This window comes from Antechinus flavipes, chromosome 6 (genome assembly GCF_016432865.1).
Source record: "Antechinus flavipes isolate AdamAnt ecotype Samford, QLD, Australia chromosome 6, AdamAnt_v2, whole genome shotgun sequence".
NCBI classification, from domain to species: Eukaryota; Metazoa; Chordata; class Mammalia; order Dasyuromorphia; family Dasyuridae; genus Antechinus; species Antechinus flavipes.
Window position 1 is genome coordinate 122021553 of NC_067403.1, and position 60138 is coordinate 122081690.

The following is a 60138-nucleotide window of genomic DNA, read 5'->3' on the forward strand; positions in this document are numbered from 1 at the left end:
AATAAAAATTTATGATAATAATAGCTAACATTTCTAGAACACATAGTGCCAGACACTATGCCAAATGCTTTTTACAAATATTATTTGCAAATGTTATCCCCTTTGCTCCTCATCACCTGCAAAATAGGTGTTGTTAATAGCAAACATTATTTTATAAACAGAGGTTAAGTGGCTTGCCTAGGGTCACACAATCAAGTCTGAAAGCAGATTTGAACGCAGGAAGATGAGTATTCCTGATTACAAACCTGGCACTCTTTACATTATACCATCACTTAGCTGCTCCTATAAATGATGATCTCAAATTTTCATTGTTACCAATATCTGAAACTTCTGGTGCCTTTGAAACCATTTCTGAAACCTTGGTTGCTAACAGAAGCAAAGCCAACTGATTTTGAATTCTGTTTGTCCTTCTTTTAGCTCTTCCCACTCTCTGTTGTAACCTGTAAGGAAACCTTTGGAAGGTGAGCAGAAGGAAGAAAGGTAAAGAAAGTCTGGAAAATCCAAAAATTGGATTATGGGTACCTGTAAGACATAGTATCCACATAAATGATGTTAATCAAAAAGTTAATCAAACATTTTTAAGTTAAGGAAAGAGATTATTTTAATTTTTTATTAAAATTAAAATTTAACACTATCTTTGTTCTTATTAATATAAAAATTCTGGGTTCACCTTGTCCTCATGTTTCAATTTTTTAAATATGTAATTTAAATTCCTAATACATAGCAATAAATTTTGTGCTTCCACTGGGACAGCTAGATGGTGCAGTGGATAGAGTTCAAATCTAGCCTCAAACACTTAATTATTGTATAATCCTAAAACTCTGTTTGCCTCTATTTTCTCATCTGTCAAGTGAGTTGGAGAAGGAAATGGCAAACAACTCCAGTGTCTTTGCCAAGAAAACCCCAAATGGGTCATAAAGAGTTGGAAATAACTGAGCAACAACTGACACAAAGGGGGCAAATCTATATTTTCCTATTCTTAGAGACTTGAAATTTGATTGGATGTGAGATGTGAAGAAAGAGGAAATGAAGAGAACTCCAAAGATGCACACACAGGAGTTTGGGGTGATGCCACTGTGGAATCAAGCATAAAAACAGGTAAGAAAAAGTTTTGAGGAATAAATGAGAGTAGAAATAATATCTTTGTGAAACAGTTGGCTAGATGAACTTTAAGTATGAATGAGAATGCCAAGGCACCTGGACTTGGCATTAGAAAAACCTGAATTGCTGTCTTATGGGGGGGGAGAGGTAGGATGGCAGGAGGAACATTTAGAACTCAAAATCTTATTTTTTTTTAAAAAAAATGTTTAATAAATTTTTTTTAAATTAAGAAATCTGTAGCTCTAGCCTCACCTCTGGAGGTGATTCTAGATGAATCCTCTTTGGGTCAAATGCTGTTGCTCCATATATCCCCAAGACTTGAGCATTCAGTGTACTATGATTATATTGTATATTAAGAAGAATGAAGATATTTTGTTATTTGTTTGCTTTTTTTTCTTTCTTGTGTTTTTCCCCTTTAGATCTGATTTTCTTTGTACAATATGGATGATGAATATGGAATATGTTTAGAAGAATCACGCATGTTTAATACATACATATATATATACACATATATATATATATGTGATTTTGTGCTTGTCTTGGGGAAATTGGAAGAGAGGGAGAAAAATTGGAAACACAAGGTTTTGCAAGGATAAATATTGAAAATTATCTTTCCATTATTTAGAAAAATAAAATAATATTTTTAAAAAAGGAAATGATGAAGAGGCTGATTTCAGAAAAGCCTGGAAAGACTTACATGAATTGATGCTAAGTGAAGTGAGTAGAACTAAGAGAACTTTATACACAGCAACAACAAGATTATACGATGACCAACTGTGATGAATGTGACTCTTTTCAACAATGAGATGATTCAAGTCAATTTCAAAAGACTAGTGATGGAAAGTGCCATCCATATCCAGAAAGAGTAATATGAAGACTGAATGTGGATCAAAGCATAGTAGTTTCACCTTTTTTGTTGCTGTTATTGTTGTCTGTTTATGTTTCTCTGGTGCTTTTTTTCCTTTTGATCTAATTTTTCTTATGCAATATGGAAATATGTTTAGAAGAATTGTTTATGTTTAACCTATATTAGATTGCTTGATGTCTTGGACAGGGGGTGGGAGGAGAAAGGGAAGAAAATTTCAATCACTGGTGAAAACACATATTGAAAAAAATATATATTGCATTTGGAAAAATAAAATACTATTTAAAAAAAAAAAAGAATGGTGGTGCAGCTAGGTAGCACAGTGGAAAGAGCACCAGCCCTGAGGTCAGGAGGACCTGAGATCAAATCTGGCCTTGACACTTAACATTTCCTAGCTATGTGACTCTGGGCAAGTCACTTAACCCCAATTGCCTCAGGGGAAAAAAGTGAAGAAAAAAGAGGGAAAAAAAAGAATGATGAAAAAACTGTTAAACACTTCTACACAGAGCCATCTACTTCCTACCATCTCCTGCTTGTTTCCAGTTACTAATTCCTTGTTTACTCTTTAAGGTGTTAGAAAAATATTATGAAACTATCCAGAGTTGCATTCTGGCACCCCTCTAAGAATAAGGGACTATACAAAAACAGAGCAAAAGAAAGCTGTTTTTCTCAACAGCCAATGGGATTTTTCAACAACTACCAATCCTTGTTACTGCAGTCACCTCCCTGTCTGACCTCTGTGCCATCAGGTTCTCAAGGCACTATGGGTTTGGAAGCACTGACTGTGCCCTTAGATCCTCTTCTTTGGCCCTTTTCACTGACAGACCAAGTCTGCGGATCTAGAAGCTGGCATTTACCACTGTCTGGCAATCCCAGTTCCAGAGTCCTATTGCTGTTGACAAAATCACCAAACTGAACACCTTATTCCTGGTATTTTGAGGAGGAGTAGCAATGCTGAATGCTTGAGCCCAGTCACTATGACTGTTCTCTCTAGAACAACTGCAAAGAAAAGACACTGGGGATGTGCTGTAGACACTGCTCTAATGCCAGCACTCTCTTAGCTCAGTTCCTATGTTGGGATGTGTGATAAGTGAAATATGAAATAACTTCCAAGCATATCGATTTATTTAAATAATGGATGCCAATTGAATATCAAATCAGGATCAGGCCTCCTAAGCTTAGCACTAAACTTTGAATTCAGGGAAAGATATATTTTTAAAGCATTAAAAGCAAAATTGACAGATAGAAATCAGGATAAAAGATTAGGTAATCTGATTTCTAATTGGAGGAAAGATAAGAGGCTTTCCAAATTAGGAAGAGAACAAACAGGTATAATTTTCTGGAAAAAAAAAAAAAGAGGTGTCCCACTCCCTACTAAATATTTGTATTCAGTCAAAGGACTAAGGAAACAATAGCTGATTAATTAGTATGAAGCCAGTTTTCAAATATGACACATGGGCTGCTTAAGAAGTATGATTATGAAAAAACAATTCCTTGAATCAATATATGACTGGGTGGCTGGTCATCATAATCTACATGCTTAATTAAAGGTCTCTAGACATGATCCAGTTTCCTAGGCACACAGAAGTAGGTTCAAACACTGCAATCAAATTTTCTTCTAATTCTCATAGTTGAATAAAGTTTTTTTTCCCCACAAGACAGAAATTGGGGTAGAACTATAACTGTATAAAAAGAGAACTGAGCTAGATCTAGAGTTGAGTCTCCCTCGTGAAATAAGGCACTCATGAGACACTGCACATTTAAGAAAGGAGGAGTTTTACTTCAACCTCATCAAAGATATTCAATAAGAATATACAGCAAGGATAAAGAGGGTCTGGAAGCTGCCTCCTCATCTCCATTTGGAAACACATCTGGAAGCCCCCATGACTTGGGCTTTATTGACCTGGGACTGTTAGAAGAGCTAGAGCAAGTTTGGATTTAGGAGGAGAAGAAATCTCTTAGGGAAGCTGCTAGAGAAGATCCAGCCTAAAGAAATTGGGGAGGGGCTTTGCTTGGGCCATAAAACTGTGTCAGAGTTATTTTTCAAAATTTTATTTTAATCATATATTATTTTCCAATTACATATAAAGATGATATCTAACATTCATTTTTGTAAGATATATAGTTCCACTATGCTCAAAAAGTTATCAAACTGTTCATACCCTTTGATCCAGCAGTGTTACTATTGGATTTATATCCCAAAGAGATCTTAAAGGAGGGAAAGGGTCTCACATGTGCAAAAATGTTTGTGGCAGCCTTTTTCGTAGTGGCAAGAAACTGGAAATTGAGTGGATGCCCCTCAATTGGAGAGTGGCTGAATAAAACGTGGTACATGAATGTTATGGAATATTACTATTCTGTAAGAAATGACCAGCAGGATGATTTTAGAGAGGCCTGGAGAGACTTACATGAACTGATACTAAGTGAAATGAGCAGGACCAGGAGATCATCATACAATTCAACAACAATACTATATGATGCTGATTGAATTGTGGCCCTCTTCAACAATAAAATGATCCAAATCAGTTCCAATTATTCAGTAATGAAGAGAACCAGCTATACCCAGTGAAAGAATTATGGGGAATGAGTGTATTTCCACTTTTTCTGTTAGTCTGCTCGCATTTTTGTTTTCCTTCTCAGTTTATTTTTACCTTCTTTCTAAATCTGATTTTTCTTGTGCAGCAAGATAACTGTATAAATATGTATACATATATTGTATTTAACATATACGTTAACATATTTAACATGTTTTGGACTGCCTGCCATCTAGGGAAGCGGGTAGGGGGAAGGAAGGGAAAAGTTGGAATAGAAGGTTTTGCAAGGGTCAATGTTGAAAAATTACCTATGCATATATTTTGTAAATAAAAACTATAATAAAAAAAGATTTATAGTTCTAAATTTTTTTTTCTCTCCTTCCCTTATCTCCCCCTTCCTCAAGATAGCAATCTGCTGTAGGTTATACATACATAGTCATTTTTGGCATATTTACATATGAGTCATGTTGGGAAAAAATCAGAATAAAAAGGGAAAAGCCAAGAGAAAGAAAACAACAAAAAGTGAAAACAATATACTTCAATCTGCATTCAGTCTCTAAAGGTCTTTCTCTGAAAGCGGATGGCATTTTCCAACCAAAATCTATTGGGATTATCTTGGATCATTGTATTGCTCAGAGCTGATTCTATCATAATTGATCATCACTTAATTTTGCTGGTGCTGTGTACAATGTTTTCCTGGTTTTGTTCACTTCATGCAGCATCAGTTCATATAAGTCTTTCCAGGCTTTCCTGAAATCAGCCTGTTTATCATTTCTTATGAAACAATAGTATTCCATTATATTCATATACCATTATATTCAATATACCATATTCATTCATCCATTCCCCAATTGATGGGCATCCACTCAATTTCCAATTCCTTGCCACCACAAAAAAAAAAAGAGCTGCTACAAACATTTTTCACAATGTGGGTCCTTTCCTCTCTTTTGTGATCAAAAAGCATATATTGCACAAATTGGCAATTTGTCTAAAACCTTGAATTTAGCATTGAGCAATGAAGGATTTTGCTGATAGTTACATGGAATTGTTTGAGGCAGGGCTTGAACTTAAGAGTTCCTGCCTCCAAAGCTAACCTCTATTCAGTATACAACTGTTTCTCAGAAACCAATATAAAACTTCAAATCATCTCTGTTATAAATCTACCTAAACACTAATATTAAAACAAGAATTATCTCTTTTCCAATGAATTATGATAGCATCATATCTAAAGCAAGCACATAAGGAAAATAAACAAGAGTAGATATTTTTTCCTTCCTAAAATGCAAGAAAGTATCCTGACCCTTGGGCAGCAGATACATAGTTGCCAAAACCATATTAGGAAACTTTATAGCTTGGTGGGATTTGCCAGAACTCGAATTTATTGGTGCAGTTCTCAAAACCTCAAGGTGACTTCCACATCTTGAAGAAGCCATCAAAGTAAGGATTTATAGATTTGTTGCATTAAAACCCAGAACATAGGAGAGGCTCTTGGTTAAATAACCAAACAGCAAAGCATCATTTAGAAACTTTGGTTTATATTCCTGATGACTTGTTGCCAAGAGTATTTTTGTTATTAGTCCCTGAAATTCATATTTCCCAGTGTCCTAACCTGGATTCCTGATCTTGGTTTTCTTTTCCTAGACTTGAGCACATCTCTGCTTTGATCTATGATATTTATCTGCTCTTCCCTCCTGAAATGGATCCTTCTGCACCTCTGGTCTGCCTTACTTGTGATTCATCAGACTTTACTTTTGGTCTGCCCGTATTTTATGTTACCTAAGCCCTAGGATATTCTAAATTCTGCTTTTTGTAGTTTGCAAGCTACAAACAGTAGCTTACTGTCAAGGTAACTGCCATTAGTAGTCAACCCACACCCCCTTCTTTTACTGGAGATGTTTTTCAAAAAGGTACTAACCATAAAGGAGCAGCCCAGAGATCAGGTAGTAATATGTGAACAAATTAGTCTTACAATAAGGTTATCCATATTTAACATGTATGAGACTACCTGCCATCTAGGGGAGGGGGTGGGGAGGAAGGGAAAAGTTGGAACAGAAGTTTTTGCAAGAGTCAATGTTGAAAAATTACCCATGCATATGTTTTGTATATAAAAAGCTATAATAAAAAAATAAAGTTAAAAAAAATAAGGTTATCAACTATGGGCATTGAAATACATCTTACAAGTTGGTTTGTTCCTCCGGATGGTCCATAGGCCAACAGATTATAATTGGCACTGCTAGGAGAAATTCTTCCCCTGAAACCTTTTGGCTTACTCTGGTATTAGTTTGACCCAGGGAGGAAGTTTCATGACCACTTGGGAAGCTTTTTCAGATTAGATATCTTACTTCTTCTCATTTGGGTTTTTCATTCTTATGATATCCCCTTTCCAAGCTCCTCTAAAAGTCTAGGACAATAGATAGAGAAAGTTTGGAACTGAAAATAAAAATTAATTTAAAAAAGAAATGTATGCTAACACATATTTATCATTTTTGCTATTAGTTAGCCTGAGGTTACTGGATTGCTGGAGCTCAGGGATTCCAAGGTAGAGTGGGCTATGCTGATAGTATATTCACACTGGTCTGGCACCAATACAGTGAGCTCTTGGGAATGAAGAGGCTATCAAAGATGTTTAAACCAGCCTGGATCAAAAATGAAGCAGATCAAACCTTCTGTGTTGATCATCAATAGGATTAATTCTGTAAGTAACTGCTACATTTCCAACCAGGGTAAGATAAGGAGACCCAGTCTCAAAAATAAAACACAAACAAACAAATAACAACAAATAGAACACATTATAATATATGTGTATTTGTGTGTATAAAGGATAGCTAATATGAAGTTATTGAAATCTATGGCACTGGTTGGAAAACTCTTCTTTTTTATAAGTAGCATTTTTCCTAATAAACATGCAAAGACAATTTTTTAATATTCTTTTTTATTAAAGCTTTTTAAGTTCTAGGAAGTTCTTTTTTAAGTAGTTTTTTTTTTCTTTTTTTCTGAGGTAGTTGGGGTTAAGTGACTTGTGTAGGGTCACACAGCTAGGAAGTGTTAAGTGTCTGAGGTCACATTTGAACTCAGATCCTCCTGAGTTCAGGGCTGGTGCTCTAACCACTGCACCACCTAGTTGTCCCTGTAGTATTTTTTCTAATAAACATATAAAGACAATTTTTAACATTCTTTTTAAATAAAACTTTTTATTTTCAAAACATAATTTTTCAACACCAATCTTGCAAAATCTTGTGTTTTAAATTTCTCCCCTTTCCCTTACTCCCTCCCCTAGATAGCAAGTAATTCAATATATGTTAAACATGTTAAAAATATGTTAAACCCAACATATGTGTACATATTTATACAATTATCTTGCTGCACAAAAATCAGATCAAAAAGAAAAAAATGAAAAAAACCAAAAAGCCAGCAAATAACAAAAAGAATGAAAATGCTATGTTGTGGTCCACATTCAATCCTCACAGTCCTCTCTCTGGGTGTAGATGGCTCTTTTCATCCCAAGATCATTGGAACTGGCCTCAATCATCTCATTGTTAACATTCATTTTTTAAAAATTTGAGTTTCAAATTTTCTCCCTCACCTCCCTCTTCCTATGACCCTAAGCAATCTGCTATAGGTTATATATGTGCATCATATCATGTAAAACATTTTTTATATTAGTCAGGTTGTGAAAGAAGAAAGAGAAAGAAAAAGTACATTTAAAAGTGAAAAATAATATGCTTCAATCTGCGTTCAGATTCCAATGGTTCTTTGGAGGTAATTAGCATTTCCAAGATTTCAAATACAAGCCCAATAATGGACTATGCCTCTGTGATCAGTGGGTCAACCTAGTTAAGTTAAAGAGGTCGTTACTAGGCTGAAGTCCAGTAATTGTTGTGTTATAGTCATTGTTTTTGTTTTTGTTTTTTTTTTCCAGCATAGCAACTAATGAAGAATATGCACTAAGGTACAGAGGTTGAGATTTGGGTCTATAGAAAGTGAATAATCACATTGATGAAATAAGACCTTGAAATATGGCAAATACATGCTTCCCCCTAGTGGCTACTTTGCATAATTTCTTATTAAATTACACTAGCACAATTAGCCTAGAGCTTTAACTTTGTCACTTTTGAAAGCTGTGCTGTTTGTTATTTCTCGATTTCATGCCAATAGATTGTTTTGAATAATACTTGTTCATATTTAATGTTCAATAAATTTTACTAACTATATGTTTGTTATCGTTACTGAATCATGTTAATAATTTTTGTATTACATAGTATTATATGGTGCCCTAGGTTTTATGAAGAGGCAATTAAGCTCAATTACCAGATTTATAGTCAGGAAAACTAGGAACCTGGGAGTGTTTAATTTAATATTCCAGAAGGCCAAGATCCTCCAGAATGATTCTTAATCATTATGGGAGGAAGTATAAAGAGGGCTGGATTTGGCATCAAATGACATGCATTTAAGACCTGGCTCTGAGGGATGCCTATCTCCTGCTCTACAACAAGCCATTGCAGAGTAGAGAATTTAGGCTAAATAAGTGTCAAGTTAGAATCTTCATCTTGTCACTGCTGTGATTCTTAGCATGCACTTTTATGTTATTGGTATTTTATTATTAATAAGTAAAGTAGCATGACAGAGTCAATAGAGGGCTGTCTGGAGCCAGTTTAATATATTAACTGTGTGACTCCTCAGAGGCTCAATATCTTCATCTGTAAAATGTGAAAATTGGATTTGATAATCTTTAAATTCTCTTCTGGTTCAAAATCTCTGATCTCAGTATATTTCAGCAATATTTCAGAAATGTCAATAATAAAATATGAGTGGATAAATTTCTACAAACTAAATACAAAGTTCTACACTCAAGTTTTTTTTTTTTAAATCAACTTCATAAATCTATGAGACATGGTTAGATAGCAGTTGAAAAAATCTGGGTATCTGAGGGGACCACACGCTCAATAAATATCAGTAGTATGGCATGACAGCCAAAATAGCTAATGGAGTCTTTATTTTACTGATATAGGGACCTTTTTAGGGAAGAAACTCATTCTAACAATGCAAGTTGTCACCTTCTCTGAAACATATAGTTTTAAAGAGTCTCTTAGAACAATAGAGCTTAAGTAACTTTCCTATGGTGATGTAACCAATATGTGGCAAAAGTAGTACTTGAACCCAGATCTTCTTGGCTCCAAGGCCAGCTTTATATCTACCATGCCAAACTCTCTCTCTATCCTTACAGTAAAGTTACAAAATATTATAAAGTGGTATTCCTAAGAATTATATAATTTTTAGACCTTCCATCATATCAGCATTGACATGCTCATTATAGAAACCAAAAAACAAGAGCAAGTGACAGTTTGACAGAAAGATGACACACACATTCTTCTTTGAGAGAATGACTTTCATAATAGCACCAAATCTGTCTATTAAAGTAAAATTGGTTTCATTTTTTAGTGATTTTTTGGTATTCATCCTTTCTAGAACTTCCTGATTCTTTTCATGAGAAAGGTACTTATGATGCAAAAGTGAAAAGCTTCTGACTTCTGACCTCTCTTGCTTTTTATTCCTGAACCAGATTTTCCAACATGTTCTTTGTCTACTCTATATTGAAGTCTCTGAATATAGAATTATTAATTTAATTTGAAGAATCTAGTCTAATTCTTTTTTTTTTGTTCTAGTATAATCTTTTTTCATGTTTTTTATTAAAGCTTTTTACTTTCAAAACATGTGTGGATAATTTTTCAACATTGACCCTTGCAAAAACTTGTGTTCCAATTTTACCCCTTTTCCCCCTACTCCCTCCCCTAGATGGCAAGTAATCCAATATATGTTAAACATGGTGAAAAATATATATGTTAAATCCAATATAGGCATACATATTTGTACAATTATTTTGCCGCACAAGAAAAATCAAATCAAAAAGGAAAAAATGAGAAAGAAAATAAAATGTAAGCAAACAACAAAAAGAGTGAAAATGATCTGTTATGATCCACACTCAGTTCCCCACAGTCCTCTCTCTGGGTATACAGGATCATTACAGGATTATTGTAATCTTCATTACAAGATCATTGGAACTGGCCTGAATCATTTCATTGTTGAAAAGAGCCATAGCTATTAGAATTGATCATTCTATAATCTTGTTGCCGTGTACAATGATCTCCTGGTTCTTCTCATTTCATTTAACATCAGTTCCTGTAAGTCTCTCCAGGCCTCTCTGAAATCATCCTGCTGATTGTTTCGTATAGAACAATAATATTCCATAACATTCATATACCATAACTTACTCGGCTATTATCCAGTTGGTGGTTATCCACTCAGTTTCCAGTTTCTTGCCACTACAAAAAGGGCTGCCAGAAACATTTTTGCACACGTAGGTCCCTTACCCTCCTTTAAGATCTCTTTGGGATAGAAACACTGCTGGATCAAAAGGTATGCACAGTTTGGTTAACTCTTTGAGCATAGTTCCAAATTGCTCTCCAGAATGGCTGGATTCATTCACAATTCCATCAACAATGTATTAGTGTTCCAGTTTCCCACATCTCCTCCAACATTCATCATTATCTTTTCCTGTCATTTTAGCCAATCTGAGAGGTGTGTAGCGGTATCTCGGAGCTGCCATAATTTGCATTTTTCTGATCAATAGTGATTTAGAGCACCTTTTCATATAACTAGAAATTGTTTCAAATTCTTCATCTAAAAATTGTCTGTTCATTTATCAATTGGAAAATAGCTTAAATTCTTATAAATTTGAGTCAATTCTCTCTATATTTTAGAAATGAGGCCTTTATCAGAACCTTTGAATGTAAAAATGTTTTCCTACTTTATTTCTTCCCTTCTAATCTTGTCTGCATTAGTTTTGTTTGTACAAAAACTTTTTAACTTAATATAATCAAAATTATCTATTTTATCTTCAATAATGAACTCCAGTTCTTCTTTGGCCACAAATTCCTTCCTTTTCCACAGATCTGAGAGGTAGACTATCTTTTGTTTTTCTAATTTGCTTATAATATCACTCTTTATCTCTAAATCATGAACCCATTTCAGCCTTATCTTGGTATAGGGTGTTAGGTGTGGGTCAATACCTAGTTTCTGCCATACTAGTTTCCAATTTTCCCAGTAGTTTTTGTCAGTGAGTTTTTCTCCCAAAAGCTGGGGTCTTTGAGTTTGTCCAACATTGGATTACTATAATCATTAACTATTTTGTCCTGTGAACCTAAATCTATTCCACTTATCAAGTATTCTATTTCTTAGCCTGTACCAAATGGTTTTGATGTCCACTGCTTTGTAATATAGTTTTAGATCTGGCACAGCTAGGCCATCTTCATTTGTACTTTTTTTTTCCCATTAATTCCCTTGAAATTCTTGATCTTTTGTTCTTCCAGATGAACTTTGTTATTATTTTTTCCAGATCTATAAAATTATTTCTTGGGAGTTTGATTGGTGTGGCATCTAGTCTAATTCTTGATTCTCTCCCTTTTTATTTTCTGCTACAAATTATGATCTGTGAGCCACAATAATTTCTACAATAATCTTTTTGCAAAGTAACAAATTTCCTGTGAAATGTTTCTTGTTGCTCTAGAACACAAAAATAAAAACAATTCTGTCAATTCCTTTGATTGCCTCCTTTAGAGGCATATATCGATACATCGATATCTATGAATCCACATGTCTATTTTTCTACTTATATGGGACTAGTTTTTAAAGCATTGAGAATATCCTTGATAGAAGTATTAAAAGAGAACAGATTTTCATAAATGATATTCTAGTTGCTTCCCATGACTATACATATTTGCTACTAATGAAAACATTTTGTTTTCAGTTGAAAAGGAAAGAAAGCAGATTTTGGTTAATTGAAAAAATTAAAACCATAAAAAAATATGATATGCCACAAAAATCATGTTTTCTATCACATGTTTAAACCAAAGATACACAGAATATAAAATGTCATTATATACATATACACATATACATGATATATGTATATAGCCTGTGTATATAAAGTATATATACATATATGCATAGTATACATGTACGTGTGTGTGTGTGTGTGTGTGTGTGTGTGTGTGTGTTGTGTATAGGGAGAGAAAAGGAGTGAGAGATGTAGGAGAGCAAAATACCATCTTTAAAGGATGTCCTCGAAGATGATATCTACTTATACTTACGACCAAATTATCAAAGATTCCTTGAAAGATACAATAATAGAGAAAATCTTGATAAACATCATCTGGTCAAGTAAACATAAGATAGGCCAGTTACATAGTAAGATATTGATGGACAGTTCAACTGTTCAAGTAGTATCTTGACAATGTAAAAAAAAAAAAAACCCTAAAAAGAAAGCCCCTAGAACATCAAGTTAACTTGTAGTAAATTTGGAGGAAGATAACAGTATCTGAACTACACAAGCCTTCTGAGAGTCCCTTAGACAATAAAAAGATCAAATCTACCAATACTTAAGTCTATTCACTGGAAGGTCAAATACTGAAACTGAAGCTAAAATACTTAGGCTACATAAAGAGAAGATGGGCCTCATTGAAAAAGCTCCTCATGATGGGAAAGACTGAAGGCAAAAAGAAAAGGACATGGTGGAGGATGAAATAGAGAGCTTATCATAAAAACTACAAACATGAACTTTTCCAGATTTTGAGAAATAGTGGAGGATAGAAAGATCTGGTGTGCCATTATGGTCCATGGGATCATAGAGAGTTGGACACAATTGAACTCAAGAAGAAGAAGAAAAAGGAGTATTTGAATACTGGACCATGAAATTGAATTAGTATCAACTAAAACTAAAGCATGCAATATTTTACTAACTAAACCAATTAAAACAACAGTGATACTGATATACAGTAAAAATCACATTATAAATTGCCTTACTAGGGCATTGGATAAAACTTGGGACCAAATCATTCCCATAACTTCTCCCCATAAGTGCATACACACACATATGTTCTCTCTTTGCCCCCTGCACTATGGAAAGGTACTACCAAAAATATGTAACAGACTTCTTTTTAAGTTTTAATTTTTGCCTTTGAAATTATGTTAAAGTACTTCAAGTTTCTGAATACATTATGATTGCTTGATTACTCCTTTATTAATTTCAAAACTTATTTTTCCATAGGAAATCCATAAAGGATTTCCAAAGCATCCTTCCTTCAGAGAACTTGTCAAACAAGTATTTATTCAGCACTTTTGTGTCAGGCACCGTGTTAGGTACTGGGTAAACAAATAAAAATGAAACTGTCCCTCCTCTCAAGGAGAGTGCTTACATTCTATTGGGGAAAACAATATGTACCCAAATGAGTATATACAATAACCAATGTTTTCTTCTTTTCAAGAAGTCATATATTGTCTTATTTTTAGTCCCTTGCTGATCTCATATGCTACTTTAGAAAACTCATATGGCACCTTAATAAATATAAACAAAGGAGGCAGCAACATTCCACAAAAGGTTAATGGAACCATAATATTCCCTGAGCCTATGAGCAGTTATATCTCATTTGAAGCAGAAGTTGTGTTCCAGTGACGGGCTCCTTTTGGTATGTGTCCAACTCTGATATTGAGGCAGCTAGGTGATGCCTAGATAGAATGCCAGGCCTAGAGTTAAGAAAAATTATCTTCCTGAGTTCAAATCTGACCTCAGATACTTACTAGCTGCGTGACCTTGGGCAAATCACTTAATCCTGTTGCCTCAGTTTTCTCATCTGTAAAATGAGCTGGAAATGCCAAAGTATACCAGTATCTCCAGCCAAGAAAACCCCAAATATGGTCATGAAAAGCTGAATGGGACAGAAATGATTGAATAATAAAACAAAAAGAAGACCTGAATTGAAATTCTGGTTTTAGTACTTACAATCTTACTGTCTAGGTTATCTTGGGCAAATCATTTCTCCATCTTTAGAACCTCAGAATGCACAAGATAAATTGTAGGGATTACACTAAGTGGGCTCCATAATCCCTTCCAGCTCTGAATCTATGAACATGGGATCAAGCAATAAGCTCTTAATAAAATAAAATGTAGATATAGACATTTCTTAATGTAGCCTAAGATTGCATTAGCTTTTTGGGGGGCTGCCACGCAATCAACATTTTGGGCTTAAAGTCTATTGAAACCCTGAGATCTTTTAATCCAGAAACAACAACAAATAAACTGCAGTCTCATTAACATAACCTAGGATATGAAGTCTTCTTCAGCCTGTGCTTGTGAAACTGATTTTTTGAAACTTAGGCTAAGACAATCTCATTTATCCATATTAAAATGCATATTATTTGATTCATTCTATAGCTACAATATGTAAAGAAAGAGGAAACTGGAAATAAATTTTGTTAGTTTCACAACCTAACTCTGGTTGTGAGTTCACCTCACTATTCACCTGTAATAGAATGGGAACAAATAAAAACTATGCAGATAGAAGCATTTTATCTTTCAAGACTAATTCAGTTCAGCAAAATTTATTAAACACTTTCTGAATGCTAGCTTTGAGAGAGATGTTAAGTTTAATTAAGAGAAGATCCTTTCCCTCATAGTACTCTATTTGAATAGGAGAAGACAAACCATAACTAGTGCATTAAACAAATACAAAACAGTGGTCTATGTAAAATCCTAGAGAGGAAGGGAGAGTGGTATGGGAAAGGATTTAAAATCAGTAGGGGTAGAGGGGAATTAAGAACATCTTAAGCACAGGGAAGAACATGCACAAAGTAGAAATAATAAGTTATATATTTAGGGACAGAGATGTCCCTGCATGCTTAAAATTTGACATTTGAAAATGAAAAGTTTCATAATTCCATGCCTTACTACATTAATAAGTGCTTTACTATCATGTAATACTTGAATGTTTTTTAAACTTTTTTCTCTATTTTTCAAATCAACTTTAAAAAATTCTATTTTTCAAACCAACCATATTTAACCTATTGATGAAATAAAATGACCTGGGTTCAAATCCTGCAGCCCCTTACTGTGTAACCTGAGAAAATCACTTAGTCATCCAGGTATCACTTTCCCTTTTCTGTAAAATATGAGTGCTGGAGAGAATTGAGAAAAAAAATTTATGGCCAGTGTTTTTGATAAAGGTCATAGAGAACTGATTCAAAGAATACAAGTTTTTCTTGTATTCTTTGTACAATTGAGAAATAGTCAAAGGATAAGAACAGACAATTTTCAAATGAAGAAATTAAAGCCATTTCTAGGCATATGAAAAAATGCTCTTAAGTCACTATTGATTAGAGAAGTGCAAATTAAGATAATTTTGAGGTACCACATTTTATACCTCTCAGATGACAGGAAAAGATAATGATAAATGTTGGAGGGGATGTGGAAAAATTGGGACACTAATGCATTGCTGATGGAATTACCAGGAAGGTAAGGAACATTCTGGAGAACAATTTGGACCTATGCCAAAAGGGCTATAAACCTGTGCCTACTTTTTGATCCAGCAGTATTGATACTGGATAACAAAAGAGATCAACAAAGAACACAAGTACAAAATGTTTGTAGCAGCTTTTTTTTTTTTTTTTTTTTGTTCTGACAAGGAACTGGAAAATAAAATACAATTTGAGAAATTTTTTTTTTAAATGACGATCAAGCTGATTTCAGAAAAGCCTGCAAAGACATACATGAACTGATGCTGAGTGAAGTGAGCAAAATTAAGAGAACATTGTGCATAGTAACAGCAAGATTATTATGATCAATCAAAGTAGACTTGGCTCTTCTCAGTAATGCAGTGACTCAAGACAATTCCAATAGGCTTGGTATGGCAAATGCCATCCACATAGAAAGAAAGAACTATTGAGACTGAATGTGGATCAAAACATAGTATTTCCCCTTTTTCTTGTTTTTTTCTTTCGCATGGCTTCCCCCCTCCCTTTGGTCTGATTTTTTTCCCATAACATAACATGGAAATATATTTAAAAGAATTGCACATATTTAACCTATATCAAATTGCTTGCTGTCATGGGAAGAGAGGATATAAGGAAGATAGAAGAGGTAGGGAAAATAAAAATTTGAAACATAAAATCTTACAAAGATGAATGTTATAAACTACCTTTGCATTATTTGGAAAAATAAAATACTTTGGGGGGAAAAAAAAAGAAGAAAATGTGAGTGCTGGGATAGAAGGTCTCTAAAATGTTAGGACTTCTAATATAGCCAAACAGGGTAATTTCTTAGAATCTATTTTTTTTTTTTTGTCAAACACCCTGCCTGTTCATTTTCTTTATATCTGTATTTTCCCTTCTCCACTCTCAAAACTCTAGAATACCATTACTATATTTGCTAAACAAATGGATTATCTACTAGACTCTTTGTCAATTTGCATGCTGGTCGAAAGCCAGGCAGTTCTGAATTTGTACAGTGGACGCGTTCTGAAAAGTTCTATTCTCTCTGTCCTCTAGTAAGTGATATGAAGATCCTGTGATCACAAGGCAGGTCATGTCCTTAGAGGCCATTTGAGATTTCCCTTTTCCTGAGAAAGTCAATGCAAGGGAAATGCTGAATGTAAATATATTTCCATAGGAAAACGTTTTAGGAAAAATTCCAGCATCTAATGTGGCAACTCAAATTAATATTAGGGAAAATAAAGTGAGGTCATCTCTATTGCTTTTTGTGAAGCGTAGTATATAGTCAACTAAAAATAGTGGCTCTCTGTCTACAGGGACTAAATATAGTAAAGATAGCAATGTTCCCTAAACTAACATATAGCTTTAGTGTAATACCAGTATAAAGCATTATGGGATATACTATCAAACCTGAAAAATTGATAGCAAAATTTATCTAGAAGAATGAACAGGTAAGAATACTAAAGAATGTTTATTTCAGCATTTTTAAAAAGAAAGACAATTGGATTTGGAGTGAAGGGAACTAAGTTCAAATCTTAGCTTTTCTATTTACTATCGTGGGTAAGTCATAGAAATAAGAGGTAAAACGTCTTTGGGTTTCATTTTTCTAATTTGTAAAATGAGGCAATCTTGACCTCTAAAATTCCTTCCTCTCTAAATACTGTGTCTTTTATATAGTCAATACTTCAAAAAGCCTTAGTTTTTTATCTATGTGGGAGCTCCCTCCAGTAACATTTTGTTGTCATTTCAGTCATGCCTAACTCTTCATACCCTCATCTGGAGATACTGATGAGATTTCTTCCTCCAGCACATTTTACAGATGAGGAACTGAGGCAAACAAGGTTAAGTGACTTGTTCAGGGTTATATAGCTAGGAACTATCTGAGGCCAAATTTAAAGTCATGAAGCTGTCTTCTTGATTGCAAGCCTAGTGCTCTGTGCACTATGGTGCTATCTAGTCGAGTCCAACAAATCACTTGGAAAGGTTTCAGGAATTAGTGTAGATAACAGATTGAATCAATCCACCAGCACTAAGTCTCTCAGGTCATAAACAGACTTTTTCTTTATGACAAATATATCGATGGACTATACTTGAAGTCTTTCCATCTTGGTAGCCCAACCTAGACTTGCACAATGTCTTTCTCAGATACCTTTAATTCATGCCTTTTTTCCCCTTCCCATCTCTTCCTAATGGAATAATAATCAAATCAATTGTCATAGGTGATGTACTAGTCTCTAAAGGAAATCTAGCCAATTAGAAATAGTTTTGGAGTGCTTTATATACTGAAAATTTGGGGCTTAGGTTGTAAATTATAAAAGAGAGATAAGGATACATCGATCAATTTCTCCAAGATTCCACTCACCATCCTTATGATTTTCTTGACCAAATTTGCTCTGTTCCTTTGTCTTTTCCTGTTAGAATATAAACTCCTTAAAAGCAAGAACAATGTTGTTTTTTCTTTTGGTATCCTTAGCTATTTGTAGTTCAGTGCCTGGCATATAGTAAATGCTTAATAAGCACTGTGTGACCCTGAACAAGTCACTTAAACCTGTTTACCTCAGTTCCTCATCTGTCAAATGAGCTGGAGAAGGCAATAGCAAACCATTCCAGTATACTTGCCAAGAAAACCATAAATGTGTTTACAGAGTTGAACATGACTGCAAACAAAAATAAAGTAGCAACTATAATAAATGCAACTAGAATAGGGAGAGTCTAGAATTACTGGGCCCTATCCCAATGAATACAATAAGTTATTTGGACAGGATAGATCCAAAGTCAAATAATATGGTAAGGTAGAAGGAAGAATCTAAATTTCCAGAGGTATTACAAGTCTTGGGAATTGAGGAGAGTGCATAGAATCCTGTGGGCAAGTGTAAATAGTATAATGTCAAAGGATTGCTCAGGTGGCAATACCAAGCTATATTTCTTCTGAGAAGAACTATTGTATTTTAGAGATAGCTGTAAATAAAACCACTGGACCTGGTATCAAGTGAATTCAATATTTGAATTCAAATCTAGCTTCAGACATTTAGTATATTGTGACCTTGAGTAAATCCCTTAACCTGCATGCCTCAGTTCCCTCATCTATCAAATGATAATAGCACCTATTTTCTAGGATTGTTGTGAGGATTAAAGAGAAAATATTTGTAAAGTGCTTGGCACAATGCTTAACACAAAGTAAGTACTTGATAAATATTTGTTTCCTTCCTTCTTCCATGTACCTTATTGTTTTCTCTATATCGTTATGGGTCCCTGTTTTTTGTTTGTTTGTTTGTTTTGATGACATGGAATAAAGACTACCCTCTACCTAACATTTGGCTTTTTGTGTGGGAACTGGGAACCCTCCAGACCTTGTCCCAAGAATTTTCTCTCCCCAAAAAGCAGAAAAGAGGAAGGTGGGTGAGAGCCGAAGGTCTACTCCTAACTGTATATGTAGCTGATGAATGTGGAACAATAAAACTCCTTTATTTACTCTTTATTTGTCCTTTGGGAAAAAAATAAAGCAAACAAAAATCATCCTGTCTGATTGACAATACCTTGCTAAAAGTCATCCTGTCTTCTTATCTGGATGAAAAGCCATCCTGGCTTTTTCCTTCTCTTTTATAATTTACGACCTAAGCCTTCCAAAACTATTTCAATTTGCTATATTTCCTTTAAAGATGAGTATGGCATAAATAAACTTTTGTGACTAAGAGAATCTCTTTGAATTCTTTCAAACTATGAACTATGACTCACACATTTCACATGCTTTCTACATTTGTGGAAACCTAGATATGAATTATATTTAATCTTCATTTGGAGATTTTCTTGGAATAACCTCCATACGTAGACACCAAGCCAAAGAGAAACAACCTTCTTAGTCTATGTTAGCCCAAAATGAAAGGGAGCTAGGCAATGGATACATTAATTTGAGAGAATAGATCAAGAGAGTCATCTGTTTCCTTTGGTTTGTTCTTCTCACCCAGACTTTACTTCAGGAAAATCTTCAAATATAGTTTAAGCAGAGCTTATATCTAAATTTCCACAAATGTAGTCAAGGACGATCCCTTGCTCCCATATAGTAGGGCTCCCCAGAAATGACCATTATATTAATTTATAAACATGTGGGAATGTTTCTATGAAATATTGGGTGGAAAAGCACATTTTATATACATACAAACAACTATATATGTATGCATACATGTATATACATGCACACATATAAACATATACATATATATGGATGAATTCACATTTTTCCCCCTGCTCTAAAATTTATATAGCTTCTTTATATAATCTTGTTACAGAAGTAGCAAATGCATTTTTATCCCAACTACAAAAAGGAAGTTAAGGCTCAAGAGGTTGTGATTGACCTAAAAATCACATATCTGGTATCTGCCAGAGTCAAATATCCTAGCTCCAAATTCAAGAGTGCTCCTACTAGTTAGCTCCTAACTAGTTGAATAACTCCTAGCTACTGCCACTTTTAAAGGCCTCTCATAATCCCCTCAAGGAGGTCAGAGAAAGCACCCACTGGCATATCCTACCAAAAGGAAAAGACCTTCCTGCACTGCCTGTGCTGGACTCTGAGCTCTTTCTCAAAGAAGCAGTGGACAATGTAATCACAGAACATTGGCCATTGGATTTCCACTTCTCCCAGTCACTGCAGCCAATATATTCTACTTGAGGGCAGATCTCCAGCTTCCAATTTCAGAGCTTTGTCCTCTATATCATAATGTATTTTTGGAACAATGTAAAGATATACTTTTAAGTGATCCGAAGAGAATCTGACAGTGGAAAGAGATGTGACTAAAACCAGAGGACACAATAAAATAGGGTTGCAGTTTCCTCAGCTGTAAAATGAGAGATTCAGACTAGTGGCCTCTGAGATCTGTCAGCCTTAGAATTATCATTCTATCAAATTGTCTAATATCTAGTGCTAATTTCATTTCCTGTGAAGTTGGTTATGCTAACAAAAAGTCAAAATTCTAACTTGATACCTCTATGTTCTGAGCTCCTAATACTTAAGCAATCAAAGTACTTAACAAAAATTTGACATTTATGTACATGGCGACAAGATAAGATGATCAATTTGGGCAGCTAGATGGTGCAGTAGTCCTAAAGTCAGGACCTGAGTTCAAATCTGTCTCAGACACTTAACACTTCCTAGCTGGGTGATCCTGGGCAAGTCACTTAATCCCAACTGCCTCAGGAGAAAAAAAATCAATTCTGATGGGTGTGGTTTTCAACAATGAGATGATTCAGGCCAGTTCTAATTATCTTGAGAATCATCTACATCCAGAGAGAAGACTATGGGAACTGAATGTGGATCACAACATAGCATTTTCACTCTTTTGTGATTTGCTTGAATTTTATTTTCTTGGGTTTTTTTTCCTTTTTGATCTGATTTTTCTTTTTCGGCAAGATAATTGTATAAATATATATGCATATGTTGGATTTAACATATATTTTTATCATGTTTAACATATATTGGATTACTTGCCACTAGAAGGTGGGAGGATGAGGGGAAAATTGGAACACAAGGTTTTGCAAGGGTCAATATTGAAAAATTATCTTTGCATATGTTTTTTAATAGCTTTTTATTTACAAGATATATGCATGGATAGTTTTTCAGCAGTACCAATTGCAAAACCTTTTCCAATTTTCCCCCTCCTTCCTCCCCTCTCCCCTCCCCCAGATGACAGGTAGACCAATACATGTTAAATACAATATATGTATACATATCCATACAATTATTTTACTTCACAAGAAGACTCGGACTTTGAAATAATAAACAATTAACCCGTGAAGGAAATAAAAAATGCAGGCAGACAAAAACAGAGGGATTGGAAACCTTGCATGTTTTGAAGATAAAAAACTTCAATAAAAATCTTACATTAAACTTCTCTTAATAATTCTATTATTATGAGAATACTTTAGGTTTGGAAAACTAACCAATGATATCCTTAATCAGAATACGTCCAGATGACCACCAGCAGTCCATGTTTATTAAAATGTCTTTGGTGAACAAAGTTCCATACTAAGTATTGCCAAGAGTTTCAAAAGAATTAGGAAGAAAATCTCTGACTTGAAGTAGATTATACGTAAAGTGGGAGAGGACAGAACCCACACCTAAATGAAAAACGAGGTTTTCTCCGTTTTTCTATAGGCACATAATATAGCCCATCAGTTCCCTTCCAACTCCGAAAGCTACGGATTTCTCCTTGGTACTAAGAATTGCGAGGGGAGCGGCTGCTATTAGCGGATGTTGGTCAGAGTCAAAGCCCTGCGCTCTCACGCTCCCTGAAGGCTAGGGTTATTTGGGGGATGGGAGGAGGCAGAAACGGGGAAAAATGAGTGCTGAGGTGAAAAATTTCAAACTCTTTCCCTTCAGCCCTTGCGTGCTCTTGGGAACCAGTATAAGGCCAAGGTTAAAGCCTTGAGGAATCCTTTTCCACGTCTGCCCTCCCAAGTCAGTCCGTACTGGAGTTCGGCTCCAGTATGCTATAAATACAGCGGGCCACATGCTGTTGTGACATAATGTTCCCTCTACAGCCCAGACTAGATAACATTAATTTGCCCTTTAAATGTCCCTAGCGGGAGCAGCAGTCCCCTAACCCGCTCAGGCCTCCCGGAAGCGCCTCGCCCCCCGTGCCCTCTACTGAGGAATGGGACCAAGAGGGTATCCAGACACCTGTCCAGCCAATACGCATGGAGCCAAATAGCCCGAGGGCCCTCCTCCTTCTCTCGCGAGACGAAGTATCATATAAGGAGGTCTGGGGAAGAAGTGCTCTGCCCCTTTTGGATTGTGGTGGTGGGAGAGAGAAGGGGGTCAGGGCTCCTAACTTGGGGGGCAAGACGAAGGAGTAGTTCCTGAGACACTGAGTACAACTGACTTCCATCATGAGTGACCAAGCGTTAAGCTTCCTAAAAGACTTTCTGGCAGGTGGCATCGCCGCTGCAGTTTCCAAGACTGCAGTTGCTCCCATCGAAAGAGTCAAACTGCTTCTGCAGGTGAGAATTGGAGCCTGAAAGGTGTATGCATGTGTTAGGAGTGGGAAAAGGGTCTTGCCCCAGGGTACATTGCTACCCTAGTAGCTTTGAGGACTGATGCTTTGTGCTTGTTAAAGAGCAATAAGCCTGAGGCTAGCCATCCGCAAACCACAGGAAACTGGGATGGGGGGAGGGGGTTGGTAAGAGGGTCGAATAGCCTTGAGAGCCCAGTATAAGGGAACTTCTGACCGGACTCTGCAAAGCCGCGGAGGTATAGATGACATTGCTGGTGTCAGGTGGCTCTTGCACACAAGTGCCTAAATATGGAAAGCCTCCTGAGGATCGAGTTACATTGAGGACTCTCTTCCTCCCAAGTGAGGCTGTGCACAGAACTGGGAAAACGTGGTGAACAGCTTACTTGCCCTCATCTAATCTCCCCTTTACCTAACCTCCCCTTCTTCCCCTTGCCAAGTTAAAAGTTAGTCTCATCCTTTGTTCCTACCACTTCTCCACCCCTTTTTAACTTGCCTTAAAAGCAAAGGGTCATGCTGGTGAGTGGTATTGAGAATCAGAAATTAAGAGTTATCCATTCACTGATCTTGGACAAATTACTTGAGCTGTTTTCACATCTGTAAAAATGTGACTACTGGCTAGATCTCAAGATTTTCCAACTCAAATATTCTGTGATTTGATCTTGGCCAATTCCCATCCATATCCAGTGTGACCTATAGGCATCCCCTCTACTGCTTCAACTGGGGTGTTGGAATCCAGTAAATGCAGAGTCAGAAGGTTAAGTTCTTAGTGGGGGGAAGAGAATGGAGGGAAACATTGCCTCTGGTCTATAAGGCCTGAACTGGAAAACCTGGAAATGACAAAACAATTTTCTTTCTCCAATCCTCTCTTTTCCCTTCCCTTGTTCTTTTCCATCTTTTTCCGTGTCTAGGTCCAACATGCCAGCAAACAAATTAAAGCAGAGCAGCAGTATAAAGGCATAATTGACTGCGTGGTGAGAATCCCAAAGGAGCAAGGTTTCCTCTCTTTCTGGAGGGGTAACCTGGCCAATGTCATTCGTTATTTCCCCACCCAAGCCCTTAATTTTGCCTTCAAGGACAAATACAAGCAAATCTTCTTGGGGGGTGTGGATCGGCACAAGCAGTTCTGGCGTTACTTTGCTGGCAACCTTGCTTCTGGTGGAGCAGCTGGGGCCACTTCCCTCTGCTTTGTCTACCCACTGGACTTTGCTCGGACCAGGCTGGCTGCTGATGTGGGCAAGGGATCCACTCAACGGGAGTTCAGTGGCCTTGGCGACTGTCTTACCAAGATCTTCAAGTCTGATGGCCTGAAGGGCCTCTACCAAGGCTTCAGTGTGTCCGTCCAGGGCATCATCATCTACAGGGCGGCCTACTTCGGGGTCTATGATACAGCCAAGGGTGAGAGGTTAATGGGGATAGAGAATTATCCAAGGGCTCCAATGTCTGAAGAAGTTTTCCCCCACTCACTTACTTTGGTGCTCCTGGTTGGGGAGACAAGATACATTTAGAGGAGCAAAATTCTCTCCTCTGACTGATGGCATCATTATTCCAAGAGAAAAGTTAAGTTTTTTCAGATACTATGAGAGTAACTAATCATTTCCCAGGAATAAATATCATTTCAATCAGTTCTACAAGCCATATGTAAATCAGGCACCTGACCAGAACTGTGAGCTTCCATTAGAAAATTGCTTGATACTTAATGTTAAAAATTTAACGAGCTAAATCAGAAGGCGGCTTGAAGCAAAAAGTATGGAGAAGGTATCTTTTCCCCCTTTCCTACCGATGCAGAATGAGTAACCAATGAGTAAACAAATTTATGTTTGGCATTATTTACAGGAATGCTGCCTGATCCCAAGAATGTGCATATTATAGTAAGCTGGATGATTGCCCAGAGTGTGACAGCAGTGGCAGGATTGGTGTCCTATCCCTTTGATACTGTGCGTCGTAGGATGATGATGCAGTCTGGCCGGAAAGGGGGTATGTTTTTCTTCATCTTCCTTGTTAATGCAATACAAGGGGATGGACAATGATCTGGTATAGCTGACTTTTCTAGTTCCCTGTATCAGACAGTGATCCTCTGTGATTCATAGTTGTCTTTATAATCTAAAAGGGGAAAAAGGAGGGAAAAGGGTGAGATTATGGATTAAAAATTAGTCCCCTCCATTAACTTTTCCTCCATTTTCTTCTTAGGAAGAAATAAAAAATAACATCCTTAAAAGAGAAAAGAGGAAAAGATATGAGAGTGGCTAATGATTGTGGAACAGCGGGGAAATGCAACAAAGCATCTCTAGCAATATAGTGGCCTTTGGGCTACTACTTTTAGAACTTGTACAAAGTTGGATTGAGTACTAAGTTGATTATTCAGTTTATGATTCATTTTGCTTCAATTATTTAGCTAACAAATGCCAACTATCTCTTTAGTCTGAGGCAGGTTGGCAAATCTTTTCTGAAATTCAGTTTAAGATTAGTCTGTCTTTTAAAAAAGGTCCCTTTCTGGCTTGTCGTTTCCTGGAATTATCTGCAGAAAAATCTATTTCCCAATACCACTAGAAGCCAGAAAAAACTAGTAAGAGAAAATCTTTGCTTAGCAAGCAAAGGAAAATTTGAGCAACTGGTATTACACAGGGGCCTGCTGCATGGAAAAAATCCAGAACTCTAGATCACAAGGCTTTTAGAAAATAGGTCTTTATTCAAGATTATAAAACAACTTACCAATTTTTGTCTCCACAGCTGATATTATGTATACTGGAACAATTGACTGCTGGAGGAAGATTGCAAAAGATGAAGGATCCAAAGCTTTCTTCAAAGGTGCCTGGTCCAATGTATTGAGAGGCATGGGCGGTGCTTTTGTATTAGTGTTGTATGATGAGATCAAAAAATATGTCTAAATTCAATTAAAACTCTTAAGTTCATTGGTCCCAGATCCATTTTCTAATGTTATCCATGGTTTAGTAGACATTTCTTAGGAAATCTGATAATACTAATATGGGATAACACCAAATGGACAAAGATATCATACCATAAACATGTTTCAATCTACTGGACCACAAATGAATTTTACATCATACAGATTTAAAGTATACTAGCAAATATAAGTAACATTATTTCTATGCTTCTACAATTAATTTGAGATTTGGTGATAATGAATTAATGTGAACCCTCAATAAATATTACTTACGGCTCACTCTCTAAATTTTTACTTTATTAAAATCCTGGGTATTAAACTGGGCTCTAAATTCAAACTGCAAATCATATGAAAAAAATATTCCAAGTGAAGGGACAACTGCATGTCATGAATTATTTGTAAATATTTTGTAAACAATTATTGTAAACACAGACTACTACACTAAATATATAAAGTTTTGATAGCAGCTATACTCAAGAATATACCCTATCTAGGGTTTTAAGAGTGGAAGATTATGAAGGGAATGAAATGCATAACTTAAAAATGTTTCACATGTACTATATATTTCAAAAACAGCTAGAGATATCTCAAGAGATAGAGACTTTCTGTAAAATCTTTTACATGATCCAGAATCAAAACTAAACCCAGCAAATCTACAGATGGAAAATAAATCAGAGATTGGGAAGGTCTTTTCAAATTGCAGAATTTTCCATCTAAGAGTTGGGAACAGGAATGAGAATTCCTGTTTATAAAGGGTTTACAAAGGAAGGACAAATTAATCAAAATCTAGGTATCAATTATCTATTGAACAAATATATGCCAAAGTGCTGGATTAGCGCCTAATAGTTTCTTGCATATATGAGAGTTTAAAGAATATTAATTCCAAAAAGAGCTAAGAGCTTGATCAAGGAATACAGGTGAAAGGAACACAATTAAATGCTAAATTAATGTGTGAAAGGAGAGGGCAAAGAGAAAGGTAAGGCCAATATAGTTGTAGGAGTGGGAGAAATTCGAGAAGACTAGCACTGGGCCTTGAAGGATAATCAAAGGAAGAAAGGCCTTTGACAAAAGCTGTCAGCTAATCTGATAAAATAACCTTTGTTCACTACAGAGGACTAAAGAATAGTTCTCTTAACATAACCTCTAATTTACCTTGTCTTTCTCCAAAGGAAGTTTTGTTGGCTAACTCAAGTGTGATGCTAAAACAAAGTATTTTATAGTTTAGGGGGTATTAAAAGTTATTTTCACTCTTAGTCCTAACTCCAAGAAATACAGGAGTAAAACCAAACATATGCTAAAACATAAAAATTCAATCAGATCTAGGTTAAGAAGGAGGACAGTTTATGGCTTAAAATGGTGTCATTAAGTTAGATTGGGTTTAGCTACCTAATAAAGATGAAACAGCTTTTCACCAAGGGAAAAATGAACTTTAACTCTGGATAGAATATCCAGACCACACATTTTGAAAAATCTTTTGAGCCAAAAGCAGGACTTCCAAATTGGGTCAAGATAATATTTCAGGTAAGACTGGGTAAAAGCTTCCATGAAAATTTGAAGCTTCTATATTGCTTTGTTACAGTTTTCTTCTCTATTTATTTTGTAAAGTTTTTTATTCACTACTGTGTCAGTTGATTTAAAGGCTTCTATCCATTCCAGAGTCTAAGTGTTGGAAAAGCCATTTAAGAATTAGAATACCAGAAAGAATTAAAGTAACAGAAGTCATTCTTATACTACTGGGGCTTTACAGTTAGTATGAAAAATTAGGTTCACCTAAAAAGACAATGTCCAACACACCAAAAGATAAATTTTAATTTAATTTCCCTTACAATTTCCTTTTCTTCCTCCCAAGGAATTTACAACAAAGATAATAACATAGGTTGTTTAAAGCTTTATACCCTAATTTATTTTTTAGAACTGTACTCTGATATTGAGATAATGGAATATGATTGTAAGCCCATGGGAACCTTATTATGGTAACTTTAAGTGACAGAAAAGTCACAGACTCCTCCTACCCATTACTTACAAAGTACTCACTGCACCCACTCTTTAATACTAATGTCTTTAACAATAATGTTAAATTATCTTTAAGATATTTAGCACTTTCCCAACAATGGCAACATTGCATATACTTTGCTTCTATGGTACTTACACTAAAAGTCATAAAACTGATATTATACATGGAAATTTAAAAGGAAAAATTTCATAATTCTATATATGTGAAAAAATGATGTGATTCTAGATGCTTAAAAAGCCTTTGAAAATAAGATAATTGTAGTACATTATTAATTATTAATAAGTTAAAAAATCAATAATTGATACTGAGGATGTTCATGATAGGCCTATCCTATCCTTTAAATGATCTACTATGTTGTTCAAGACTATTGTCTTATTTTCTTAATTTTTTTTTGGCTGAGGCAAATAGGGTTAAGTGACTTGCCCAGGGTCACACAGCCAGGAAGTGTTAAGTTTCTGAGAGCAGATTTGAACTCAGTTTTTCTTGACTTTAGGCCTGGTGCTCTATCCACTGTACCACCTAGCTGCCCCTATTGTCTTATTTTCAAAAAATATTGGGATATTGTTATTCTTGTAAGGCTATTTGATTCATCTTGCTTTCTACTGAAAAGAAAAAACCTCATTTAAACTTACTCTTCATATCTTATCAAATTATTTTTCTAATGTTTCAAATGGAGGCAATACATTTTTATGACAGCTAAGATGAAAAAAAGCAAGGAATCATGATTTCCAGTACATTTTTTTCTAAACATTTTTTTAAAAATCTACAAACATCTGAAAGCTAAGAAAGTTGACAGAATTATTGTACCAAAACAGTGTGACAGTCCTGTGTTAATAAATTCACATAAATGAAAATTATCTATTATACACTTCACATATGGCACGGGTCTTTTCTGATTCACCAATCATATACAATAATCACTTATAGAAGAAAACAGTAAGCACTTGCTGTATAACATCACACATTCTATAATCTTGATCACTGATATAAACAATGAGTAAAACTAGTTATTCTTAAATCAAATTTATGAATTGTTTTCCATATTCTTCCTTATTCAGTCAGCATTTGTAAATGAAGGTGATAGAGACTTGAATGAAACAAAGCACATCTGTATTCTAAGGAATGCCTGAAGAAGCTTCTTTAAAATCGAATTCAATGCACATGAAGATAAAAACAAGTATGAGCAGGACTAATAACCTTCCCAACTTTGGGATTTGGGGGACAATTTAAAAATTGGTCCCAAATTCAATCAAATTTGAATACTTCTTTTGTAGCATTATAGCTAAAAATCGTTTTGTGGAGTCTAGGGAAATGTTTGACCATGACTTTTTTGTACTTCCCAAACAAGGGAAATGGATTTTTCCTACAAGAAATAGTTTTCAATGGCTCAGAATTTAGAGTAAGCATTGTGCTTCTGTAAAGACCAAGAATCAGGTTAGCATTTAACAAAGATTAAACCAATTCTGAAAACAGTTTGAATAAGCCACTTTACCTAAACCTTCATTTCTTCATTCATAAAATGAAAGGCTAGACTAAGTGACCTCTGAAGTTGCTTTTTATGCCTTCTAGTTTACAGGTTCTTTCTAGAGTTCAGAATCCTGAAATTCCATTATGTATTTGCTATATTGGCTCAAATGTAAAGCAATTCTAAACATATAATGATCTTTCATGTTTACACTAGGCAATCTACTTATCTGTTCATTAAAGTTCTATAACTTAAACTACCTTCAAAGTATCTTTACTTTTATACTTGGGACATTCCCATTCTTCCTCAATTCTTGGACTATTTCTATGGCAAGCTGAGGGATCACAGCAATGGAATTCAATGCACATGAAGATAAAAACAAGTATGAGCAGGACTAATAACCTTCCCAACTTTTGCTTTTTTCTTCATATTAAATCCCTGTTAAGCTCAATACTCTGTTGATCTCCCTTCATCTTTCCCACCAGAGAAATCTAGAGTCGTTAAGTTGGTACCTAAGATGACCGTGTAGCTTTATTACTCAAGCTATGTGTATGGAATCTTCGGATAAGCTTCAGTAGCCTTTCAAAGACCTGAAAGATAGCACAAATATTTAATAGATGCATACAAAATGCTCTTGGAGACTAATGTAGTTCTGAACATAATAGACTTTATATTAAATTCCCCTTCCCCTTACAACTTACAAAAGCAAAATACAAAAACTGACAATTTTTAATCACTGAATGTACAACATGCTGTAAAAATTCAGCCTATCTTATTCGCCCCCCCCCCAAAAAGTTGGAATTACAAACATTAAAAGTGCAAAATTAAAATGTGATATTAGTATTAAATACAGCTGTATCTCATTTTATAAGCAAAGTATTAAATGGCAAAATAGTTTGATCACCAGAGCAGTACATTAAATAATTATGGTAGCAGCATCCAATGAACATTATATCCCCGATGAAAGAAGCAGGATAATCTCAGAGCCAGTTTGTCTTCATATCACTGTTTAAACCCTGAACCCACCCCCACCACCCTTTCCCTCTCCACAAAGCCTAAACAAATTCTTAATAGATGCTAGGAATATGAATTGATACATAAGTCAGAATATTTAGAATCAATGTTTAACACAACATAGTTTGTCTTACTGCCTAGAGTTTTTAAGAAATTAACTTGTCTTGTTGACCATATGTAGTACATTTCAAAACACAGCTAATGTAAGAGAATAAAAATCAACTTCCTTATTTTTGTGGCCATGGATCACAACTCTCTCATAAAAAGATTTGGCATTTAACATAGAATCCTCCCAAACATTTTGCAAGGAGGCTGAGAAGGCAAATAGAGAAATAGAATAATGATAACAGCAGCATTACAAATTAAACAGAAAAACTTTCTAATTATAACCTACCTTTTATTACCTATACCTATATCAAAACCCACTTTCCACTAACAATGTTAAGACAACCTGCATTTAAAAACTTGGCAAAAATTACAACTCCAGGGTATGGTCTCCTCCCTACCCCCTCCCCCCCAAAAAGGAGCACTAACATTTAAGAACAAGTGATGACTATATCTAGTATTTGTTTTATAGCACTTTTAGCCCTATAAAGTACTAGCAGCAACATCAAGGGCTACTATAAATGTAGAGTCCTTTACCAAGTTCTTCCTTAATTCAATTAATAATAAATAAAAACATAAGCGACTAATAATGTTACCTCCTAAAATAGATTGTTCTGATGCCTCAGGATCTGCTCCTTAGTCTTTCATAATATCAGTGCCATTTTTTTCCGAATCAAAAAATACTTGCTTCAAGGCTTGTTACATAAGACTAATGTTGTTGCCAATTTGGCCTTTAAAAAGTGCCACAAAGCAGCAGAATCGAATTCCAAACTTTCCCTCATTCACTCATTAGCAATACTGCTACTCAACTGGAAATGGTGCAAAAATGTGGAAGAAGAATTTTACACTCTGTATTCTCTGATGTTTGTTCATAGTTCAGAGGAAAGGGGAATAGATCAAAGTTTTGGTATCTAACTCAGGGCACCTAAAGAGAATCAAGTTGATTATTAGGATGGTCCCACTGTAAGCTTCTATCATTCTACCCTACAATTCTCAGACCGACTTAACAGCTCCATCTGAGAAAAAAAAAAGAAAGAAAGAAAATTTCAGTATATATTTCTTAATAAAAACCCATCACCTAGAAAGTGCTGCAATTATAAATTCAAGGCATAAATAAGTCCTGAAGCACGCAGAAAAATAGAATAAGTAAATTTAGGAGCTAAGCTCATGGTTTAAAATTTAATGGGAAAAAAAATGAGAACTAAATTAGCTAAAAATCCTGGATCCAAAGTATTGCAATACCACCATTCTGTCAGCATGACAATGAGTTCTGTGAATTGGGTGAGAAAATTTACATGTATACTACCATCCCTGTATTAAATATATGTGTGTGTGTATATGTATACACATCTCAGATAAATATATCCACACAGGAAACACTGATTTGACATGAAACTGTCCTTTGGAAAGTAAATATTGCATCAAGTTACAATAAATTAAAATACAATGCTGTATACTTTAATCACTTAAAATAGGATTACAGACTTTTGCACAGAGAATTACAGTAATCTACAAGAGCACTTCAATAGAAATCTGAATAACAATGTTCAAAATAAGTTTTTTTTTCTTATAACCAAGCAGTACGAACATTAGGGGGTTTAGGTCTCAGTAGAGGGCCACTGGATGCATCAGAAAGTGATCTTTCACTCTTCCGGCTGAGTGCACTTGTAGCACTAGAGGACCTGGAAGCTCCTCCTGATGATAAACAAACAAGCATGGAAAATTAGCCAATCACTTAAAATTTGAGGTTCTTTTCTATCTTTCATCTTAAAACATTTTTTTAAGATTAAAAAAAAATCTAAAATTAGAAAAATCAATTTTTTTTTCTTTTTCTCCAGGAAGATACCAATTTTTTGGAGTTGAGAGCAATTTGGAGGGATTCAAAGGATATTAATAACTATAATAGGGTAGAGAAAAAACCCAATAGATTTGGAATCAATCAAGAAATATGGGTTCTAAGTGCTGGTGTTGCCACTTATTGGCTGTGAACATTTATTTTCTCTGGGCTACAGTTTTTTTATCTGTAAAATGAAAATAGATGGACTAGACACAAGAACATTAGCATCCCCTTCCAACTCTAATGGCTAGGTTCCCAAGAACTATTTACTAAACATAGACAACACTTATTATGCTATTCTAGGCATAGGGAGATGAAAAGACAATCTCTGTTCTCATGAATTTATCACCTAACAGGAAAATAATTTTAAAAACACATTTAAACTTTCTAGGTGATGGTTTTTATTAAGAATCATATATTGAGATTCAGGCCAATTCCAATAGACTTGTGATGGAGAGAACCATTTCAATCCACAAAGAGGACTGTGGAGATTGAATGTGAATCACAACATAGTATTTTCACCTTTTTTGTTGTTTGCTTGCTTTTGTTTTGTTTTTTCTTTTTTTCTCCTTTTTGATATGTATTTTCTTGTGCAGCATAATAAATGAGGAAATATATATAGAACATGTTTAATATATATATATAGGATTACTTGCTGTCTAAGGAAAGGGGGAAGAGGAAAGGGAAAGAAAGGGAGGGAGAAAAATTTAGAATACAAGAGTTTTATGAGGGTGAACTTTTGAAAATAAAAGGCTATTATTTTTTAAACAAAACATATACTGAAATTTTCTTTTTTTTCCCTTCAGATGGAGCTGTTAAGTTGGCCTGAGAATTGTATGGTAAAATGATAGAAGTTTACAGAGGGACCCTCCTAATAAGTCAATTTGATTCTCTTTAGGTGCCTTGAGTTAGATCTTATTTTGATCCTCCTACCTCTGAACTGTGAACAAACATCAGAAAGTAGAGAATACAAAATTCTTCTTCCAATTTTTGCACCATTTCCAATTGAGTAGCAATACTGCTAATGAGTGAATGAGAAGCAATTCTACTATTGGGTTATTGTGAGGAACAAATGACAACATATGAAGTGACCTGTAAACTTTATATCAATGATACCAAGGATGATAATGATGATGGTAATGAACAGTTTCACTAAAGGTCTTTAGACATGCAAGTATAGCATATGACAGTACATGTAAAGCATATAGAAGACTAAAAAGATTAGATGATACCAGAAATCAGAGGACCTTAAGTGCCAGGCCCTCATGTGTTCTGAATACTTCGAGATAAAGTTTTATACTTTATATGAGAATAGCAAGAAGTCACTGAGAAAAAGTAGCTTACTTAAAGTGGGAAAGGAATTCAAGGTAGGAGGATTAATTGAGTTCATAGAGGTTCCTTTACCATCATCACAAGATATATTATAAGTTGTAGTAAGAGAAACAATCATGAAATTTCAATGTTGGGACTCTTAAAATCTACCTATTCCAACCCATAAAAGAATCCTCTCTGATATATAATTATCCAACCTATGCATGAGAACTTCTCATGAGGGAGAATCTATAGCTAATAATATCTGAATTTGCCAAGCACTTTCCATATATCATTTCACTAAGTCTTATAACAACTCTAAGAGGTAAGTATTAAAAATATTATCTCCATCTGCAAAACAGGAAAACTGACTTAGGATATTTAAAAGGTTTGCCTGTGGTCAATGTTAGAGATGGGTTAGAATTTAGTCTTTCTGACTCCAAATCCATTTTTTAAAACACACTGAAAAAAAATCCATTTTTTGAAAGCCTTTCTTTACATACAGCTTAAAATTACCCTTGCAATTCCCACTCATTTTTAGTCCTGCCTTCAAGGGCCAAGCAGTACACCTGCTCCTGAATAAAAGCTCTTCAGAGATCTGAAGGCATCCCTAAGCTTCCAATACCCAAACCCTCAGAATCTCTTCTTCAGGCAGAAAGTACATAGCTCCTTCAATTAATGCTTAAATAGCATGATCCATGGCCATTCACCATCTGGCTGCCTGCCTCTGGAAAATACAATTTACCAAAGTCTTTCCTATGTCATCTAGATCAGATAATAATATATCAGATATGGCCTGATAAGGAGAGAGAATAGTCAAAATATCAGCTCCCTAATACTGAACATTACTTCTTTCTCTTCATGCATCCCAAGATCATGAGCTTATGCTAAATCTACCAAACCATTTCACTAAATCATATCTCTTTTTTCAGAAATATTGCTTTCAAGCCAGGCCTCTCTCAAATTGCATTTGTAAAACTGATTTTAACTCAAGTATATTAATTTTTCCTAATAAATTTCATCTTCTTAGATTCAACCCAATGTTTTGGTCTAGACATATTTTGAATCCTTTGTCATCAAATTAACCAGTTATTCCTCCTTGCTTTGTATTATTTACAAAAATGTTGGAAAACATGCCCTCTACACCTTCATCTAAGCCTACTAAAACTAGCAAATAATATAAAATTTCGTTAGGACACTTTACTAGATAAGTTAATTTTAGGCTATTTACAAATACTCATTTGATCAAGGCATTCAATTTATTTAGGACCCATTAAATTACACTACACCTAGATTTGCAACACAGTTCTTATACTTAACTTCTCTGTGCCTCTATGCCTCAGTTTCAGCATTTGTCCAATGAAAAGTTGGACAACAAATATCTTGCACCCATTTCACAGGTTATCATGAGAAAAGCTTATCTTAAATTTTAAAGTGATATAAAAATATAAGCTATGTGCTAAAAGAAGCCCAGTTTCCCTATGAAGAAGAGAAAACCCACATGAGATTACAATATGTTAGCAATAACTCTACTTAAGGAGAATCTACTTTGAGACACACAAGCCAATGAATTATGTGCTCTTGTGTTAATAAACACAATGAAGTAAAATAGCTGATATTTGTCTAACTAGCTATAGTATTTCCAACTGTTTCACCTGCTGGCTTCCATGTAATGTAAATAGATTTTGGCATTACAAAGTGTTCTGTTAAAAGAAATATTAACAATCTGTATTCATGAGAATTAAATGTCAAATGTGCCAAAGAAAATGACATGCTGTATTTCAGGAGTAGTTTTTAAAGGCTTATTATTTTATAGGTAAAAAGGTTAAGTTAAAAGGCATAAACATGCAAAAAGCAAACAGCAATATACTTACTCAGTGGACTAATTTGACTAAGAGTAGACCTCACTCGTCTAGAGACTGGGGATGCATTTAAGTAGCCCATATGGCGATGATAGTCCATCAGTTGTTCTGTGCGTTTCATACCAACTGTTGGCTTCACGGCTTCAAGTCTTTTCAATAAAGCCTTCATTAAGGAAGATCAATTTAAATATCTTAAATTAGAAGGAAGAATCAGAAAGACTCTTATCTAGAACTAGGAATTAATATTTGCTAATATTTTTAATAATTTCAAATATTTTAAATATTTAGTTTCAAAGTATATTTATATTATTGAGATAGACAAATTCAGAATTTACATCCTATTAACTTAGAAGTCAATCAGCCAACTATTTCAATTTTGCTATATCCTTATTGTGGCACTTAATTCTTTAATTTAGAAGAAAGTCTCATAGCATAAAGAGTTGCAGAACCAAGAAGACCTGAGTTTCAGACTCATCTCTGACATACTATCTGCACTTAATCTCTCTGCTTCCTCAAGACTTTAAGTTGTAAATAACAGTCACTGGAGAATCCTTATACTACCTAGTCATAAGCCTGGGAAGCCTGCCCCTCTCAACCTCTCTCTCTCTCTGCAAGTATAAATGATGTTCAAAAATCTAGATTTTTGGTGATTCGTGTGCTTCCTCTACCAGTACAAATTGTAACAGTCCCCATCCCTGACCCTCTAACTAGTCAGATGGTCTGAGTTTGCTGTGACCAAGAAACTAACTATAACATGTCGATCCAATTCAGTTAAGCTACTTTTTGCAGTTTGACACAAGGCTCTTGATCAAAGGCTTTTAAGTATGGCAAGGCCACTCAGTGCTTGTGTTCTCCTGCTGTAGTTTTTGAGAACCAAGTCACCTCCTAACTCTGATGAAACACCACGAGAGTAGGACTTTAGTAAAATTTTTGATTTTCCTACAGAAACATTATAATACAGGATTAAATTTCTGATCTAGAGAATGATATCAAAACTTTTTATTAACATAACTGCAAATACTAAACTGAACTATAAATGACATCCTTAGACCCAAATAAAGATATAAATCTTTCTAAAAGGACAATAGCTAATTACATAACACTATATTTAATATGAGACACTATCATGGTCTTTGAAATTCTTGCCTTATTTTTCCTACAACCAATTAGGAAGGGAAAAAAATCCTTCATTTAGGTTTGGAAGTCAAAAATGTGAGTATCTTTAGCGTTATGCTTACAAGCATACTTTTATGACTGCTATGCTTTTTATAAGTGTCTTTAGACTTTGGGGAAATTTAAAATTGATTTGATGCCCTCTTATTTCCTCATTATAAATCATCCTGTACCAGGTGGTTAGTTTTCAAAGATCTGATAGCAAAAAATACTTGTACTTCTCTTTCTGAGAGGTTTTTTAAAAATCAGCTCTGCATATCACCTACTAACTTGTAAAATTGAACTTTTTAATGATGCTTATTATAGAGGACAGCCTTTCTTTCTAAGTATGGTGTTTTTAACACTATCTCTCTGGACCTCTATTTCTGCTTTCACAATAGAGTAAAATAATAGGATGCAAAATTTTCCCTCTTTATTTTAAATTACAAGACAATGAGTCAGAACAATGAAGAGGCCTACAATTCATCTGTTCAGATGAGAACAAAAAAAAAGTAAAATAAAATAAGAAAATTCTTGTGCTACCTACCTACCTACCTACTTCACAAAGTCACCATGAGAAAAGTGCTTGATAAATGTAAACACACAACACCAATGTAAACTATTATTTTAAATAAAAATTAAAAGCCGTTTCTGAAAGCAAGAAACACATCCAATGTCAATGTTATTGTTAGAATACTTTGGCTCAGCTTCCCAAATCACATGTGCCTACCCCAAGTGTCAGTCTGTTTGTAAGATGGAAATGGCAAGCCCGGCAAAACCTCAAGTACGTGCTAGTGCCAGAAATAGCCCTTGCTAAAGTGCTGACTATACTTTAAACACTAAAGCAGATTTACATAGGTTTTAATACACCAAAACTTATTAAGAATCTTTTTACTGTTTTGCATTATTCTCTAGTTCTTAGTTGTGTAGTAATCTCTTTTGCCCAACAAGATTATAAGCTCTTTGAGAGCCTCAACCATCTTCTTTTTTTGTACTCTTTCAGTACGTCACATTAGGAACAGAGCTGACATTTAATACATACCAACTGACTAAATAGAAAAAATATTCTACTTGATTCTAAGTTAAATATTTTACACAAACTTTCATCTGTCACTCAAAATCAGTTTCCTGTTTTACTGAACCAATCGATCTAATTGTTTTCTTTTTGTCTGAGAACATATACTCCTAGCTAGAAAGGCAAGTTATCTTTCTGAATTTGTCTCTGTTTCTGACTTAATGGCTACACTCATGGCTGATGAGCAGTTTTTAAGAAACAGCCAGATGAGTTTTTCATTGTTCCTGAAGTGATGCAATATAAACCAAAGAACTAGAACTGCTTTGAGGAAACATTTATTCTTTCAATGGAAGGACAGGGAGTGGAAAAATGAAATGATGAGATCGAACAGTACATATTTCTTCAGTTCAAATGAAAAAAAACTAATCAAAAGATAGAGTACTCTTTCTTCTGGGGAAAAAATAGATCTGAGGTATAAGAAGAACTTTATTTTTATATTTATTCTCTTTTCTTTTCCTGAAACTAATCTTTTCAAAGAGATCTGGACATCATTAGTCATTAAAAAGAGAGAGAAAAGAGAGAAGTTAATGTCAATCTTTAAATTTTCTTTTAGTGTTTTAATGAAGTTACCTTACAATTTTGAGAAATGTCTTGAGAACAACAGCCCCCTCTACTGGTCAAAATTACTATTTGTTCTTTCTTGATTTTATATACTTAGTAGCATGGTGCCTGGTACTGAGGGCTTAATAAATGCCCTAGCAGGGGAAAAGATAAAATTTTTTAAAATGAAGAATCAGAGCCAGATAAAAGCCTTTAGGCCTGCAATAAGGTCTTTAGTGATTCAACATATCATCAAACTCCTGGAAGTACCTAGGTTGAATACATCATTAGTACCTGTCCCTTTATCAACTTTGTCTTGACTTCAGCTCTTGGCATAGTGCTCTATAGGCACAGTAGAAACTCAATAAATGAATGGATGTCTTAAAACATTTAACCACTGCAACAATAAATGACCTACGAAAATATTCTTAAAGTTTCTGCTTCATATAGAAAATATCATTAATTATAACTTGCATGGAAAGATTTTTCTTTTTTTTTTAAAGACACAAAACATTCCAATCATTTGGTCTTCACTTGAAACAGAAGAGGCTTTCAATATGAGGAGAACATAGGCTTGGAGATAAGCTTTTAAGAGCTGGAATATATGTACACAATAACAGCAATAGTGTAAGATGACCAACTGTCAATGACTTAGCTATTCTCAGCAATGAGAATAATCCAAGACAACTCTGAAGGACTTAAGAAAAATGCTATCCATCCCCAAACAAAAAACTGATAAGAGTCTTAAATACAGATCAAAGCATACTTTTTTTACTTTTCTTATTTTTCTTGGGTTTTATTTTAGTCTTTGTTTTCTTTTACAACATGGAAATATCTTTTGTATACTACACATACATAGCTTATATTAAACTGCTTGTCTTCTCAATGCCAACATTGAGACAAAAAGGGAAGGAAGGGAATCTAGAACTCAAAATTTAAAAAACGAATATTAAAAACTGCTTTTGTAAGTAATTTGGGGAAAAGTACAGCTTTAAAAAAATTTTCAGTATTTAATGTATCTTAAATACTTCCTCAATTTGCCAAGGAGTGACTTTCTCAAGGACTTACAATTAAGAAGTAGCAGAATAAGGAACTCAAACGCAGGCTTTTTTACTCCAAATCAGTAATTTCACAAATTCAAGATAGGAACCAGGTTATCTTAGGGCTCCAGATTGATAAGAAGGAATAATCTAAACATAAGCTGTCACAGATCCTCAATTTAGGAGATCAAAATTCAAGAAGTTCAGAGAAGGGACAAGGGAGCTCAGCAAGGAAGTCAAATTTTAAAAGAGCAGGCAAAAATGACAGAATCAAGGACAGGTAACGTTGGGAGGGAAAAAGCCAATCCTGTGTCCTAGTACTCTGAAGTCTGTTGCTAATATTTATCCTCTGACAACAAAGACAGACACAAGTTTTAAAGACAACTAGAACTATGATGTTGTTTGGGGTTCCTAATGATTCTAGTAGGTGGTTCATAAAACCCAGTAGGCCAAGGGAAACAAGGCTTTTTAAACAAACTAGAATACAGGCCTGGAGAAATCAGGAATTACTTTGCTTTGTTTAGCTCATTTTTGCTCAGGTGCACAGCCTTTGATTCCTCACTTTTTAAAATTATACAGCAAAACTAGCACCCTAAGTATTCAATAAAAACATGATAATTATCCGTCAAGAATATCTGTACTTCTACATCCTTTTAAATTCCAGAACTGAAACAGAAGCTATTGGAAAAAATGATTAAGAACCCTTTCGGTAACTAAGATTATAAGAAAATTACTATTTAGTGTTTACAGATAAATCTTTTTTAGGTCAAATGTGATACAAAGCAAGACTTAGTAATTTTTTTTCTCTTGTAACCTCTTTTTACGAAAAAATTGTTTATGTGACCTCAGGTATATAAGTATCTGAAATCAAATATTTACTGATAATAAGTCATAATTTTTTGACTCCCACATTCAGTTACAAGGCCTCAAATGGGGTCGTATACCATAATTTAAGAAGCTAGACTACAGGGAATTGTATGCTTTTAGACATGCCCTTTATGTACCTCAGACAAATCCAACTAACCGTGGAATCTCAGGATTTAGAAGTGGATAAGACCATAGGGCTATCTGGAATTATCTTTTCATTTTATAGAAGAGAAAACTGAGTATAGCAAGCTTAATTGACTTGTCCAAGGTAACAGAAATCAAGTGGCAGAGCCAGGATCTGAATGCAGATCTTTTTTTACTCCAAATCCAATTTTCTTTCCAATTCACCTATTTTCTGTCCTTGACTTTATACACTCAACTCTGTATCTTTAATCAGCCTATTCCCTGGGTATGGAATGCCCCTCTCCCCACCTTCATGGCCATTTTTGTGGAACTAGTGGCATTTCAGTGTGATTTAAAAGACAGACCAGATTTTTTAAGACAAAACATCTTGATTTATTAGGTCAGTAATAACCCTTTATACTTCTTCTTCATACTTCACATAGCACTGTATTCTTCTAAGACATTTAATTATCACACATATTTAAATATCATATTACATGACATCTGTGTTACATATATTTCTCCTTAAAACTATTAGGAATTCTGACAGCTACTTACTATATGCTTTAGGCTAATATATTTTACTTTAGAGAGTAGATATGGCTATTAAAGTGGTATTTCTAACTTGATCTTGCTAGTGAATAAGGTACTCTGCATGAAATAAATTCATTAAATTGACATTCAATATAACACCACAAAAATCAACTGGCAGGCTCCAATCAAAAAAACACACAATTTACAACCTGCTACCACAATATGAGGCTGAAGTTTAGTTATAAAAGGTTCTGAAGTAGGTGCTACATGGGGGCGAGTCCCATTTTTCTCTGTATTTCAGTTAACCTCATCTGCAATAAAAGAGGCAATTTAATACTGCAGTGATCTATAGGAGGCCCATCTACGAGTTCAGTGACTTTTAAAGCTTACAAATAATGGTTGTCCAATGAAAATTGTCTATTAATGTCTATTTCTGTTTTCAAATAACTAAGCCCCAAAAAGCTACAATTTACTTTCTTTTATCATCTTTTATTTATTGAATATAAAATACACACACATTTTCTTTAGTATCTCAAAGGTCTGAGATAACTTACCAAGTTCTCTCTCTCAATCCTTTGCTGTTCTTTCTGTCTGTTGAGAGCACTGTGGTACAACTTTGGTGGTGGAACAACAGGTTTCCTAGGAATGGTACTTTTAGCTCTTGGCTTTTCAGCTTGTTTGGAGAGTTCTTTTAACAACCTTTGATTTTCCCGATCAATCTGTCTTACTTCCTCCTTTGTAAAAGAATAGTTTTTCTTAGGTGCTGGAGAAGGTCGATCAACAGTAAATTTTTGCTGTTCTTTTTTGTCTAACTGCAGGAAAGCTTTAAAAAATGAACAGAAAACCTTCAGATAAAAATCAGAAAGTAAAAATATGGTATCACTGAAATTTCATAAAATCTGTACATATTTTTGTATGATTCTTTGCTCCTGATGTTTAAAGACATCAACTCATTTCTTTTTTTAATTTTATATTTTATTTTTTCCCTTAGTTGTTATTTCTTTTGATGAACTTTTTACTGATAACTGAATTACGCCTTTGAATCATTTTAATTAGTCAGACATGATATATATACATTTTATTACTAGAGCATGATCCATTTTCAGTACCTTTCAAAACATACAGTTTTCAATAGACCATTATTTAATAAGACCATCAAAAACAAGAATAGACTCTTCATTAGTCTCAAATTCTACTTGTGTGAAATAGCTGGCAGATAAGCATTTAGGAAAAATGAAAAAAAAAATGAGTCTCTCTTTTTATCTGCTTCAATAGTAAAAGTTCTATATTTAGAGTACTGAGTGTTCAATTAACCAGCTCTCAAAGAACAGAAATCCCCTGTTTGTTCCCAATGATAAGTCTTAAAAGTACTACTTGTTCTGCTTAAGTATTAAATACTTAATTTAGGAACTTAGTGTACTAGAAAAAGTCTTACTTCTCATAGTCATAAAAAAAGAAAAGGAATGCAGGGATCATAAGAAAAATTTGTTGAAAAGTTAGAATAGCTCTTAAACTTTATAGTGTAAGATATAAGACATACTTTGAGAGATCAAAGGGTCTTCAAGAACTCCTACAGACAACAATAGTTTGATTACCAAGGCAAAAATAACTCTGGGTTATCTTGAAACTGTTATGAAACTTAATATTTCACTACACAAATACTACCAATAAGTAAATTTCCAAAACATAAGCAGCATACAAAATATACACTTGTCTTAAAAAAAAAAAAACCTTCCATTGCAGATTAAAAATAGAAATTAGAATGAATTAAAACTATCAAGTAAAAAAAATTCTTTTTAGTCCTGATTTCTAAAATTTCTATTGATATACTCAGGTGTTAGGATATTTCCTAATTAAAATTTTCTTGACAAGTTATTAAAAGTTATGCATTTGTGAAAAAAAAAACATATCTGAAACAATACATAAAACATTTTAAAGATTAAGTTCTGTATTGAAATAAGTTCTGAATTCTAAAAGATACCCAACATATTAGCTTTTAAGAATTTTTTATAAGAATATTACTATTTAGAGCTAAAAGTAAATTCAACAAGATATACTGTGAAGCAGTGTGTTAAATGCTTATGATCCCAGTTCTTATAGATATAAAACATGCAATTATTACATAAAAATACAAGATAGTTATAAAAGGACAGGTATGAATTGCTGCTCTGAGAGATCCAAAGGAGGAAAGGTAATTACTGATTTGAGGAAGGAATATATGAAGGAACTGGATCAGGGAAGGCTACACAAAGAAAATGACAGTTAACTGAGTATTATAAAGGACAGGATTCCAAAAGGCAAAAAGGAAAAAGGAGAATATTCAAGGCTTAAAGAGGTGTAGGCAAATGCATGGAGGTAAGATAGTATAACAATCATAAGAAGCAATTATTTCTGAAGGGTCCAAGAATAGATTAAGAAGTTCATGAATTTGGACAGAAAAATCACATTTTTATTTTTGCTAACTTTTAACTAAGCAACTTCTTTCAAATATTTAAAAACATTCTGAGAAGAGGTTCATGGGTTTCACCAGACTGCCAAAGGAATCCACAACACACACACACAAAAAGTAAGAATCCTTGGTTTAAAAAATCAACTAGGTAAAAGAGATCAATATGAGATAGAGTTAGTAAAGAATAATTTCAGGACATGGGAAGCCTTGAATGCTAGCCCCCAAAGTTTAACATTTAACTTGGTAGGCAATGATGAATAAGGCAAGTTTTTGATTGCTGTATTGTGCCATGAGGCAGGAAGATTACAGTATTAGGAAGCTACTGAAACAATACCCAAAGAGGATAAATATGGTGAGGTAGCAGCAGGAAAAGAAGGTAGTAGAGACGGGAAAAAATGAGTGCAGAGAAACAAATGGACAAATTTTGATAATTAGTTTTGTTAGCAGAGATGAAGGAAAAGAAAGGTTTAAGGACAATACCAAGATTTCAAACAAGGGAGACTTGAGTTAATAATAGTGGTATCATGAAGAAAAAACAGTAACATCAGGAGAAGCAAGTCAAAGAAAAAAAGTATTAAGCTTGACTTTGGGTGTATTAACTTGAAATGCCAAGAGAACACATAGACAGAATTTGGCTACCAAGGTACTGTAGACTCATCAAAAGCAGAGAAGGTAGAAGCTGGAGATCAGATTTAGGAGAGCTCATTCATATAAAGCTTATAACTGAACTTAGGGGAATGAATTAGATTGTCAAAGGAGGGGGGACAACAAAGAGGGGTTCCAAAGACATTTAAATAAGTTACAAAATTTAATTTGATTTTCATAACAATCTAATGTGATTAAAGAGGTATTTCAAATAATTTTCACATTTCACAAGCAAAGAAAAGTTCGGAGTATACCACAATTAATAAGTGGTAGCATTGGAATGTGAACCTGAAATAATTTCTAAATATAGTGGTGACCTTTCCAATCCATATTTCTGAAAAAGACAAACTATTCTCTCCAGCCTTGTTTCGGGATTCTACCAAGCCACAACAGTCTCCTTACCCTCAAAATTCATTCCAGCTTTGGAATTCCCACAGTAGCAGTACACCCTGTCCAAGTGACCTCTTTCTGGTCCAAAAAGAAAAAAAACTTATTTTACTACCCTCATTCTGAGCCATCAAAACTCCAAAAATGACCAAGTGAGGCTTGGGCTGGGAGCTATTGTTGGTCAATAGGGTATGGTCATTAAAAAAAGAAATTTACTCTGAAAACCCCCAAGATATCTTGTGAAGTTTAGGCAGAATACCCGCAAGTAAGGATAAGATTCCCTACATGGACAAAGGTAAGATAGAAGAAAAATAGTAAGGCTGTAAAAATAATAAGGCTGGGTATGTCAGAAAGTCAAGCTAAAGACCTTTAACTTTACTCAATAAGTTAAGGGGAGACTTTGCAAGGTTTTAGCAAAAAAGAGGCATGACCATTTCTATATATCAGGAAAATTAATTTAGTAGGAACATGAAATATGAAATATAAGATCGAGGAAGAGACTGAAGACTTAAAGACCACTGGGAGCCCAATGTGGATGATAAGGAACTCATATTACAAGAAGAAATGTGAATGGAGAGGAAGGTTTAGATGGTGGAGAGGTAGAAGTGGCAAGCCTTAGTAAATGATTAGTCATAAGAGTTGAAAGAGCAAGAAAAGTCAAAGAAAATTTTAAAGATTAGGACAAAACAGGTTTAGGAGAAAAAAACAATAAAATTTGATCATGGAAAATGCTGAATTTAAATTAAAAGTTTCTGCACAAGAATGTTTGTGGCAGCCCTCTTTGTAGTGGCCAGAAACTGGAAACTGAGTAGATGCCCACCAATTGGAGAATGGCTGAATAAATTGTGATATATGAATGTTATGGAATATTATTGCTCTAAGAAATAACCAGAAGAATGATAGCAGAATGATTTCAGAAAGCGCTGGAGAGACTTACATGAACTGATACTGAGAGAAATGAGCAGGATCAGGAGATCACTATATACTTCAACAACAATACTATATGATGATCAATTCTGATGGACATGACCCTCTTCAACAATGAGATAAACCAAATCAGTTCCAAGAGAGCAGTAATGAATTGAACCAGCTACACCCAGCTAAAGAACTCTGGGAAATGAGTATGACCCACTATATAGAATTCCCAATCCCTCTATTTTTGTCTGCCTGCATTTTTGATTTCCTTCACAGGTTAACTGACACGATTTCAAAGTCCAATTCTTTTTGTACAGCAAAATAACATATATATGGATATGTATGTGTATGTATTGTATTTAACATATACTTTAACATATTTAACATGCATTGGTCAACTTGCCATCTGGGGGAGGGGATGGAGGGAAAAAATTGTAACAAAAGATTTTGCAATTGCCAATGCTAAGAAATTACCCATACATATATCTTAAATAAAAAGCTATAATTTAAAAAAAAGTTTTTGCACAAAACCAAAGGCAAACAAAAAGATGGGAAACAACTTTTACATCAATGTTTCTGATAAAGGCTTCATTTCTAAAATACACAGAGAAATGAGTCTAATTTACAAGAATTAAGTCATTACTCAATTGATAAGTTGCCAAAGGACATAAACAGCCAATTTTCAGATGAAGAAATTAAAACCATCTATGAAAAAAAAATGCTCTAAATCAGTATTGATTAGAGAAATGCAAATTAAGACAATTCTGAGGTAGCACCTCACATCTCTGATATTGGCTAAAATGACAGGAAAATGATAAATGTTGGAAGGAATGTGGGAAAACTGGGACACTAATACATTGTTGGTGGAGTTGTGAAATGATCCAATCATTCTGGAGAACAATTTAGAACTATGTCTAAAAAGTTAAAATTTTGTGCATTTCCTTTGATCCAGCATTTCACTACTGGGTCTGTATCCCAAAGAGATCATAAAAGAGGGAAAAGGACCCACATGTGCAAAAATATTTGTGTCTGTTCTTTTTGTGGTATCAAAGAACTGGAAAATGAGTTCCCTATCAAATGGGAATGGCTGAATAAGCTAAAAGTATATGAAAGTAATGGGATATTATTGTTCTGTAAGAAATGATGAGCAAGCTGATTTCAGAAAAGCCTAGAAAAGACTTACATGAACTGTTACTGAGTGAAGCAAGCAGAACCAGGAAAATATTACATAATAACAAGAAGATTGTGTGATGATCAATTATATTAGACTTAGTTCTTCAAAACAATTCAATGATCCAATGCAATTCCAACAAATTTTGGAAGGAAAATGCAGTCTATACCCAGATGAAGAACAATGGAGACTGAATATAAATCAAGGCATATTTTCATTTTTTCTTGTTTTTTTTTTCTTTCTTATATGTTTCCCCCCACTTTTGTCCTGATTTTCTCTCCCAACATGACTCATATTGAAATATATAAAAAATGAATATATACATATAACCTTTTTTAGGTTATATGTATCTTTTGACACAAAACTGAAAACAAAAATAACTAATACAGATGAAGAAAGGAGAGAAAAAGAAAATGCTGAGTTTAAGATATCAATAGGTACAACCAGGTGGAGCTGTTGCATAAGTAGTTGGAAATAGGAACTGGAGTTAAGAAGTGAGCAAAACATGTACTTTAGAAGTCATTTGCCTAAAGATAACAGCAGAAGCTATGAAAACAAATAAGATTACCAAGGCAGATATACAGAACAAGAGAGTTTTTAAAAGGACAGAAATTTGGAGACTACATTACAAGGCCAGGAAGAATAAGTGATAAAGAAAAGAGACAAAGGGTCATTAAAGGAAAGGCAAACTGCCTTTATGTAACTCTTCTCACAGCTATTTCTCAGAAAGCGGGAATAATTTCCATCCCCCATAATCCTTGACCCATTTCTCTAAGGAAGAATTCCTTATTCCTTTTCCAAATTTAAATAAGACTACAAGGAGAGGAAAGATTCTGTTATTTAAAATTATCATTTGAAAAGAGCATAAAGAAATACCACGAACTTATAATACATTCTCATCTATTTCTCTGACGCAACCCATCCTAATCCTGAATATTCAATATTTTCTAGGTGATTTATTATAGCTAATTTTGAACTCTACTTAAGGCTAGAGTCCCAGATAAAAGAAAGCAACATCCAATTTGGCTTATGGCTATTATATCCTTTACATTGCCATTTCTTTCCTTTCCATCTGCCCCATAGATTGTGGCTTGTTATTTAATACTTCTTTTTTTTTCCCTTTAAAAAATGACTTAGTCTTCCTGTTTATACCCAAGGTTTAAAACTCTACAAATTTATGCATTTTACTATATTTCCACAATCATCAAGCTCCAATATATGGAATTAAGACATTTTTGTAATTTTGGAGAGGGTATTTTTAAACATATTTTAAGACAACTGTATTTTTATCTAAACTCTATGAGTTCATCATTTTAGGGATTTCTTGATATAGAAATTCCTCCTAAGAACCCCTAAATTTCTTAAATCTTAGAGTTATACCAGGGAGCACTGAGAAATAAAATGATTTTCCCAGCCTTAAAGGAAGGTCAATCTGTTTCAGAGGCAAATCTTGAATGAAGATCACAACTCAATCCACTTCTATTCACTGTACCAAAATGCCAATGTATTGAAAATATACCCTTTAAATTCTAAAACCAGATCTTATGAGCAATGAATTATAGTAATAAACTACACATAGTGTTTTATGCATGGTTTTAATGAAAGCCTAAAAACAAAGTTGTCAAATACTTTCAATATTTACAGGTAATCTTTCAGTAAATAAATTGCCATGAGTTCTACTACTAAAAATATATCCTATATACTGCAACATATTTAACATATATAGGACTGCTTGCCATCTTGGGGGGGGGGGGGGAGGAGAGAGGGAGGGGAAAAAACGAAACATAAGTGATTGCAAGGGATAATGTTGTGTAAAAATTATCCTGGCATGGATTCTGTCAACACAAAGTTATTATTAAATAAAATAAAATTAAAAAAAATAAAAAATAAAAATATATCCTAAAGAGGTCTAAAACATAAAACTCCTATTTTATACCTAAGCCAAAAGTTACAAAGTGATAACAAAGAACTAGAAACAGAAATAAATCTAAACAAATGCTCAAAATAACATTTTGCTAGTAACCACCTACTATTGTGTTTGTGGTAGAGCAATTAGAAATCAATTTTTAAAAATCCAAATGTTCTTAACCTTTGATTATATTTGAGATCTTTGTAAGAAACATGCAATAGAAATGTCAGTCACACTGACAAAGGACTGATTCTTACTCAAGGCAAAATAGACTCTACAGAAGAATATAGATTTAGGAAGATTTAAATAATACTAAATCGGTCACATAAAATTCATTAAGCAGAGGAATGAATTAGTCATTGAAGTGGAAAGAACAGAGAATGAAGTAGAGCTACATTAAAGAAATTATTAAAGTTGTACCTGTCTAAATTTGGGGAAAGAAAAGAATAAATCAAAGGATCATCCCAAGATTTCAAGTGCAGGAGACTAGGAGATATGTGATAAGATTCAAAGATAGAGGCAAAAGTTGGGAGAATATGCTGTATAGAATTCCCTCAGAAAACTAGTTTTAGACATGGTAAATTTGAGTAATTCACCATTCTAAGCAACTTGTAGACTTAGTAATAGGACACAGTAGGAAAGTTTGAGGACTTGTTTGATGATTTAGATCTGGGAATTATTACTATATGGGATAAAGCTACAGAATGGCTAAAAATAACCTAATGAAAGTTCAATTTGTGCTAGAGATGATAGAGCAGAGGTAACAAAATAGGGACCTCTGAAAGGCTTATCTCTGATGAAAAAAAATAATAGTTACAACAATAATATGGGTCTAAAATGTGTGCTTTCCTTTTTTTACCTTCCTCTTCCAAACTTTAGGGAGTTAAAAGACTGAAGGAGATAAACTATGTATCTCTGAAAAGAAAAGACTAGTAGTAATCAAAGATGTGGTCTCTCCTACTGGCTCCTCTACTAATAAACTTAATTGATACAAATCTTTTAAAATGAGATCTATGTGAAAAGAAAGACAAAGATAGGTATATACAATGAAAAATAACTTTCGCAACATGTAGCACAAACCAGGGAGGGGAGAAGGGTCAGACTTAGGACTATATTCAAAACAATTTGGAGCCTGCCAGACCTTAAGCAACATAGTTTCCTTTTTTAGAACTTCTTCATTGTAAAATAAATAGGTAGAACTCTAAGCACTCCAAGATCCCTTCCAACTCTAAAATTCTATAAAATGCATCTAATTATGAATATATAAAATCAAATACATAAAATATAATATATTTAAAATATTAGTAAATATATTAAGTCATGATATATATAATACAAAATCAAATGCCTTTTGCAGTTCAATTATTATGTGCTATATAAATACTAATTATAGATAATCACATAAGGAGGCAGATACTACAGTTTATACAGTTCTCTATAACTAATACTGAACTGGATCTTCTAGTTACAGATATAGTATTGCATTTTTCACTGACTTTTTTCACTCATGCTAAGAATTTATCTCCATGTTTCACAAATGAAAGCTTTCTTTAGGTGCCTAAATAATCCAGTAATGACATAATCAAAGCCAAGTAAATGCTAATAGATTTTAAAAATTTTATTAAAATTTAAGTGCCAGGTTAGATTTTTCTAAACTATTATAAAAATATATATTGAGTGACCTATTAGAAAAAAATTGCCAATTTTTAAATTAGCATAGTTATGAGCAATTTTGTCCTAACCAAAGAGAGAAACTTGAGTTCTGATTTACATGTATATTTAAGCACAAGGAAACTTCCATATTATCTACATACACACTTAAATAATATGAACCTGAGTTCAAATTCAACCCCAGACACTTAACATTTAGTAGCTATGTAACCCTGGACAAGTCACTTAACCTCAAATGCCTCACCAAAAAATAAATAAATGTATGTGGGTGTAAAAAAAATCAAATTAGTTCTTGGCTTTTCAAGTAAAATGAAATGTTTTATACTCATAAAGGCTCACAAAAGATACTGGATAAACAAGTCTTTTTTTGCTCTTATTAGAGAGCAAAAGTCTCATCTTTTTGCTTTTTTAAAAGTACTTTTTGTGGTAAATTGGATTACTTTCAACAAAACTTTCAAAGAAATTTTTTCTTAAATCAAAAGTTTGTCACTTAAAGAAATTATTTAATTAAAATTAAAGAAATTGTTTAAAGAAAACGCTTCAGCCTTTAACTTTATATATGTGTATATGTAGTATATACACATACATTCTAAAGTAACTTAAATGTTTTAGTTATATTTTTAATTCATGTTAAATATTTTTCCCTCCAAGTATGTGTGTTCTGATATTGCCCTAAGATAGTATTTATCTTTCCTTTGGTAGTAAGATATAATGGAAAGAATAGAAATCAAACTACAAATCTAGATGCTTATTCTGTTCCTGACTAGCCATGCCATCCTGGGCAAGTTTCATAGACCTCAGTCATAATTTTCACCAAATGTAAAATGAAGAATTTGAAACTGATTGAGGTCTTGTCTAGTTCCAAACTTATAGAGATCTCATCCAGCTCCAAAATTTTAGCAATCTATATTTTGTTTTCCTATATTATTATTGTCTAGTTTAACTACAATCTCATTATGTGCAAAGACCATAATCTGTTCACTTGTAGCACATGGAGCCCAAAATAGAACTATAAAAATGTAGAATCTGACAGCTTTGGAGCCCTTATTTTTCAAAATACATTTTTTTCCATGATAAAGTTGAGATGGGGAAAATAAATGCAATAGGAATTTTAACTCTAAAGTATGAGTACCTTAAAAATTAAAACAAGTTTTATTACAAGATTTAAATGCAAATATTTAATTACAATTTAAAATACGAAATTAAATTTTATTGCTCTTTAAATGTCTTTTTAAAGGGAAATTACCTTTTAAAAGCTGATTCAGGTCCAGTGTATCATGTAAGACTTTTTGTTTATATCTGTTGTCCAAGTTGGATTCTAATGAGAGTGATTTGGGGGTGAGACTGGATCCATTTTTTTCTTTCCCTACTCTGGATGATTTCAGATATTTTGTATTACACTTTGAGTCTTCAAAATTTCCAAATGCTTCCTGGCTCACATTTTCTTGCCTTTTTACTTTTGTTTTCTGATCATTTGATGCAGCTAGTTCAAAAGATTGAATAGGGCTGATGTCTGGAGTTGATAAAGGAGTTACATCAGTCACAGTATCTTCAGATTCCTCTGTGAATTCACCAAGTTTTGGTTTGGAATTTATAGATGGTGCTTCTTTTGACTTTTCTGGTTTGCATTTTTGTTTTGGTGACAGTAGAGCTTTTAAACCAGGTGCACTTTTCTTTGAAGGTGACTGAGGAGAATCAGAAAGACAGACGTCAGATTCTGTAGCTGAACAATCTGTATCTGTGCTTGTAGAAGATGAGGAAGATGAAGAGGAGGAGGAAGATGAAGAAGAAGAAGAGGAAGAAGAGGAAGAGGAGGAGGAAGAACTGATTTTGTTATATTTTTTACTTGTGGACTTTTTAAAATTATTAGATGGTTTAGCTGACTTGGGTCTAATTCGATGTCTTTTCCCATCATCACTACTCTCTTCTCCATCTGTATAGTAATCATCTTCTCCTTCTCTTACTATTTTAGGGATTCTAGTTGGAATGGTTAAATGTATTTTTCCAGTTGTTGAAGTACTACATACATTCTTTGATCCTGAACTTGATGAGGATGAAGATTTTCCAGTACAGTTTTCTAAGGTATGATCTTCTGAAGGTGTTTTTTCTTTCCTTTCATTTCTCTTCTCAGTAAGATGATCTTCTTTCGTAAGCACACCCAATTTAAAATCTATATTTTCTGCATCTGCTTCTCTTTTCCCAAGTTTGTCAAATTGCTTATCAACTGGTGAAATACTGCTTCCACATTTCTTTTCTTCTCCATCAAAATCACTATCAAAGAAAGAATGGTCTACTTCACCTTCTGACATATCTCCATACTGGTCCATGACAGCAAAAATATTCCTAAGAAAGTAGAACAAAGTAATTTTCAAATACAAGTAGCTTCATAATGCTACCACATCCACAGGTAAATTTCTATATTGCAAATGCTATATTTAAAAAGTAATTTTCTATTTTTTTCCCAATCTGGTGTTTAATACATGCATTAAAAAGCTGATAATTCTTTTAAGATAGTTTGGCTAATCAACAGCAAATTCTACTAGTCTTCAAATAATTCATTTAAATATAAAGTAGGGAACCTACATCTATGATCTGTGATTATTTAACATGACAAATTACAACACAGTATATATCACTGACAGTATTCAAGTCATTTCCTATTAGTAAACCAGGAAGATATTAAGACATTCAGGCAATAAAGGCAATGCCAATTACAAGCACCCTTTTGGCACTGGGGATCTGACTGTCAATGAATTTCAGCAGGGTTTCAACTTGGCTTTCCAGACATTTCAGATTACTTCTCCACCCATCTTAGCCTACTTGCTGCTCTCCATTCAAGAAATTCTATTTCCATTTTCTGGGCCTATGCACAGGCAACCACAGAAATGCTCTTTCAACTTATGATGCTGAGCAGCTATGGAATCCCAAAGCACATAAGAGTGCTAGGACTGGAATCAGGAAGGATTAAAATCAAATCTTTTCAGATACTTACTAGCTGTGGAGCTCTAGGCAATCACTTAATCTTAGTTTGCCTCCCTTTTCTCAGCTATAAAATAGCACCCATCTCCCAGAGTTGTTGGTAAGGATTAAATGCAGTAACATTTGTAAAAAGTGTTTAGAACAATACCTGGTTATAAAACAATGCCTGGTTACAATCATATGTATCTATATCTATCTGTATGCATATATATAAAACAATAGTTATACATATGATTGTTTCCTTCCTCTTTCTTCTCCCTTTCCAAGCTCAGTTCAAGGTTCAGCTAAAGCACCATTTGCTGTTAAGGATTGTTATCAATTCTCTTCTTCCCCAATTTACTTTCTGCTTATTTCATATGTATTTTGCATTTAATTATTTGTGTACATAGTGGTTTCCTTCAATAAAATGTAAGAGCCTAAAGGACAGAGATTATTTTTATTCTTATCTCTCTAATCCCATTTACCCAGTGTCTGTCACATAAAAGCTATCTGATAAATGAAAAAATTTTAAATAAATAAATTTATCAAGGAACCCAGAAAGGATAAATAAAATTATACAATTAGTCTATAACACATAGTTATAATGTACCGAGGCAAAGGACTTCACCTTATGTTATTACCAACAAAACCATTAAATTGTTCATAAATTTCTTTGAAAGAAAGGAGTAAAGGGGTTATGAATAAATGTAAGAAACAGATTTAAAAACACACACACACACACACACATACACACACACACACAGATTCCTGCTCTCCAAATCCTCATTATTTCATATACCATGAGTAAATATTACATTTCTCAAAAAGAAAAGGTGATTCTCTTCCAAGCAATTTATCTTGTTAAAAGTTGGGAGTTTAAATTTTCACAACCAAACGCCATCTAGTGTAGAAAGTTGACAACTGCAGACTAATACAATTTTATCCCAAACAGTACAGCTAAGGAAAAGAGGATCTATGATTACTGTTATTTTTTTCCTCACTCACTTCAGAAGTTACTGATGTATTATAAATAGTTCAGGAATACCACTGTGGTTTTTGTACTTTTCTATGAGCTTCTTCATTTTTAGAAGTGAACTGTGAAAAGGCATGTTCAGCACTCTGTGAAAATTAAAAAGTAAGAATAAAAAATATCATAGATCTGAAGCTGGAAGGAACTTCAGATGAAATTTATATTATAGAAGAGAAACATGAAGCCAAGGCAGGGTAAGTTACTTGCCCAAGATTATATATAAAGTGACAAAGTCAGCACTCAAACAAACAGGTTGTCTTGATTCCAGTATCAGTAATCTTTACACTGTACCAAAATATATGAAAAGTTACCATAGTATTTTCAAACATACTAAGGTACTAGTACAAAAAGGATAAGCCCAATTCCTAAAGGGAAAGTCAATAAAGTCAAACTGAAGATTGTTTTGCCCCTGTTGGCTATTATGGAATGATAAGAAATTAAGTAATTTTAACTACAGAATTCTTAAAAATGAAAAACTGAATTTCAAATTTTATGGGTTGAATTTAGAATGATGAAATTAGCTAAAATGTTGACAATAAAGAGGCAATGTGATATTTAGTAGAGCTGACTTGAAAATTAGGCAGACCTGGCTTCACTCCTTCCTACCACCCAGGACAGCTCTAATCTCTAACCTCTTAGGGTTACAGACAAGTGCAGAAGGCTTTAAATTGTAGAACACATGTACGTAGAGGAAGTCCCCTTTCCAGATTTGATTTTTTTAAATTAAAAATAAGTAAAACATCTTGTGAATATTAAAGAAAATAACTGGGAATAAAGAGAATAAGGAGGAAAAAGAGAATGACAGTAATGAAATTATAAAGAGGAATAAAGTTTAAAATTAATAATAAAGCAACAAGAATAGAAAATAGACTAATTTCAAGCAAACTACTATTGAAAAATTAATATTATTAAAAACTGCACAAAATGTTCTTAATAATGGACATTTTCCTTTCAAATTAATTTGTTTGATATAATTTTTTTCTACAATAATATTGAATGAACTAATTTAAAAGATATCTGCTATAGGGAAATTTATGAACAAAAAAGATACCAGATCAAATTACTCTGGAGAGCCTTATTAAAAAAAAAAGTTTTTCAAAATTACAGCAAAATAACAATTTTTGATTACAATTTCAGCAAAATAATTTGAAATTATGTTTCTTCCACTGAAGTCCTAATTCTATGCCTCAGCAAGATACTACAAGATACTACAAGGCTACAATGGCAAAGTACAAACTTTGGCAGATTCTGTAACAAGAAATTGTTTGATCAAATTGGATCATCACCAAGGGAAAAGATGTACTATTCATCTCATTATCCACAGAATGTTAGCCTGTATTCCTGAAGCCCAGTCCAGCAAAATTTGGAGAGACTCAATAACCCAAAAGCTTAGTTCAACTTTTTTTTTTGTGGCCAAAGGAATTAATGAAGGTCTACTTAACATGTGGAAGGTTGATAAAGTACCTAAAGTAATGAAATAATGGATTTTTAAATTTTTACTATACCTAGTATTATATTGGCTGCAAAGACAATTTTTTATATATCAGTATTTTTATACTTGCTATTTATGCTATAACCATACCTGTAGAATTCTTACATAATCATTAAAAATATAACTTCCTTTATCTACATTTTACAGGACCAGGAAAATAAATTTATTATTTTTTGTGGGTTTATATCTATATCTTTACTTTTATGTCACATTTATGTTTATGATTCAAGGGTGATTCTTTAATCACAAGGCTGCTCTTAAAAGGAAATTCAAATTCATTTTAGAATGAGAATTTCCAATTTGAGAGTATAAGATACATAAAGTAGACTTTATACAGGAAAAAAAAAAACTGTCCTTTTGCTAGGAATTGTAATACACCTATGCTGTGCCTATTGGATAAAAAATTTTCTCTGATTATCACGTTAAATTTGTCTCATAACATCCAAAACTAAGTCTATAAAAGGAGAGAACATGAACACACCTTGCTAATCTCCCCCCCCCCAACTCCAACAACCAAAATACTCCACAAAAACTCAAACGAATATTGTATTCAGAGAAGTGACTAAAATGAAGATAATATCTACACTACCTACTTGACAACATCATTATGAGAATCAGATACTGCCAAAATAACAAGAAAAGGTTCCAATGCACACAGATGAAAACATTACAATCTGAGCACTATTTTAAGGACTGGAAACAAAAAATTAAGCATTATAATCCAGTGAAAAGCTTAGGGTACAACACAGCAGCTGATTTCAAATATCTGAAGAGCAGACATACAAAAAAGAAAAGACTTGTGTTGTTCCAACAAGATATATAATCAATATAACCTGTGGTTTATAATAAGTTAAAGAGAAACAGACTTCAATTCAAGATAAGGAACAGTAATCATTTAAAAATTAGAATGGATTGTCTGATAATGCCATAGAATTTAGAGCTAATAATAATCATTTAATCCACACATCTCATTTTACAAATGAGGAATGGCAAGGCCCCAAAATGCTATATAGTTTGCCAAAATTCCTTCCAACACTTAAGATTCTATGAGCTGGAACTAGGATTTGACTTTTATTAAAATTGGATTACTTTTTCCAAAAGGACTGTGTATCTGGTGTAGAGTGAAAAGGTGAAAACAGATTCTTTCCCAAATATAGACCAAAGATGCCTTTGTTCCTCCCTACTACCCACCTGTGTTTCTATAACTCTGTGTGTGTGTGTGTGTGTGTGTGTGTGTGTGTGTGTGTGTGTGTGCGCGCGCGCGCTCGCGCGCACTCGCGTCCGCCCAAACACTCGCCTTTCCATTACCAGGCAGCAAAAAGCCATTCAAACCCTGTAGGCTATTTTTGAGGGATAGAAGGGGAGGAGGGAATGGGGAGATAAAGAGAAGAGATTGTAGAAATTAGGTGAAGTGGGTAGAGTCCTAAACCTGGAATCAATAAGACCTAAGTATAAATCCGGCTTCAGACATTTAAATATCTGTGAGGGCTTTATTCACGAGTCACTGAATCTCTGCCTACCTCGGTTTCTCCAACTGTAAAAATGAAGATAAGAAAACCTACTTCATAGGTTGCTGGGTGGGATCAAATAAGATTCATCTATAAAGTCCTAGCATCCGTGCTTGGCATATAAGGGGTATCTATTAATGTTTCATGCTTTCTTTTTCAAACGCCACCTACCCATCCGTGTTTTTGGCTAAGTAATAAAGCCTCCTTCTGGATTCTGTACATGCTGGAGGAGGTGGGGGAGAGGAGGATGTATTGCCGTTCCAGGCAGGGGAGGATGTTTTGTACAATGTGTTCCAGCTAGGCCACCTTAAAGACATTTACCATTTTTAAGAGGCTTCAAATGGCGTAAACCGATGGAGGGGATCCTCAAGCAAGAACCTCATTACCTCTCTAAAACCGAATGAATTAACCCCTGAATGTCTTCTCCAAATTTCGAATGCCTAGATCCCGTTAGGATCCTCCTCCGCTTGGGAGAGGGAGAGGAAGAGAGCATAGACAAGTGGAAGGAAATAAGGGGAGGGAAGGCCCTTCTTTCCGGGGGCAGAAGTGGCTTCCTCTGGGGTCCTTCCTTCCCTGACCACAGCTAGAAGTAGCATCATCTCCCAGTCCCAACCTCTTCCTCCTCCTCCTCCCTCCCTTCATCCTCCGGCCTCAGGCCTCACCACCCGCGGCCCAGCCCGTGCCCACAACCTCCCTCCCTAAAGCCGAGGGGCCGGTACCCACCACCAAAGCCCGAGGGAAGGCTGAGCGAGACTGGCGGGAGCGTCTGGTGAAGAGGGTACTCACGGAGGAGCCGCTGCCGCAGCCTCGACCACAGCCGAAGAGGCCGTCGCCGCCGCCACCACAGCCAGCTCGCGCCGCATCAGGGGCGTCTCCGAGCTCGCGCGCAGCCGCCCTCCGCCCCGCCCCCTCGGTGCCTTAGACCGCCCCATCTTCCCGCGCCTCGCGCCTGTGCGCATGCTGTCATGCAGCGGCTGCTTAGCCCCGGGAAAGGGGGGCGGGGACGGCGAAGAAAGAAAAATTGGCTGAGAGAGGGAGCAAGGAGGAAGGCGCCGGCGCAATCCAGCTTCCGGCTGCTGGGACTGCTGGGGCGGGTGGAGGAAGTGGAGCTCGAGCCTGGAAGGGATGGAAGTCAAAGGTGGATTGGGCGCGCACGCTGCGGCGCGCTGGAGGTTGAGCCCTCGGGGCCCCAGCGTGGCTGAGTTTTTTCCCCGGACTGCTTTCCCCGCCCCGTGTCCCTTCGCCTTAGTCCCGTGGGTCGCCCCTGCGCGTGTCTCCTGGGGGGCGTCACAGAGCAGGTGCTAAATGCTAAAGTCAATGCAACCGCTGGGGAGGAAAGAGTCCCGTGCCGGGCGTTGCGGGATCAAATTCAAGAATGATTGTCAAGTTCAAGGGCGCGCGGGTGCTGTCTCTGTGGGGGATGGGAAAAAGTCCCAGGATCCAGAGTTGGGGCTATCGCTGCCTCTTGTAACCGAGTGGCCTTGACTTTATTCCAACCTCTTAACTATGAAAGGGGTTAGAGCACGTGAATCGGGTCTCCGTCGACCTGTTTGCTTTCAACTCCGAAAAGAGGACCACACATCTGACTGCTGATACGGGTTCTATACATTCGTCCCTTTTCTGTTTTATTTCGAGTTGTTTGTTTTTTGTTTTCTGAAAACATTGCTTAGGGTTTTTTTTAAATGATATTCCCTGTCTTCCATTCCTTTCTGCTTATGCTCCTTTCAGATGGCTTCATCTACTCTATATCTTTTATGTTTATATCCAATATTTAAAATATTTAATATATTTTATTTTTATATTTTATGTTTTTTAATAGCAAATCCAAGAAGTTTTAGCCTGTGCAGTAACTAAACTGTGTTGGCAAATGGGCTAAACCAAATTGAGAGTAACCAGCTAGCCTCAAACCCCTTGATAAATTAAATGGGTCTCTACCTCAAGCCTGTGAAGATCTCTCCCAGCAGAATGGGTGCATGGGAATAATATGTTCCAGTAGCCATGAAGGAACTGAAGCAAGTGCTAGGGAGCACTTAGCAGTTAGTTAAACATCAGAGACATCAAGATCATCCCCACTGCCACTGACTTTTGTCTTGCTTTTGGACTTTGATGACTCTTAGAAGAGACTATGAGGCTGACTATTTTGTGAAACTCTGCTTCACTTAAAATCAAATTACATATGAGTTTTGAATCACTCTAATGATGTCTTTGGTCGTATGTGAAAAATGAAGGAGAAACAATGATGTTTTCCCCATTACAAAAAAAGCTAATTGAATACAGGGGTTGTGTATGTGTAGTTGTTTTTTTCTTCAGTTTCTCCTAACCTTGGCCTTCGTCTATTTATCTTTTACTTAGTTGTTTACATCTTATTTGCCAAGGACACTCCCCAATCTCCCCATGGGGCCATGAACAGATGTATGTGATTAGAACTATGTGACTGAAACTGTCTGTTATATGTATGTGTAGTATATTTATATATACATATACACATGCATATTATATATACACATATAAACATTTCCTATATGTCATATCTTTAAAGTTTACAAAGTACTTTTTTATATATCAGCTCAATATGATTCTCTTAACCCAGTGAATAATTTTTATTTTTATCCCCATTTTACCAATGAAGAAAATGAGACTGACTTGACATACATTAACTTTGAACTCAAGTCTTCCTGGCTCCATGGCCACCACTCCATTCACAATGCTACCTAATCATATAAGTCAATCATTAAGCTTTTATTAAGTTCCTACTACAGACAAGACACTGTGCTAAGCACTAGGATACACAGAAAGATGAAATGCAATCCCTGTTCTCAAGTAGCTCACAATCTTAATGGGAGAGCAATGTGCAAATAATTTTGTGTGAAAATATAATGGGATAAATGAAAATAGACTTAGTCACTTAGTGACTTAGTGAAAGGCTTCTTGCAGAAAGCAGGGAGGAGGAAGGATGGTGAGCCAGACACTGAACTCACTGAGAAAGAAAGGAAAGTGTCCTAGAGATCAGTAGATAACAGCTACCAGAATTTTTTGGAGTAATAAAAATACAGTTTGAATGAATCTCAGATGAGAAGTTTGTGAATAAGAAACTTCATAACCCCTTCTGTTCCGCCCCCCCCCCCCAAAAAAAAAAAAAAGTTTGTGAATGATGGTGGTAGAGGGAGAGATTGGAAATGAAAGTCAAGGAGTATTCCTCTAACATCTAACATGGCCAGTGAATGGTGGGCTATGATTGAAAGTTTTAGGTATTAAAAAGAGTAGCCTAGAGAGCTTTTATCTGGAGGCTTCAGTGAGGTCAAGAAGGGGAGTGAGAAGAAAAAAAAAAGATTTAAG

General features: G+C 34.7%; 2 protein-coding genes across 3 annotated transcripts; one reads left to right on the forward strand and one right to left on the reverse strand.

The window, feature by feature from the left end:
* Nucleotides 1-22590: 22590 nt before the first annotated feature.
* Nucleotides 22591-26007, forward strand: SLC25A4 (solute carrier family 25 member 4). Its single transcript, XM_051965498.1, has 4 exons — nt 22591-22812; nt 23735-24221; nt 24660-24800; nt 25554-26007. Exons 1-4 carry the CDS (start codon nt 22702-22704, stop codon nt 25709-25711), a joined length of 897 nt encoding a protein of 298 aa, XP_051821458.1. The 5' UTR covers nt 22591-22701; the 3' UTR covers nt 25712-26007.
* A 3847-nt stretch (nt 26008-29854) lies between these two features.
* On the reverse strand, nt 29855-57681 carry CFAP97 (cilia and flagella associated protein 97). 2 transcript variants are annotated; one of them, XM_051965475.1, is made up of 5 exons: nt 57589-57681; nt 51061-52157; nt 41222-41490; nt 35349-35499; nt 29855-32021 (listed from the first exon to the last, which is right to left on the reverse strand). In XM_051965475.1, exons 1-5 carry the CDS (start codon nt 57663-57665, stop codon nt 31894-31896), a joined length of 1722 nt encoding a protein of 573 aa, XP_051821435.1. In that variant the 5' UTR covers nt 57666-57681; the 3' UTR covers nt 29855-31893. The 2 variants fall into 2 exon arrangements, with proteins under 2 accessions (XP_051821435.1, XP_051821436.1); XM_051965476.1 differs by having other exon boundaries at nt 57526-57657.
* Nucleotides 57682-60138: the final 2457 nt, after the last annotated feature.

Excerpts from the sequence above, each read along its gene's own strand:
- CFAP97 (XM_051965475.1), bottom strand. The coding sequence starts at position 57,665 with ATGCGGCGCGAGCTGGCTGTGGTGGCGGCGGCGACGGCCTCTTCGGCT. Across the intron at positions 52,158-57,588 it reads GCTGCGGCAGCGGCTCCTCC|GAATATTTTTGCTGTCATGG; the intron begins GTGAGTACCCTC and ends CTACTTTCTTAG. Across the intron at positions 41,491-51,060 it reads CCTGAATCAGCTTTTAAAAG|CTTTCCTGCAGTTAGACAAA; the intron begins GTAATTTCCCTT and ends CATTTTTTAAAG.
- SLC25A4 (XM_051965498.1), top strand. The coding sequence starts at position 22,702 with ATGAGTGACCAAGCGTTAAGCTTCCTAAAAGACTTTCTGGCAGGTGGC. Across the intron at positions 24,222-24,659 it reads GGTCTATGATACAGCCAAGG|GAATGCTGCCTGATCCCAAG; the intron begins GTGAGAGGTTAA and ends CATTATTTACAG. Across the intron at positions 24,801-25,553 it reads GCAGTCTGGCCGGAAAGGGG|CTGATATTATGTATACTGGA; the intron begins GTATGTTTTTCT and ends TTGTCTCCACAG.